Here is a 71,941-nt window from a genome sequence, read left to right on the forward strand (position 1 = left end):
ACCTCAACTTGGATCGGGTTCGATTTAACCGAAGATAAATGCAATGGACCTGGCTTTAACAACATGCTTCGACCTCGACTTGGATGAGGTTCGATTTAACCGAATGATAAAATGCAACAAGCTTGGCTTTAACACAAGCTTCGACCTCGACTTGGATCGGGTTCGATTTAACCGAATGATAATGCAATGGACCTGGCTATAACACAGGCTTCGACCTCGACTTGGATCGGGTTTGATTTAACCGAATGATAATGTAATAAACCTGGCTTTAACAACAGGCTTCGACCTCGACTTGGATCGAGTTCGATTTAACCGAATGATAAATGTTTGATCCCCAAAAAAATGACCAAGCTGGTGAGCTTGGCTCGGACGGAAGGATGACCTGAAATGTGCTGAGTAGGAGACTTGCAAGAGAAAACACTCTGATGCCCAAGTCAGGAAGGATTTGAGCTGTATTCCAGGGAAAGTAGTGTTTGATTACCTAGGATAGAGGCAAATGGTTTCTATATATAGGTATCGTCTTCGACAGGACTCCCAACAAGGCCTCAACGACTCTTTAAGGTAAGCATGGATCATGGCATGCTGTTGTGGAGTTTGTCGGAATATGTGGCTGAGCACGACACATCTAGGTCGGTTCAAACAAAGAATGGGAACGAAACGAAAGGAGATCCTGGTCGGCTTGGCCATAATGGGTGTTAGCTCGGTAGACAGTCGAAATACCAAGGAGATAAAATTGGCTTCACAAACTTAAAGTCATGTGTGTTTTTCTCTTACAATAAGAAATTACCACGTGTGAGGTAGAAAACTAGCTCCAACAAATTAAAATGCAATTTCTCAAAAAAACTGAAGTGATTTGATTTACTAGGAGGTTTATTACCTAAGTGTAGGACTTAGAAAATCCTCCTAAAAGCTAAGTGCATGAGATATGCACTTTGGTGCATGATGATAAGACTAACAAAAACCACATGTTCATGCAAATGCGAACTTCCAAGTATGGAGTACTTATCGTAACGGGAGTCTGACATCCGAGCTAGAGGTTAGGCCAATCCAAATCATCCTGGGAAACGACACTACACTACGTAGATACCTGTGCAGGTGATGTGTCGGTTGATTTTAAAAACGACTGCAGCAGCATGAGGAGTTAACGACTGTAATGCCCAGAGATCATAAAGAATGAGATATGAATGGTGGCAGTGGAAAGTTGTACTCATATTAAATTGCGTCCCCTTGTAAACGAAAGAGCTCCTGCCAAATTAGCTAATGAAGATCAGGTACCCTGTTGCTGACAATTAAGTGTGGCCTATCAGCTAGCTCTAACTCTAAAGGCCGAGAAAAAGCTAAATAGATCTACTGGAGGCTCCACGGGAAGCCGTTGTGCGACCTCTAGTGCAACTATCTCATGACGAATGGGTGCATCTACAAATGTGTATTGCCCCAATGTCATGAATGATGCTCCACTTTATTTTATTTTTATTTTTATCACTTGAAAATGTGTGACACCATATGATCTGTTTTTTATTTAGCTTAACCAATGAATTTGATCTTCAATGCATGATGCAATAATGTATATGCTTATTGAAAGCTATAATGCAACATGTATGCATGATACTAATTTTTGTTTTTACAATGAAATGTGATTATGAATGCACAATGCATGATACTTAAAATTTCATAATCTAACCATGATATGAAATTTTTTTTTTTTTTTGAAGAATATGTATGCAAGTGATGTGAATGCATAATTTGTGAAAATATGGTTGAGAGAACAAGAAGTTTTTCCATACTTTGCAAAGATATTATCTTTAGTATACTCTCATCCCTCTTATTAGCAAATATTTAGCACAGAATCAAACGAGAAAAGGTAATGTCGACATTGGAGGAAACCTGTCAACTTTTTTTTCTTTTTTCATTTTCTTTTGCTTTCGCTTTTTTTTTTATTATTGAATGCCTTCATTTGATTAAAGATATATATATATATATATATATATATATATATATATATATATATATATCAAGGTAATTTCTCAACCATATCAGGTTTGATGAGGATTATTTTGTATATGTATCTCATGTGCTAGTTTAGAGAACTATTAAAAAGTAATCCATAGCATTCTACATCTTGCTTGATTAAACTGCTTCATAACCTCAGCCTTGTAATTGACAAGAAGATTGGATACAAGAACATGAATTTGACTTTATGAACAAACGAGGATGGAAATCATGATTTTCCATCAAGTTTAATGATGAGAAAAATCAGCGAGGGTATGAAGAAATAAGGGATTGAGAAGTACAGGGGAGGAGGGTATGAAGAAATTATGAAGAAGATGAGAGAAAGAGAAAAGGTAGGGGGATGAAGGCCTCAAATTTCCTCTGCGCTGTATGGTTTTCTGTGTGTTTTTCCTTCTCTCTACTGCAACCCTCTTTAAATACACCTAAAGATACGGTAAAAAAGAAAAAGAGGCAAGATAAGAGTGAAAAAGAGGGAGCAGAAGAAGGGAATGGGGCACGGGGTTTGACGAGGGAAATGAGGAAATAAAAACTAATTTGTAAATCAGTTTTAGTAAAAACAAAATCCCTTTTTAATTAAAACAAAATTTTTTTGAAATAAAATTATTTACTTAAAAACAAATCAATTTTTTATTTTAATAATAAACAAAATCTAAATAAAACCATTTTTTATTCTCTTATTAATAAAATCAAAATCTAACATTTTTTTAGTTTAAGTTAATTTAAACTTTATCTTAAAACTAATAATAAAGTAAAATGATGTTATTTTTAATCAAAACCATTAAAATCAAACTTTTTTAAATAATAAAAATAACATAAAAAAATATAATATATAAGATAAAATAAGTCGGACCGACCAAATACGGTGTCTACAAAAGTAATTATGGTGTTGTATTTCTAATTTATTGTTTAATTTGTGATAAAATTAATTGTTCTAAAAAAGTTTACATACTTGTTTAATTTTGGTCCATCGTAGTAAAAAGTTTAAAAAGTTTCATTAAACGCTATTCACCCCCCCCCCCCCCGCTAGGGTTGTCATACCGATCCAAAATTAGGGAGTTGTTGTTATACGGATTTTCTCCATCGTTGTCGTACCGATCCAACATTAAGGAGTTGTTGTTAACCGAAGATAATCTTACGGCACCACGTTAACTCAAAATAATAACAATGAAAAGATTTTCATTTTATTTAATAACAAGGGGAGGCACCTATACAGCAAACAGTTGTTGACATTCTCATGGGTAATACATACGTAGTTGCTCGACATTCCACAGATGGAGAAGGGACCTTCCCTTTAAATCTTCCAACATGTAAGTTCCTTGACGGATAACGCCAGTTACACGATACGAGCCCTCCCAGTTGGGGCCAAGTGCTTCGTCCGCTCAGTTTTTCTTGTTCAGCATTACTTTTATCAGCACCAATGCTTCAACTTCAAACCTACCCGATTTTACATGCGAATTATAATACCTTGCGACTGGACTTTGGTGATGCACGAAGCGGTGGCGGGCGGTTTTCTTGTGCTCCTTTATGAGGTCCAGTGTAACGCCCCGCGTTACTCAGGTCAGGTTACCCTCGAGTCCTGTGGGTTCTTTGCTTAGAAATTATTTTAAATTAATTTAATTGCTCTATTTTAGCTAGTTATTTTGAACTACTGCGGTGATTTTTGTGAGTTATTGGTTTTTATGTATGTATTTAATTGTTTTTGACAAGGAGTTTGTTTTCCGTGGCAATTGTCCTGAGTCGTTGGGCCGATTGCTTATTTCTATTATTGGAGTTAATTAAGTGTAGGGAGGTGGGAACTAGAATTCTAATCCTTTTAAGTTCATGGACCTTGTTTTGTTTTAACAAAATTATTAGTTAAGTGGGCCTTCCTAAAAGCCCAAATTTATCCAAGGATAGGACCATGGGTTGGATTAAACAAATCCTTAAGTTACCTAACTCATTGCTAAATAAGAAAAAAAAGAAAGAGAAAAAGGGAAAAGTAACCCTAGCCTCTCCCCCACCTTCACGTGTTGCCCCCCAAGGAAAACAAAAATTACCTCCTTCTTCTACTGCCTCACGACCACCGCCGACGGCCTCTCCGGTGAACCCACCCTCCACGACCTCACCCAGCGACGGCACGGTGACCCCAACCCACGGTAGCAGGTGCGGCGGTACAGTTCATGACAGCAGCGTGCAGCAAGGTGACGGTTCCATGCGTGACAGCAACGTGCGGCGGCTTCCATTCGGGACAGCATCGTGTGCGGCGGCTCCCGTTCGTGACAGCAGCGTGCAGCTGGTGCGACAACTATGTTTGTGACAACAGCGTGTAGCAGGTGAGGCGGCTCCGTTCGTAACAGTGGCGTGCGGCGGTGATAGCAAAAAATTGCAAATAACAGTTTTTTTGTGTTCGGCGACTACCCACGTCTGTTAACAGCCCGATCTATGCAACCCACGCCCCATCGAGTTAGATTTAAGTTACCCGCACCTGAACGAAATCGTTTTTGGCAGTAACGAAACATTCAAAGCACCTTAGAACTAATTTCGATGGCTGGAAATTTCTGTTTTAATTGATGTTTTTGTCTCTTGGTGCTTCGGTGTTGAATCGACGCGTGTTTTGGAAGCATAGCAGTGAGTAAGTAGTACCAGGGGTGTGTGTGTGTGAGTGATTGTGTGCTAATCATATTGAATAAGTCTTTGCGTTGTTGTCTGTGCTACTCTAGATTTTTATGTCTGCTTTCATTAATTCTAGCCGGCTTTATGTCTTGCTGTGTCGACTCTGGAAAAATGATATTACTATATTTGTCAACGTTAGACTCGGTTTTGCTTAATTGTTGTCTGCTGTTGCTGAGCTTTGTTAGTTGTGATTGGCTAGAATGTTGTAAAGCATCTGTTGGATCTTATGCTTCTAAGTGTGACTGTTGTGTCGATTTTCTTGGGTATGTTGGATGGTCCCTTATGGCTATCCCTAGTTGAGTAATATGTACAGGTTGCTGTGGATTCGTTTGAAATGAACTATGTACATAATGCATACATTATACTTGTCGATTGTAATATGATGGTCTTGTTGCATCTATTAGCATGGTAGAAAGTGGGGTGTTTTGCTAAATGTGTGAGTAGAATGCCTGATGTTATGGAAAGACTAATTGTGGTTACTATTGACTAGTTATAAGCATGTTGGATTTTCCTTGTTGTGAAATTTGTTGTGACTAGCATGATGTGATATCTTGTGCTAGAACCCCTGTTGAAAACTATGAGTGGAACGTCAGTGTTGGTTTGTTACGGAAAGGATGTTGCATGAGTGTTAGGGCCCCGTGAGTAAAAGGTCGGGGGCTGATACGTCTCTATGGGGTGTTGATGCTCCGAGTACAAAAGGTCGGGGGTCGATACACCAGTTTGGTAGAGAAGAGTGTCAAGGCTCCGGGTACAAAGGGTCGGGGGTCGGCATGATGAGTCTAATTGAGGATAAGTATTGGGTCTATACGTGGTGGTGGCCAAGGATCAATACGTTGAGCAGTCGTCGGGGGCCTTGGGAATAAATGTCAAGGACCGATGCACAGTTCAAGGCCTTGGGGATAAATGGCAAGGTCGAACACCAAGTTTCCGTAGAGGAGTGTCGGGGTCTTGGAGATAAATGTCAAGAGCCGATGCGACTCGAGGAGTTAGACTTGGAGGACAAACATGGGGTGGTGGTTATGAGCAACAGTTCAAGACCTTGGGGATAAATGGCAAGGTCGAACGCCAAGCTTCGGTAGAGAGATGTCGGTACCTTGGGGATAAATGTCAAGGGCCGATACGCCTTGAAGAGCTAGACTTGGAGTACTAACTCAGGGTCTAATACGAGTGGTAGCTTGAGGGGGTTAAAGGCCAATGGGTCGTGCGAATCAAAGTCACGAGAGTCCTGAAGTTTAGTTGGTGTGTTGAAATGTCAATTTACTGTTAATAAATTCTTGATGTTTGTTTCTTAATTATTGTGTATAATGTCGCTGTGATTGTGAGCATGTTGTTTGGTGACTGGTTGGTGAGGGCTACTTATGGAGTGTTTGATATACTCACCTCCCTCTACGTTGATTATTTCAGGTGTAAACAGAACCCTTAACCGTGGTGATGACGTGGAGGAGGCTTGACCGAGGAGGGACCACTAGCTGCGTTTTGTGCAGGATAGTTGGATTGTGGGTTCATTCCTAGTAGCGTTAGAGACTTGTTGTTAGTGGTGTACTAGGTTTTGGTTTACTCACGGGACGTTCTTCCTTATTTCATACTTTTTGGGCGAGTTGTTGTTTGTTTTGGCTATTCTTATTATTTGAACCTCTGATGTATTTTGGATTGCAGGAATGAATGATTGTGCTTTTCTTTATTTGGTTTATTAGCCACTGAAGCAAATATGTGTTTCTAGGATTTGGTTGTGACAGAAACCCCACGGTTGTTCTTAAAATAAGTGCTTCTTGTCTTTCATTTTGGGGGGGGGGGGGGGGGGGTGAACTGAACAGGGTAGGTGATAGCGTCACTCAATATTTCAGGTCGAAACTTCGGGGGCATTCCAGTTTATGTTTTCTTTAATGGGAAAAGGGTGAATAGATATTATGGCAACATTACCCCATTCTTCGTAGTGAAATTGGGGGGCGTTACATCCAGAGAGTTCATTATTTCTTCCTCGTTCCGGTATTTGTCGAAAGCTTGGATCCTTCGTGGAGGGACTTCCATTTCCACAGGAACCACTGCTTCCATTCCGAAGGATAGCGAATAGGGAGTTCTGCCTGTCGAAGTTCTATGCGTGGTCTTATAAGCCCATAAGACGCTTGGAAGCTCCTCGGCCCATTGACCTTTGTTTCAAAGACTTGGAAGCTTGACCAAGCCTTGCTTTCAGGATCCTTTTGATGATCTTGTTTACTGCCTCTACCTGTCCATTAGTCTGGGGTGCACAGGAGTCGAGCTGCGCTGTTCGATTCCGAGCTCTAAGCATAACCTCTTGAAATTACTGTTGTCAAATTACTTCTCATTGTCTGAGATTATGGTGTTTGGGATGCCAAATCAACAGATAATGGACTTCCATACGAAGGTCGTTATGTTCCGCTCGGTGATGGTGGTGAGGGGTTCGACTTCAGCCCACTTAGTGAAGTAATCGACTGCGACAACCGCGAATTTCGTCTGGGCTTTTCCCACGGGCAATGGACCGATCAGGTCGATCCCCCACTGCACGAATGACCAGGGGGCAGTTATGCTCGTGAGTCGCCAATTGGTCGTCATGTTACGATGCGAGTTCGCTGGCATTTGTCGCTACGCCATGCGAACCTCTTGGAGTCCTTACCCATCGTATGCCAACAATACCCATTTTGTAAGATTTTGTTCGTGAGCGCTCGGCCAACAAGGTGGTGCCCATAGTCTCGCTCATGAACATCGCTGAGGATGTTCTTGGCTTCGGTAGGGCTCACGCATTTGAGGAGCGGAAGTGAATATCCCCTTTTGTATAAGGCTCCGTTTCTGAGGGTATAATGGGTGGCCTGTCTTTGGAGTTTTTGGGCATCTGCTTGATCCTCCCGCAGTTCTCCCGTTTCTAGATGCCTTCTGATTGGGATTCTCCAATCTGGGGCATCAGGCTAATCGATGTCCATCATTTCCGATTCGGCAAGGCTTGACTCACCCCTAACTTAGACCAGCACGGTCCAAGGTAGGTTGGTTTCATAAGACGATGCAAGACAGGCTATAGCGTCTGCGTTGGCGTTCTTTGAGCGAGGGACCTGCTCGACCGAGCTTGTTTCAAAGGCGTTCAGCAGTGCTCGCACCTTTTTGAGGTAGAAAGCCATTCGATTGTCCCTGGCTTGGTACTTCTGATTGATCTAATTGACGATTAGCTGAGAGTTGCTGATGTGAACCAAGGAAGCACCATTGTCATGCCTCAAGTACCCATAACGAGAACAAGAGCTAAGAAGCTACAACAAGCTTTACTTTCTCATGTTCAATACTTTGTGAGCTCGGCTAGGGATGATCAATAGAGAGATGAAATTTTTCAAGTCAATATCTTCCAAGTAGAGCTTAAGGGAGGCGTTGCATTAAATGAACTCTAAGTTCATTTAAAGGAGTTGAAATTGAAGTGGAGTTTAACTCAAGTTGCATTCAATAAAGCAAAGTTCAATTCAAGGAACTCAAGTTGCATTAAATGAACTTAAGTGCATCTCAAGCTTCATTTATTGCAAGTCATCCATCAATTAATGGAACAACACTTCAAACTACTTCAAGTGAATCTTCATTTACAATTGAGAGGTTACAAAGACTTTGAATGGTGACCAAGACTTCAATTCTCGGATTTAAATCTCTTTTTATTATATTTTCAGTTTTAAGCATTTCATTTAAGTGTTTTAAGTTACATTTTAGCTAGTGGATGTTATGGCCATCATGTAATTGGGAGTTACAACCTTTCAAATGCCTTTAGGTTACTTTTATGGTTGTTTTGAAGACTATAAATAGTCTAGCTTGATTCCTTTATAAAACAGATTTTATGATTGAATGAAAGTTGCTATTTTTTCTTCAAAAGTCTGGAGCTTGTTTTTCTTTGCAATTCTTGAGTGTTAGATTTGCATGCTAGAGTCATTCAAGTAGCCTTGATGAAGCTATCTTGTGGAATGGTTCGAATAATGAGTTTAAAAACAAGTTTTCTCTACTATTGATCTTGATCATCAAGGTAAATTCGTTCTAACTTCTTCCTTGGGTTGAAATCATCTTGATTTGGGGGTTTTAGCATTTGTGATCTAGGGGTTTGCATAACCATAAGGCTTTTTAGATGCAATTGGCTATTGTTTTCTTATCATTTGGTATCAGAGCACTAGGCTCTAGATCACATATATGTTTCCATTTTCGTATTGCTCTTCTTGTTCTTTGTTTTGAAATTTTTGTTCTTATTGTTCATCTTATTACATTCTGTCCACGTATCTAAAATATAAAAAAAGTGTCATTTCCATTATTCTTTTCGTCTTGTTGTCTTCTATGAGTTTGTAGATCTCTATCTTATGTACAACTTTGTCTTCTTTCATATCTTCTGATTCAATTTGCTTATGGGTGAAAAGTTCGAAAATTGACATTCTGTTCTAGAAAACTGCTATACCCGAGAGCATGTGTTCTTCTTTGTTCTTTATCGGTTTTATAATTGTTTTTAATTATTTTTATAATTTAAGTATAAAAAGGTGTAATAAATATATATTAATTATTTAAAAAATAGAATCAGGGATGGAGACGGGGTCGGGACATGCATTTCCTATTTTTGGGACTCGACCCTACGAAATTTTTTATCTTCCCCATAATGTAGAGACATCAAAATACAAGTTTAGATAGATGTAAATAAGCTTTTGGAAGATAAATTTTAGAGAGATAAATAAAAAGATTTAGAAAAAAATTGTGAAATAAAAGTTAAAGACAAAAAGAGAAAAATTGTAGAGAAAAAAAATAAAGTCGAGAGGAAAAGATATGTTAAAGAAAAAAAGAAATTATAAAGAAAGAGAAATATTATAGTGGAAACAAATTTAGAGATAAAAACAAGATTTAAAATATAATTTTTAGAGAAAATAAATAAATACAAAGATAAATAAAAGTTACAGTGAAAGAAAATTGAAGGAGAAAATAAAATATAATTTTCAGAGGAAAAAATAAATTACGAAAAGAAAGAAAAGTTATAAAAAATTAAATTTTAGAGAGAAAAAGATTAGGAAAAAATATTAAATTTTTAGAGATAAGTGAAATTGGTCTGTTAGAAAAAAAAATACAGAAAAAATTTAGAGAGAAACAAGTAATAAATATTCAAAATATGAAAAATTTTAGACGGAGAAAAATAAAGTTTGTACGGAGAAATTTAGAAATAAAAAAAAGAAAGTTAGAGTGAGAAATAAATTTTTTAGAGCTAAATGAGAAAGAAAAAAAAAGTTGATTATTAGATGAAAAAAAATCAGATTTTGAAAAACAAAAACTTGTTTTTACTTATTTTTTTTTTTAAACTTACATAGAATTTTAAAATGATTTTTGAAAAACAAGAAAAAAAAACAATTTTTGAAAAACTAAAAATAGTTTTTAAAAACAAAAAACAAACAACATTTATCAACCATATATGAGTTTTGTTTTTTAAAAATTGAAAATAAAAAACAAAAAACTTAGGACCGTTTCATTTCATTTTTTGTTTTTAATTTTTGGTTTTTGGTTTTTAGTTTTTTAGAAACATGTTGTTTGATAACCAATTCAATTTTCTGTTATTTGTTTTTTAAAAACAATTTTAAAATTCTATGTAATTTAAAAAAAAAAAAGTAGTTTTCAAAAACAGGTTTGTGTTTTTCAAAATCTGATTTTTTTCTTCTAATACTCAACTTTTTTTTTCTTTCTCATATTTATCTCTAAAAAATTTATTTCTCACTCTAAAATTTTTTTATTTCTAAATTTCTCCGTACAAACTTTATTTTTCTCTTTCTAAAAGTTTCATATTTTGAATATTTATTATTATTTGTCTCCTTCTAAATTTTTCTAAATTTTTTTTTATTTTTTTTAATAGATTAGTTTCATTTATCTCTCTAAAAATTTAATTTTTTCATAACTTTTTTCTCTCTAAAATTTCACTTTTTATAACTTTTCTTTCTTTTCGTAATCTATTTTTTTTCTGAAAATTATATTTTATTTTCTCGTTTAATTTTCTTTCGCTGTAACTTTTATTTATGTCTGTATTTATTTATTTATTTTCTCTAAAAATTATATTTTGAATCTTATTTTTATCTCTAAATATGTTTCCACTATAATTTGTCTTTCTTTATAATTTTTTTTCTTTAACATATCTTTTCCTCTCGACTTTACTTTTTTTTTTCTCTAAAATTTTTATCTTTTTTTCTTTAACTTTTTCTTTCACTGTTTTTTTCTAAATTTTTTTATTTATCTTTCTAAAATTTATGTTCCAAGAGTTTGTTTACGTCTTCATGTCTCTACATTAGGGTATAACAAAAATTTCCGCAGGGTCGGGTCCCAAAAATAGGAAATGCATGTCCCGACCCCGTCCCCGATTCCCTTTTTTTATAATTAATATATATTTATTACACTTTTTTATACATAAATTCTAAAAATAATTAAAAACAATTATAAAACCGATAATTTTTCTCGAGAACATCTCTCGGGCCCAAGAACAAGGTGAAGATGGAGACTACAAATTTTCACGAGTACAAGAATGGGGGAAAGCATCCTCACTCCCACCCACATCATTGTCATCCCTAATGTACCTAAAATTTTTTCTCTCTAATTGTATTGTAAATTTTGTAACTTTTTAAAAACCAAAAACCAAAAAAAAAATTTGTTATGAAACGGCCCTTAAAAACAAAAAACAAAAAAAAAACCAAAAATCAAAAAGTGAAATCATGTCAGTTTTTCCACTTTTATTTCTCTAATAAAATCAAAGTTCAAGTACCAGCCTGGCACCTCAAAAAAAAAAAGAACCCAGATTGGAAGTCATCAACAACAATATTTCATAAAAAAATTATTTGGATGAATTTGAACTTATAAATGCCATGGTTTTGAAGAACAACAGTTTTATAATGTTTATTTTTCAAATCTCTTGAAAGCACCACAATATTTTAATGCAATTAGACACACTTTAATAGGTAGATTTGGATTTGTTTTATACAAACAAATACAAGTTGCAACTTGCAAGTGGGTTTATAGATAAGTCAAAAGGAAAGGCCAATGAAAAAAAAAAAGTGTTATCATTAACTGGCCTTCATTTCTTTCATACATATACTAAATTATATATTTAATCCTTATACTTCAATATACTTCAATGTTTCAAAAAAATTTATTATCGATCATATTTTCTTATATAGCAAAACAATATCGACCAAATCTAACCCTATTTGAATAAAGAAATAATTTTTTGATTTTGTTAGATCGCAACAACACCTTTTTATTTATTTAGGTAACAAAACTTTCATTCAGATAAAAATAAAAGAACAAAAATGAGCCAACCAACACAAAGAGGCTCCAATCTAACAAAATAAGATCTAAGGGATAATTACTAAAGTTTTTAACCACTCAGAATCAAAGTGAAACATGAAATCTACCGAGAGATTAAACCCTTTTCCCAAGATCTCTCCACCCTCGAATTAAAAACTCTATCGTTTCTCTTCATCCACGAATCCCATAAAATAGCACAACTCCAAGCGAGCCAAAGATAACACCTCTTATCATGAAAGGGCGAGCTAGTGAGCAGCTCCCCACTAGCACACGCACACGTACAATCGTTCAGACGAGCAAGGCTGAAACCAAACTCTTCAAAAAATTGTTCAGATGAAGTAGGAAAAATAGCAAATCCAAAGAAACCAAGACGTTTTTAATGCACACATCATAAAAAATAAGGTATCATACACAAAAATGAATAAAGGAAAGAAGAAAAAAAATTAAAAAGGCACCTAAGGGCTAGTTTGGTAACATTCCCGTTTCTTGTTTCTCATTTCCAATTTCTTTAATAAATCTAAGCATTTTACGACTAACTTTGTTTCTTGTTTCTTCTTTTCTGAAACATTCTCTCAATTATATAGAAATTTTGAAAACAACCCTCCTTTATTGTTCTCATTTCCAATTTGTTCTAAAACATAAATAAAAAGATTGTGATGTTGGAACCATGCCATACATTTTTCTTCATTAAAAATGAAGAAACATAAACAAGAAACAAGAACGTTACCAAACGAGTCCTAAATTTTTGACAAGGACATAATGGAATTATCATGGTCATCTAAAGTTTCCATTATTATATAACTAAAGTTGGAAAGGAATGTAAACTCTGGTGCAGCTCAAAATTGTTTTAAGTTAGATCACTTGATTTTTTTGGCATATCAGACATATTTTTTGCCATTATTCTCTATGAGGAATTACAAAGCAATTATTGCGAAAGAAAACAAGAAAATCAACTTTGAAAAAGCAAAAGCTAAACCCTAGTGCACATTTCTTTTGGAAAACCCTATTAATGGTGGGTTTATTAATTAATTAGACATTTTAAAATTTTAATTTATTCAATCTGTTCAGCCACTTTTCTGAAAATACCTTTTGCCATATATATAAAAGAGAAAAAAACCCTTTAATGGTTAAAATCAATTTCTTTTCGTCCGGATGGATGGCTGGGATGTTTGGAACCTCAAGAAATATCCTTTCAATCCTGGATTCAAGTCCCGTGGAACGCAACTCTACTAAGCGATGACTGTATGTACGGGTATGGGTCAAAGTACCGTCGACTCCTGGATAATAATAATAAAAAATTCAATCTCTTTCCTTGGGTTAGATGCATTAATAATTCAGTTAGAGTCTTCTCTCGGTTAGATATGTTAATAATTCCGTTAGTCATCTCAACTAGACTCATTCACGCCATATTCTTTCTTCAGTTAGATCTGTTAATGATTCCGTTAGTCAACTCAACTAGGCTCATTCACGCCATGTTCCTCCCCTTTAAATCTCATATATATATATATATATAGATTATTTTTTATTTTTTATTTTTTATTTTTTAATGTCGTAGCCATTGAAAAAGATTGATAGCCAAACCAAAGGGATGAGGGAAGGAAACAGCAATTAAATTTGAGGGAAATTTGAAGGTGACATGCCTACATCTCCCACCTTTCTCGCAACTGCGTTTCCAACCTGCCCCTTTTGATTTTCTCTACTACCAATTTATTCTCCTCTCTCTCAAATTTAATATAATAATTGCTATAAACATAAAAGTAGACTATATATATATATGTATAATGTTTAGGGCTTCTCTTTCTACGACATTCTATTCATCTCTTTGAGCTTAGACTCTCACTCTTAAGGTCACGGTCTCATCTCATCTCTCTCACGCCGTTCGTCGACATTTTATCGATTTCTTCTATCGTCGTTCATCTATCGTTGTCGTTCGTTGTTCGCCGTAGGCCTCACTCTCATCTCTTTCACGTTGCGGAGTCAACAATTTCATCCATCTCCATTCTCCGCAATCAGCCACACGAGGTACTTGTTCCTTTTCTTATCCTTTTTTTCTCATTCTCTATTCTCTAGCCAACTCTCACACTTGTTTTTGCTTCAAATCTATCGTTGGGTTTATGTTCCATCTAACCTTGTTTCTGTTCGGTGCGTTGTGAAGTTTCCATGATTTGTTTTTGGGTTGATTGCAAACTTGATGGTAAACTTTTCTAGTTTAATTGAACTTACTGGTGCATCGCTCCTCATTATACCAATCCATAACCCGATCCAACAAATCTCTCTAACACCGATTTTTCCTCTCTTATCGCTTCGCTCCCCAACAAATCTCTTTCTTCCTAAACAAATCTCTTAAACGGTTATCTTTCTCTTCTTTCTGTTACTCTCTAATTTTTCTCAAATCTAAATTTTCTGTCTAAATATTTATTTTCGTATAAAAAATTTATTTACCACCATTTTCTCTCTCACGTTTTGGTCTCCATCTCTCTAAATGCTGTCTATAAAGTTTTTCACTTTTATTCCCTGCTTGAAATATATTTTTCTCTGTAACATATATCTATTTATTTAACTTTACAAATAGTAAAAATAATAATCAAATAAGTTTTTTTTTATTTTATTTTAAACAATCCAAACATAGCAGTAGAAAACATGAATTAAAAATCAGGAGGTCATTCCTCCAACTAGATGGAATCTAACAGCAGACTTCAAACCTCTTTTAGCCATCTTGTGAGTCACCTCATTCCCTCTCCTTTTGACAAAACCGATAGACACCACCGCCTCCTTCAACTCCCTAACCTTTATCATTGCAACAAAATGACCAATCTCATAAATATCATCGGCTTCAAATTGCAATAGGCTGAAGATACGGTATGAATCCATTTCCAAAACACACAGAAACAAAGCCATCTCCCAAGCTTAGCCGAATTCCAAAGTTCACCGCCATAGCCTCCACCATATCAACACCTACCACATCCGCTACCTGTAAAGCTGATGATTAAAAAAAAACTAAAACTAAAAAGGTCCCGAGAACTTATAAATATTTATAAAAAATGAAACATAAGCAAAAATAAAATGATAAAAATGACCTGTAATCGAACTAAATTTTTTAAAATAGGAAAAGTAAAGCAAATTTATTATGAAGTAGAGTCATAGTTCCTAAAACTCTATTTTTAATTTTCAGTAAACATGTTTCAAAAATTTAAATTCCTTTATCGTGAAAAAAAAATATTTCTTCGGGTAAGATTTTGCAAATAGTGGAGGGGGAAGGGAGTTGCACCGGGTGGCTATGTCTTTAGTCTTATTCGTAAAAATGTCAACCTCTTTTATATTTTATAAATAAGGCAAAAATTTTAAATTTTTTTATTTTGAAAGTTTGATTATTTCAATTTTACCCATATAAGTACATCTGATATACCTATGATATATGTACCTGCAATATACATATGATGTATATCGTATATCTTATTTCTAACATATTTATAATATACCTCTGACATATATACGGGATGTTAAAGGTTAGTCCATCTCTTAGACGTTTTTTTAGATAATCTTCTCAACTTCTTATTTTACAAATGAGCAAGAGATTTAAATTTTTATTTTTGGAATTTTATTATTCCAATTTTTATAACATCTTACAAATATAGCAAGAGATTTTGGCTTTGCAAATATGGCAAAATTATTTGAAATATTATTTTTTTTTAATTCGAAATTTACGGTTCCCTATTTTGTTTGAGACCTCACATGTTTATTCCCTTTCTTGGTCCTTTTCCGAATCTAGAACTTCCAACTTCTACAACCAATTGTAGAATCTAAAATTTTCATTTTCTACAGAGCTCTGCAGCTCATTATCATTCAAGCTGAATTTAAAACTTTTGGCTCAAACTGAAACTTCCGACTCTGCTACAAATCTTCTTCTTCGTTTAAGCGTTCTTCTTCTTCGTCATTCACATTGAAACTTCCAGCTTCACACTTATCATTGTTCAAGCTCATCTTCTTCTTCACTTTTTTCTCGGGGCTCATAAGAGAAAATGAGGAAAATTGAATATAAATTTTAAAATCATGGGTTAGTTGTTTTTTTCTTTTTTTTAATTGAACCCACTTTGGAGTCTATCCAGATTTTCTTTTTTTTTCCTTTTTTTTTTCTCTTAGTCTCTTGGTTTTTTTTTCAAAGGATTTGATTCTTATTTTCTGTTGGTTTATTTGTCAATTAGAGCTTGTGGAATACAATGATGAATATCAAGTATTATTATACCTTTGATGAATATCAAACATTGGTTTCTAACACCACTGTTTTCTATTTGAAACATATATTTCTTATCATTTCAGGAAAATACATGATTTTCAAGTTTCAATATTTGCAACCAATTTATTCATTTTCAGTGCATATCATAGTTAAAACAAGAGATATCATAATTATATTAGGGACAAATCAGTAGTATATCAGTGGTATATCAAGTATACATTAGACAATATCATAGCTATATCAGTAGTCAATCAATGATAAATTAATATGATATCAATAAATTATCAACAAATTGGCAAACATATGATTAAATTCAAAATACCTTGCATATTAAAAAAAAGACTCATTGTCATATCATTCAAAAAACTAGTGGATATATTAGTACTATATCAAAACACATATTAGAGTTAATATATTTGAAATCATTGGTATAACAATGATATATCGTTACTGTTCAATCAATATTAAATCAATGGTACATCATATAATTATATCAGAAGTATATATCAAGATACATATATCATAGTTATATCAGAGGTATATCAGTGGTAAATTAGAGGTATGTCAAATATATGTTAGTTGTAAATCAATGACAAATCATATAATCATATCAGAAGTTATATCACTATATCTTATAGTTATAACAAAAGTAAATCAATTGTATGTCAGTGGTACATTAGTGGTATATCAAAGGTATATCAAATATATATCAAACATATATTAGTGTTATAGCAATAGTAAATCAATAAAAATGATAAATTATATAATCATATAAGAAGTTATATAAATAAATATTATAGTTATATCAGTAGTATATCAATTGTATATAAGTGAGATATCAGTTGTATATCAGTGACAAATCAGAGGTATATCAAGTATATATCAAACATACATCACTGATATTAATATTTTGAGCTTTCAGAGTAAATTGAACCTTTTACAATTTGAGCCTCTGTTTTGTCTTTTAAATTGCCATGTTTGCAAAAGCTAAATGTGTAGGTTAACTGTGTTATTTTACTTAATTTGTTTTGCAATTATTACAAGTGTCCCTTAAAAAATTAAGACTAAAAAGTTTTCTTTCTATCTTACCCGTTTACATTTTCAAAATTTTCAAAGTTATATATATATATATATAAAGCAAAAATGTAAAATTTTTCCCATCCCTTTAAAAATTTATTGTTCCCGTCGCGTGCATATAATTCGTTCTATTTTAATCCACTATTCTTACAATAATAATATATTTGTTTCATTTCATAAATATTTAGATCATTTTACCATCTCCAATCCAACAACCTACAGGGACAACCAAGTATTTGAAGGGAGAAAAGGACAATAATGGATGTTTTCATCTCAGTTGGAGCAAAAGTTGTACAATACACAGTTGCACCCATTGGACGTCAACTAGCTTACCTCTTTTTCTACAATAGAAATATTAAGGATCTTGAAAAACAACTTGAAAATCTTAAGGCTACTAGAGAAAGAGTGCAAATGTTGGTCAATGAGGCAAGAAGCAACGCATATGAAATCTATGACGAAGTCTCAACATGGTTGTTGGTTGAAGTGGATGTTGAACTACCCAATATGCCACGACAAAAAGAAGATGGATCACATAGGAACAGTTCTAATCTATCGTGCCTTAATTTTGTCCAACGTCATAAGCTAAGTAGAAAGTCAAAGAAGAGGGTGAAAGATATTCTTCAACTCATAGAGGAAGGAAAGAAGTTTGAAAAAGTTGGTCATCCGGCACCTCTTCCAGATACTAAAAGTTCTACTCTTCCTGCAGATTATCAAGTTTTAGAATCAAGAACGTTAATGGCCGAAAAAATTAAGGATGCACTTTCAAATCCTAATGTTAATAAGGTTGGAGTATGTGGTATGGCAGGTGTTGGAAAAACTAAGTTGTTGGATGAAATTAAGAAATTAGTATTGGAAAATAAATTGTTTGATCGAGTGATTGACGTGACTGTAGGGCGATCTAATGGTGTAGTAGAGATACAAGATCAAATTGGAGGAAAGTTAAATATGGGACTAAGTATGAAGGCAGAAACTAAGGAGGGAAGAGCGCCTTTCCTACGAAATAAGTTGGTTGAGATGAAAGATAAGATCCTTATTATGTTGGATGACTTGTGGAATGAATATGATCTTGAAAAAGAGGTTGGGATTCCTTGTCGTTCTGAATCAAGTAAAGAAGGATGTAAGATACTTATGACAAGTCGATCTCGAGATATATTAACAAATAAAATGAATACAAAAAAGTGTTTTCAGGTGAATTCCCTAAGTGAAGATGAGTCTTGGAAGTTTTTTATGGCAATAGTTGGAGAGTTTGATAAAAGTCGTATAGAACACATAGCGAAGAATGTGGTAAAAAAATGTGGAGGATTACCAATTGCACTTAAAATTATTGCAAAAGCATTGAAAGGAAAAGAAATACATATTTGGAAGGATGCTTTCGAGAAATTGGAAAAACATGTTTTAGTGAAAATTAAAGGAGTGAGTGACCAATTGTATTCTTGCCTTAAGTTGAGTTACGATTGGATAGAAGATGAAGAAACTCGATTGCTATTTCTTCTATGTAGTGTATTTCCAGATGATCACAACATTTGTGTGAAAGATTTGCAGATGTATGCTATGGGTATGGGATTGCTAAATGACATAAATAATTGGGAAGCAACAAAGAATAGGGTAATTGACTTGGTTGATGATCTTAAATCGTCCTATTTACTTCTAGAATCCAATTCTGGGGATAATTATGTTCAAATGCATGATGTGGTTCGCGATGTTGCCAAATACATTGCATCAAATGATGATAAAATGTCTTCATTGAGCTATGGGTGTGGACAAAGTGAATGGCTAGAAGAGGATAGATCCGGATCTTATAATGCAATCTTTGTAGATTGTATGGACTTTTCCAGCCTTCCTTCAAACTTCGAGTTTCCAAACCTTCAGTTGTTAATATTAGGAATGCCATCGTTTTTTGGGGAAGGGGAAGCTATTCAAATTCCGGGTGCTTTCTTTGAAGGAATGGAAAAGCTTAGAGTTTTGGACATGACAAAAATGTGTTTTGAACCATCAAGGACATCAGTAACTCACTCATTAAAGAACCTTCAAACATTATGTATGTCATATTGTGAATATTATGATATTGATACAATTGGTCAGCTAAAGAAATTGAAAATTCTGAAAATTAACGATTGTACATTTGAAGAGCTACCTGCAAATATGAGTCAATTGACACAGTTAAGGTTGCTAGATCTGTCGAATTGCTCCAACTTGAAGGTGATTCCTATAAACATTATTTCAAGTATGACAAAACTGGAAGAGTTAAATTTATGGCGGAGCTTCAAAAGATGGGGGGAGGAAATATCATACAGAAATAAATTGATTCAGAATGTCAAACTTTCTGAATTGAATCATCTATCACGTCTTTCTAATTTAAGGTTAGAAATTCCAAATGTTAACATTTTTTCAGATGATTTGAGTTTAGAAAGAGTTGAGAAATTAGAAGAATTTTGTATTTGTGTTGGTAATGACTCTTGGGGTTTTAGAATATGCGACGGATATGCAAGAAGGTTGATGGTTAATATAAAATCACAAATTGTTGCAATTGGTGGGACACTTCAAATACTATTGGAAGGATGTGAGCAATTGTATATAGAAGATACAGTGGGCTTTACAAATTGTCTTTTCAAACTAAACGGAAATTATTGTAATCCCCGTTTGAAGCATCTCCACATTGAAGGAAATTCAGAAATGCCACGTCGAATTGATGTTCAGGTAGTAAAAGCTCATTCCCATTTTTTCGCTTTCTCTTTTAAAAAAATTCTCTCTCTTTACATCCAAATTCTAACAAAAACAAAAGTAGATTTTAAGGGTTTCTTCTTAATTTTTTCCCTAAATTTTCGTAAAGATTTTAAAAAGAAAACCAAGAAATTGTTAGTGAACAAGTTTAGTTTTTTAAATTGTCATCAAATAGATCATATAAATTGCAACTTTATATCTTTTAAGTTTTATTTACTTTGTTTAATTAAATGGTTATAAAACTGCAGGTTTCATTTCCTGAGTTGAAGGAGTTAACAATCCAAGGAGGAAATAATTTGGAGATGTTATGGCATAATAATAGGCTAATTGCAAATTCCTTTTGCAAACTCCGAAGTATATGTATTTCATGTTGCAACAAATTAACGTACATGTTTACTTCAAATATGGTGACATCACTTGTTTTCTTAAATACATTAGAAATCGATAACTGTGAGTTATTAGAAAGGATATTTGAAATTGGAAAGTTGGTTGATGATGCCAAAGTACTGCCATTGACAGACTTAAGTTTAAGGTCTTTACCGAATTTAAAGTACGTATGGAACAACGATCCTGGTGAATTTCTTACCTTTCCAAATCTCAAAAACGTCAATGTTTCTAGTTGCCCTCGACTTAAATGTCTTTTTCCAGCTTCCTTCATCAAACATATTGAAGAAATTGAAAGTTTATGCGCATATGAGGTAGATGAAATCTTTTCAGAAGATGAAGCCTCCAAGTTAGGGTTCCCCGAGGTAATGCATCTTTGAAACTTATAACCTATTTATGCAACATTTTATATCTGTTTCTATTTGGTACTAACTTTTATTTTACTTCTTTAAATAAAACATTTACGGATAAAGAACCACTGTTGTTTACATTTTTCATGATGCTGAATAAAAAACAGTTATAATTAAAATAATTGTTAAGAAACTTTGTTCGTTTTCAGATTGTCTTTCGAAGCTTGCAAATTTTGGAAATGGTAGTGAAGAGAAGCTTTTGGTTTAGATCAGGGTCATTTCCAAAATTGCATAATCTTAAATTGAAGGGCGGTGAAGATGACGATCTGGTTACTTTGCCATTGGAAATGAGTCAAGAATTATACAATATTGAAGTGAAGAAATGTGACAAGTTGAAGTTTTTACTGCCATCATCAACCACATTCTTCAACTTGGGTTCTCTTATCATTGAAGATTGCAATGGAATGATGAATCTATTCAACACTTTGGTGGCAAAAAATCTAGTAAATCTTTGTTTAATAAAAATATGTGATTGTAGAGGAATAACTTCCATAGTTGCAGAAGAAGTAGAAGAAGAAGAGGGAGAAGAAATTATTTTCAACCATTTGATTAGATTGGAACTTAGAGATTTGCCAAGACTAGCAAATTTTTACTCTGGAAAATGTGCGCTTAAGTTTCCCTACTTGGAGCGGTTGATAATAGAAGGATGCCCAAAAATGAAGACATTTTCCTTTGGAATAAAAAGGTAGGCCAAGTTGGAATACATAAAGGTGGGCACGTCAATTAAACAATGGAGACTAATAGCCAACCATAGTTTGAGATACACCGAGTTCATTTTGGTAGACCGTCGTACCATTAATTGCATCAACACTTCCAAACAATTTGATTCTATTAGGCTGGTCAAACCCCTTCACAAATTGCAAGAACTTGTAGTAAAAAATGGAGAGAGATGTTCATGGTACACATCATAGCTGCCACAATCTGATTTCTACGATTGCAAAGGACGATCCCCACTCCAGTTTGCAGAGAGCGAGAATAACAAGCTGCATCTGTATTCCCTTTGATTACGCCATTATTTGGAGACTTCCATTGAGAATTACCAGGTATGGATTTCTTAATCGTACTATTCTTCCCCTCTCAATTTCTTCCATAGAGTTATGAAATTCATCACTATACAGCAAAATCCATTTCATTTATCATCAACACACACACAACATATTTTCCATTAAATGCCTCATTCCTATCATTCCAGATCGTCATTTCAATATGGTTCAAATTAGTCATCAACATGTCGCAGAGATCAATGAAACTACTGTATTGAGGTTAGCGTCAATCTCCGCTGCTGGGAGAATTTTTCTTTTCCAAATATGCTTTTGCTCTCTTACACCTCACCAACCCACGGTCTACAATTTCCATCTTCTTCACACAACAGGGGTAGAAAGTTACCACCCCCATCCCTTTTCTGTACAAATATTTTTCTTTACAAGAAGTCCATTATGGATAATCGGTCATTTGTTGAAGTATTAAAGAGTTTTTGCAATATGTGTAGCTTATAACCACTTTTTATCATGTATAGAACTTGTTTATCAAAATGTCATGTCAACCTGTCCTCCCATTTGTCTAACTAATTGGAATTTTAATAATGGCTTGTACATCTGCTTCATTCACCCTTAGTTTAGGTAGATTCCACACGTTCGTATGGGTAATATGATAGAAGTGTGTGATCAACACTCACAAATTTAAAATAACATGACTTTTTTTAGAGTAACAACTTCACTTGTATTGAAATTTTCTCATAGAATACACACTTGGTTCAACAATCTCTGTCAAATTCTATTGGTTTTCTTATCCACACACTCCCTCGTAATACATTAAAGGCAATTCTAGTTATAGGATTCCATGAAATAGTATAGGCTCCATATTTACTCAAATCTTATGAACCCATACATTCACGAACATATAATTAACCTACCATCAACACCTAAATATATGAATATACTTAATTAAATAGTAGTTCATGTACATGTATAATGTATGTAGGAACGTAGTGGTTCATGTATTGGAAAATTAACGTTTTTAATTTTGAACATCCCCTTGAACATGTCTTCCTCAAAACTCCAAGTAAATTCCTCAACTTGTTAAAGACAATAACTTTGAGTGGCTTTGTGAACATATCAACAATTTGATATTTGGTCTTCACAAAATCCACTTGAATCTCCTTTTTCGAAACACATTCTTTGATGAAGTGAATTCTCGTATCAATGTGCTTGCTTCAATCACGGAACACTGGATTCTTCGCTAGAGTAATTGTTGACTTATTGCCTTAAGCAGGTTTCTCAACCAAACTACATGACATACATATGTTGATGCAACAATCTATTATGCCTACTTTTTAGAACTCCAAGTAAAAAAGCAGTATTGCCAATAAAGAACACAAGTCTACTGGTGCTTTTTCGCATTTTTGGAATCTCCAACCCAATCACTATCACAATAACCTTCAAGTTTGAATTCTCCAGATGAAGAATAAAATATGTTATAATCCAATGTAGTTTTGAAATAACGAATAATTATCTTCGCTACTTCCAAATGAGGATTCGTAGGAGATTCCATAAACCGACTCACAAATCGAACAGTGAAAATTCAAGTCTTGTGCACGTTAAAACATCTCAAGCTCCTAATTACGTTTTTGAAATATGAAGGATCAACAACATCTCTATCTGCATATTTTGACAATTTCATTCCATATTTGATCAGAGTTACAACTGGTTTATAATTGAACACCCGAGTTTCCCAAGAATTTTTCTAATGTATCATTCTTGAGAGATAACAATTTCTTCCTCTGATTGATTTACCTCAATGCCAAGATAATATGACATCAGGGCAATATGACTGGTCTCAAACTCTTAGATTATTGTCTTTCTAAATTCATCAAACATGTTTGGATATTTTCCTGTAAAAATGAAGTCATCTACATATAGACAAACCAACAAAATATCTTCATGATCGTTAGTCTTTATATAAAGAGAATGTTCACGAGGGCATATTAAATACTCATTGTCATAGAAATATTTGTCAATTATACTATTCGCCATCCTTAGAGTTTGTTTCAACCCATACAACGCCTTGTTCAAGTTTTTAACTTTATCTTCCTATAGTTTCACCACAAAATCAAAGAAGCTATTCAAACTACATTTCTTCTTCAAGATATTAATTTAAAAATGCTAACTTGAGATCGATATGAAAAATGTTTCATCTATTTTGAGTAGCAACTGCAATCAACAATCTTATGGTCTCCAAGTGAGCAATAGAAGCAAATACTTCATCATAATCAACATTGTTTCTCTGAGAGTAGCTTTTCGCAACTAATCTCACTTTATGTTCTCTCCACTTCTCCTCTTAATTTATCTTTGTCTCGAACACCCATTTGACACCTACTGCTTTCTTTCCACTTGGAATAGTAGAAAGCTCTCACGTAACGTTCTTCTTTAGAGCCTTTATATCGTCATCCATTGCGATCTTCCACTTTTCATCACATGCAGCTTCTTCAAAATGTAAAGGTTCACTATCACCAAATAGACAAAAGAGAGTAAGATCATTAAAACTTTCACTTAACTCTTCAATTTCATCATATATGTCTCGTAAACTTCTCATGTGATGAGGCCCTTCATTTAAACTTGATGTAGATGATGATGGTGTGGTTTGTAATGACGTGATTGATGATGGATGTGGTATTGATGAAGAAGCAATATGACCAGTTTCATCACTATCTTAAAAAAAAAATTGATACTTATAGTCTTCTGCTTCATCAGTCAAGATCCATGTAGCTTATTCATCAAACATGACATCTCCGCTTACCACCATCTTCTTCGTAGCAAGATTGTAAAGCTTGTAGCCTTTTGAGCTTACATCTTAGCCAACGAAAATATGTTTCTCACCTTTATCATCGAGCTTACCACGCTTTTGATCTAGTACATGGGCATAAGCAATACTCCAAAATACTCTAAGATGGAAAATAGATGGTTTTCTTCTCATCTATGCTTGTTGCAGAGTTTTATTGCACACATTTGTAGTGGGAGAATGATTTGATAAATATACAACCCATTGACCGCTTGTTATCACAACTCTTCTAGCATCTTCTTACTCTTCAACATGCTTCTAGCATATTGAGTATAGTTCTATTTTTCCTCTCAACTACACCATTCTATTGTGGAGTCCATGAAACTTTCATGGGCCGACAAATTACATTTTCTATGCAAAAATCTATGAACTCATTTGACGTGAACTCTTCTCCTTTGTCAGATTGCATAGCTTTTATATAAAGATAACGTTATTTTTCGACAATAGCTTTGAATCTCCTAACATGCCAACATTTCTAATTTATCCTTGATAAAATAAACCTATGTTTTCAGCTGAAATTATCAATAAATAATAATAAATAACTATTCTTACTGACAGAACTTGACTTGATAGGTCTATAAAGATCAGTGTGAACAAGCTTTAGTGGTCTCTTTTCTCTCTCGAAGATTCATGTGGAAAACTATTCTTTGATTGATTGCCAAGAACACATCCTTCACAGAGGTTATCCGGATGTTTGACATGTGGCAATCCTTTCACCATGCTCTTCTGAGGTCTTAATCTCAAGGCATCAAAGTTGAAATGCCCTAGTCTGAAGTACCAAATCTAGTATGAATCTTTCAAACATGACTTCAAACATTTTTCAATATAAGTTTGAATGTTTAATGTGACGGAAAATATAGATACACGTGCAGCGGAAGCGAGCAAGGATCGAAATAACAATTTAGATGCATATTACAACCTAAGATTAAACATGCATGATCATACATTATGATGCTGAGACAAAGGTAGAGAAAATTACATACCTTTGAAGCTTTTTCAAAAACATCAAATGGCCAAAGGTTCTAAGAGTTTTCAATGTTTGAACAAAGGCCTTCTTAAATCGGCAAAATACATGCAACCATGTCAAAGTTCACCAAAAGCTTACAACACATACTCCACTCATGCATGGCATGGCTAAGTGTCAAAATGCATGTCTAAGTTCACCAGAAGCTTACAACTAGGTGAGCATATCAACCCGAAAAACAGAGCCGACCGACCAAAACCAACTGGAAACAGGTCGGTTAGTCAGTTTTAGCAGCAATCGATTCGGTGTCGATTATGAAAAAATCAGAACCGACAAGTCGGTTGGTCGGTGGCAGTGAACTAGGCGATGTCGACTGACCGATCAAATATGTATTAATAAAAAAAATTTACATTTTTTCCGGTTTTATAATTTAGTTAATAAAATAGTTAGGGTTTCTTTTTTATTTTATCCTCACGCCGCCCCACCCCTCATTCTTAAATCTCACCCTCCCTGTCTCTCTTTCACCTGCATGTTGCCGCCCCCCTCAATCGTCATTCTCAAATCTCACCCCTATGTCTCTCTCTCACCCGCACGCCGCTGACAACTCCTCTCTTTCTCACGAGTCACGTTGTCGCTCGCCCCCACTCAACAACCCACTCGCAGCCAGCATACCATTTCGATTGTTGCCCCCCTCACTCAGCAACCCAGCCCGCATACGACCGTCGCCCACCCTTCACGCCATCGCACCTTATACATCGTCGATTGCCGCAGCCCATACCCACCGAATCTTAACTTTAAAAACTGCAATTTGGAATCCTACTAAGTATGTATATATTTTTTTAATTAACAATATTTATTTTGGTTTGATTTGTGAATTTTTTTTAATTGTCGGTTTAACCGACAAACGGACCAAACTGATCGGTTGGTTGGTCAGCGCATATTGGCAAAAGAAAATCGTCGGTTTGGAAACCAACGGTGTTGGTTTCTGCGTCAGGGTCAGCCAGTGAAATATAACCATGATTGGTAATTCGACCCTTCATAGGTTGTTCGTAATTACAGCTCGCTTAAAATACCATTTACCCCTGTAATTACCTCTTGTTTCTTAAGTCCCACTAATCCTCTAATGAACAATGATTTGTAGTCCAACTATCAAATCAAAAAATCTTCTCAAACCTTTTGATGAGGGTGACACCAATTGTTCAAAACCTGGATTAAGCCCTTAAGAGAATAACCTCTCTACTATCCCTATGTCCCTAGCTATTTACCCAGTTTTACCCCTGAAATGGGAGGGTTATTGAGCCAACGTTGTTGAGCTGTTCTCACCCATGCAAATCGAAGGATAATCCCGAGTAAGCAGAAGTTCATAGTTAGCTTAGGATTAAGATCGAGTTACCTAGGCTACCAAAGTCTAGATAGTCGTTTCAGACAGTAAACAGTGTTATTAACTAAAAATGACTATCTGATGGTCCTGTCTTATGCAAACTCTTTGTACGGGACGCCTCCACTCACATGTCTTTACATGAACGAATTAGGATCACATCGTTTGTACTAACTACAAAGTGGGCTGCATCCATAGTGCCCGCAGAATAAGACGCCAAACCTTATTCCTATACTGTAGACCATTTAGACTGTTAACTCAAACTTGATCCATATTTATGTCTCTACATAAAGTTTGAGTCTCATTTAACAGTCTAAGATCCTTAGTTTATTAGATTTAGATCTAGTAAGAACATTTTACTAGATCAATAACTACTTATTGATTATAACCTCAATAACAACTTGATTGAATGATAAAAATATATCTGGCATTTAAAAACTATCAGTTTTAGGACATAAAACCCAACATAATGAAAACTTGCTATTACTTGTCATTTGGACTTTTACAATCACATTGTCACGATGATTCCTTATTGAAAGATTATAATCTTTCATCAAAAGATTGTTGCCTTTCTCTAAGAGTTGTCCCAAAATCTAAATATCATTCTTCATATTTGACACATAATAGACATTAGTGATAAAAGCATTCTTCCAATTCTTCAAATTGATAAAAATCTTATCCTTTTCTTTCATTGAAATTTTTGTAGCGTCATCAAATATGATATTACCAGCAATACCAATTGTATGAACATTGATTTACTTCTGCACATGTGTGATTGTTTGCACCGTTGTCAAGGTACCACAAACTCTTCTAATATGTCTTTTCATCTCTGTCGGCTAAAAGCAAAGACGACTCATCGTTCTTTGCTTTGTTTAACTTTTAATTTAGTGTTATGAAAATTTTGGGCATTTGGATTAATGAATGATTTGAGTTACAATGACGTATTATGTCATTAATTGGGCCTATGAAGAGATAAAATTTCATAAATGTCTTTATTTAGCCTATGAGATAAACATTCAACTTGTGCTTAAACAATTTACGAGTATTTGTGAATTCGAAGTGATCGGTAGTTGTTAAGATATAGTTTTGGCTAATTGAGAATTACAATATTTTTTAATGACCGGTGGCCATGATAGGAGATTTATAAGTTATGTTTTTTAATGATATAAATGATGAGATTTTAAGGGTTCTAATGGTCTGGGTTGATTTTATGACCTACGAAATTATAAATATTCACAAGATATCGAAATGTTGTTATAGCAGATATACAAGTTTCATAACTATTTCATCATAATTATGGGTATTTATGTTTTCAATTGTGACGATGAATTTTATAATTTACAATTTAAAGATCATGAGACTCTGGTTTATAATGATTATTTATCGTGGTATGCAAAGTATTTAAAGCTATTCTATAAACTATTTTAATCACTAAATGTTGTACTCATGGTGGTGATTGCTCAATACACATACATGTATGTGTTTATGTAGTGCACACCTGACCAACTTTCGTCTCCTATGCATCTGGAGTTTACTCTGTGTAATATGACCAATTTGCTATGGAATGTGTCTTTAGGTTACTCGATACATAGTTTAACAGGGATTGCTCTACTATATGTCTTGAGACTACTCGATACATAGTATGACCAGGATTGCTCTATTACGTGTCTTAAGCTTGCTCGATATGTAGTATGACAAGATTTGCTCTACTATACGTCTTGAGGTTGCTCAATATATAGTATAACCAAATTTGCTCTGCTATACATCTTGAGATTACTTGGTGTATAGTGTGACCAGTTTTGCTCCACTATGCTTCTTAAGATTACCTTATGCATATTACGATCAATTGCTCTGCTATTTGTGAAAGTTTAGCATTCACATAGAACAACGAGTTTGCTTCGCTATACGCGTTGAGATTCCCCATATATAGTATGACCAGAATGCTTAGATGTGCTTATTGATATTGCTCCGTGTCCCTTTGGCAAGTTTTGGGTGCAGAGTTAAATGATGAGTTCTTCAAGCCAATGACTATGTTTTAAAGATAATGTTTGGAAGGTTTTTGACCATTAAGTATTTCAAGTTATTTATTTCCTAACCTATCCATAACAGTCTCATAAATTATGTGCCTACTGCTCAGCATGTTAATGGTTTCCTTAAAATTATTTTACTGTAAATATTTACCACTCAGTGAGCCTGTCAGCTCTTAACGGATGTGAATCCCTGAGCGAAAGTAGAAGAACGCGTTCTTGAATTTCTTTTGAAATTTAAAACACGGAGAAATATAAAACTGGGAAGAATGTTGGATTTTACCTTTGAAGACTTTTCTTCGTGTAAATTCAATGAAACAACACCACTTGATCTTCCTTGCTAAGTCTATCGGTCGAGAATCCGGATTGTGAGATCCAATTGCAAGGGATTGAGACAGCGAGAGAGTTGAGAAATTTGTTTGCATTGCCTTTAGGGTTCATTTTACTATTATATTTATAGAAGGAAAATCCTAAGACCATCAAGACATCTAATCCTTTTGAATATAGGATATCTTCTCCTATATCTAGGGCAAATCTCAATACCATCAGGATACCTTATCCTATTGGATATAGGATATCTTCTCCTAAATCTAGAAGAAATCTCAAGGCTATCAAGATATATTCTTCTTTGAATTCCTAAGGTAAAAAATAGGGATTTTTGTCATCCATAACATTATGGGAACCGAATCCAGCTCTTCATTGATGGGATGCTCTTTTCACGCTCGACGCATGCCTCCGGAGCGTTCTTTGTCAGACTCGTGCTTGGTCTCTCTATGGGGGATGGCTTCTCCATCTTGACCTGTTGCGTGTCTGCTCGCAGCGAGACGAGTCGGACAGTGTCGATGTCTTCCATTAAAGGAGTCGACTGCTACTCGCCATGATCGAACACAGCTTTAGGCTCCTTCATGGCCGTCATGTAGGACATTCGCGAGGCACGTTGCTTCCGACCACAGACCCCATCCCACTGGAGTAGGAAGCTTCATTACTTGGTAGTAGATGGACGGGACGACTTTAAAGTTATGTATGGCTAGTGTGCCTAAGATGTCGTTATATGCAGATGGGTCATCTATTACCACAAACTCCTCGACCATAGTGATAGCTTCCCTGCCCTCCCCTAGGGTTAGCAGTAATTCAATACTACCTTCCGGGTAGACTTTTTCGCCTTCAAAGCTGACCAGGGGCGAGGGACATCTTTTTAGCTTGGAGGCATCCCATCCGAAGGTTCGTAGCACTTCTAGCGTGAGGAACGTGCTCTATGTCCGTGACGATTACGAGTGTGTCATTGTGCTATTATAGTTGGACGCTGGCCTCCCCATCTTCTATTTATTCTCGGAATAGCATCTCGTAGGCCATCCATAGATGGTTTAAATGGCTTGAGGTTGTTCGTCCTTCTTGGGAGATTTTGGCTTTTGTTGGTTCTGATTGACGTTGTACTTTCTAGCCCGACGTTTTAACGTGGAGCCTTAAACGATGAATTCCTTCAAGTATCCCATCTGGACCAAGGACTCGACCTGATCCTCGAGGTTGTGGCAGTCGGCTATGTCATGTCCGTGGTCGCTGTAAAACTTACAGTACTTGCTTTTGTCCTTCTTAGCAGAGTCACTTTGGGATCGTTCCAGCCAATGAAGCAAGCTATCAACAGGTGTTCCGTCAATCCATGCTAGTATCTGATGCATCGGTATGTGCATTGGGATATACTTCCCATACCTCGGTGGTCAGAACACCTTGGAGACAAGAGGAGACTCATCGAACTCCCTCTTAGCAAAGGTGGTCCAATCTAACGACTTGCCTTTTTCCTTCCGAGATGACTCGTTAGGCTTCTTACTCAGGGATTGGGCCTCGAGTAACTCTTCTCTGGCGACGTGCCATTGAATCTGGGCCATAAAGTCGGGCATGGACTTGGTTGGGAATTCTCTGAAAGAACGGACAAGCCTCATTCTTTGATGCCGTTAGAGAGTGCGTAGAGGGCTATGTTTTCCTAGTAGTTAAGCACACGCAGTCGATCAATGGTGAAAGGAGCCACGTATGCCTTAAGGTCTTCATCGGGTTTTTGCTTGATAGACATAAGCTGAGTCTCTGTTCGCCGATTGACACATGAGTAAAGGAAGTGGTCAATGAATTTGCGGACTAAATCTTGGTAGTTCGTGACCGAGTACTGGAGAGGTTCTCGAACTATTACTGGGCAGGGCCTATGAGGGTTTCAGAGAAGCCCTGACATTGCTTGGCATCATTTTACCCAGCCTGCCTCATGGCGTCATGGTATGAGGTGGCGTGATCTATGGGACCCTCAGACCCATCATACTTGTCGATGTGCGTGCCTTTGAATCCCTTCAGAAGCTCTACGGTTAGGATGTTGGCCATGAATGGTTCCTAGGTAATCTTCGAGTGTTCGTACTGAGTGGTGGGCGTCAACCACCAACCCCGAGTTCGATTTTTATCCGGTTGTAGATTTCTTCCTTTACTTGGTCTAGCTCTTCCTAGCCGATCCCTGCATGTGATCCGTTCGGTCGACTAAATGTCTTGGTGCTGGTTAGAGATTCCACGTTGGAGCTGGTCACTTCACGTCAGGATCGATCTCTATTGAGCTTGTCCCAAAGGTCCTTCGAGCCTCTTGAGAGCCCGAACGTAGCAAGAGGGTCCTCATTAGCGAGTATCTCCCTCGGTAGAGCTCGAAGCTATCCTTACATTACCTCCCCTTCGATCGTTCTCCCGTTTCGTATTTTTTCCCAACATTTTTTAGTTTAATTCCTTACCCCTCTCTAGAGAAAATCTAAGAGTCATACTTTGAGTAGTTTCAAAATAGTTTACAAAGAAAAATAGTTAGTGTATTGACAACCACATAAAATAGTTAGGTGATAACTTGGCGTCACTCATTTTCTTGCTTTGTAGACCTTGGATAGAAAAAAATTGTTATTTCCCTCTCTCGATAAAGAAATTGACATTTGATCCATTAAAAAAATTATTTCTCTAACTTCCAAAGAGAAGATAAGATAACATAGGATAAGAAAAATTTGTTTTTATATAAGAAATTTTCTATCTAAAAAAAAGTTTCAAAATATGTTTTTCGGTTCCACCAACAAAAACAGACACTTTCTGGTTTATAATAATCTGAAAAAAAAAACAATAAAGGATAATTGTAGTGGGTAGCAAAAATATTTTATATATTTCAAAAAATGTCATCAGCTTTTCAAAATTTCAAATATAGCAAAATATTTGAATTTTTATTTTTGAAATTTTTATTATTCCAATTTTACCCTTATGATATCTAATCTATATCTGATATACATCCAATTTATATTTGATGACATTTTTTTGATGTATATCATACATCAAATCTATATCTGATATACATCTTATGTAAATTTGTATATGATATACATCAAATGTATATCAATGTACATCCGATGTAACTTTGATATACTTCCGATATACCCCTAATATTCAGTATCAGATATACCATGATATATATTATCAGATATACCACTGATACAATTGATTTACTTATGATATAACCAAATAAAACACCAGCCATAACATAAAAAAAAATGGAAACCAAAAAAACGAAACTACTTTTTGCGGTTTTTCGACTGAATAGCCGTTTTCATAAGGAAATATTCTTTTTTACCCAGCTTTTTCAAAACTTATGTTTTCTAATAACTGGATGACGTCATATTATAACAAATCTCTCACTAGAAATTTTAGATTTCTCTCCCTTATCTTTTAATGAGTGACGTCAAAAGGAAATTTCCGTCATTGAAAAGAAACAAGAACACTCGAATAGATGATGGTCACTTGACCATCATTGTTTCCTTTTAATGACGGATGATTTAATGACGGGCACTGTTCGCTATGAAAAGTTTTGTTTTCATGACGGACATGCCCATCATGAAAAGGTAACCATGATGGATAATGACCGACATCTTTATGAGTGTCCTTGTTTTTTTCCATTTATCATTACATTTGTGACACGTCATTGTATGTACGTCATTGTTTGTGCGTCATTGTATGTTCGTCATCGTTTGTACTGTCATGAAATGACTATATTTAATGACGAACATTGACCGTCATTATTTCATGCATAATTGAATTAAAAAAATTGTTGGCTGCCAATCGCGTGACTAACCAACCATATATATTCCTTGAAACCTATTAACAAAATAATATCTCAATATTTAAAAAAAAAACTAATATATGCAACTAAAACGAATTTCAACATCATAATCTATTATAAACTTTAACTAAAAAACTACACAATTAATCAAAGGCAAACAAGTACAAATTTCAACATGATCTCTCTAGTCTCTACTTTAGAATAACTCAAAATTATCCAACCACATAACATGCTTCCAACCTATTCACACAAAATAATATTTCAATATTGCAACTCAAAACTAACCAACGATATCATCTTGTTCCAATCTATTCACACAAAATAATATCACAATATTGCAACTCAAAACTAACCAACCATATCTCCTTCCGAACTATTCACAAAATAATATCTCAATATTATCTTCTAATTAGTTTCTCCCATTTGACAACACTACAACAAACTTCCTCAACGTCGTTACAAAGCAAGACAAAGAACAATAAAAGCTATCATAGATATCACATACTTCGTGCTAAACTAAAAAGAACAAGATAGCACCAACCAAGATATAAACTTCAAAACCATCAAGATTTAAACATACAAGACTATTGACCTAGAATATTTCAATGATTTAAAAAGTTAATATATTGCTGCTAGAACTGATCCTAACAAGGCTTAATAAAATCCAAAGTAGGATGACAACTTACATCATGGTATTAGTTCCTTTAATTATCTATCAAGGCTCAATGTCAACACCCCAAAAGCATGGGCCCATATTCAAATTAGAAAAAACAGACGCAACAATCTCAGGCTCGTACAGCTATAAAATTTACTGTACCAACCAGAAAAAGAAATAGAAGGGAAAAAAATGAAATGAAACTACAAATGGAGAATACTTGTCAAAAGTTGTTGTCTTCATTAGTAGGAGATATTGCTATTATGATGCAATTAGGAATTCTTTTCCCTTATCACTGTCTGATTTCAACTACCCCACTGTTTGGGTTGGGTCCCTTATTCTTCTACCTCTAAACTAGCCCAAGATAAAGTTGTAAGCCATGCTCAAAGTCTATGGATGGATTTTGACCCACAAAATGCAAATCATGTGATGAAGTTTAACCTTGGTAGTTCTGAAATGATGAAAGCCATGAAGCTCATTGCCATGATTCGACCCTTTCCTCTACTTCGTCCGAGGCTTGAAACTTTATAATTTCTCATGGAGAGGTGAATCTTCAGCCTTACAGTATGTGATTTGCCTTTGAGCTTTACATGAATCTCCATCTCTCTAAAACTCTAGCGCTATTTTTGGGCAGTTCAACTCCACTGTTAGAGAACTTCTTTCACGCCAATTTAATGCATTTCTAAAACTAGCTGCACAAGATACAAGAGAGAGAAGAGCTTAGTATTCTTTTTTTAGAAGAAAACAACTTAACATAAAACAAATTCCGAAAAAACTAAATTGTCCAGCCACGAGGGAGTTTGACAACTCTACTCTTCCCTCAAATCGTTTTCCATGGCTCGTCTAGCTAAGCCATGGGCCACCTTATTTGCCTCTCGACTGATATGTCTCATTGAAACTATTTCCATATCTTTCATCATCTGCCAAATTTCTTCTAAAAGCCAAATAATTTCAGTTTGATCTTGACACTGTCTGTGAAGTAGATGAATGGCTTCGAGGGAATCAGATTCCAAGTGAATTGGTCGACAGTGTTCTTGTCGAATCGCACGCAATCCCTCGCAAATAGCCATCACCTCTAGGTAAGTAATATTTCTTTCCGCTCTTATAATTCTACAGCTTGCTTTGATGACTTCTCCCTTTTCGTCTCTTAAAATCCAGCCAATCCCGCCGGTGTTTGTATCAGCTCGCCATGCTGCATTCGTATTTAACTTCCACGAATTTGACGTGGGGGGTTTCCATTGGGCACCTGTATTATCTTCAATTCGCCTTATCAGGTGCAAGTCCTTGTTTGTCGACTTTCCTTTTAGATTTGTGTTTCGACCTGCACTGTTGATTATGTATCTGTCAATCGCCAATTGAATGTCTCTAGTTTCTGGATGAACACCTTTGAAAATTGATTTGTTCCTCATTTCCCAAATCTGCCACGCTATTATCATGCTTCTTCTACGTTCTTCTTCACCAGCCTTATCCATTAGCCACTCCCAATACTCTTTTGTAGTCCAGTTTGTCCTGTCAATGTAGAAAAAATTTGCTTCAATAGGGGTGCAATTTATCCATATATCTTTAATTACCTTACATTCCCATAGGATATGTTAAGTAGTCTCTTCTTTTTTCTTGCAAAAAGGACAAAACAGATCAGTAATAATTCCTTTTTTCACCAGATTAACTTTAGAAGGAAGAATATCATTATAACTCTTCCAACAGCAGATTTTAATCTTTGGGTACACATTAGTTTTCCAGAACTTCTTCCACCACAACTTTTGATTTTCGCCATTAGAAGTAGAACATTCTTTTGCTCGCTCCAATTCCATCCCCAAGTGATAGGCGCTTTTAACAGTGAAAAACCCTCTTTTGTCTTTATTTCATATAATTTCATCTTCTTGACTCTGTCGCGGTAAAGGAATTTTAAGAATCATTTCAACTTCCTCCTAACAAAAGTTATCACGGACAAGATTCTCATTCCACCTTCCCCTTTCACTCATTAGACATGCCACAGAATTGTGCTTCATCCCATCTTGGACATAAACTGGCGTGCAATTGCCTTCTCGAGGAATCCATGGATCATTTCCTATGGTAACAGTGGCCCCATTCCCAATTCTCCATCTACAGCCTTTTACAAACAAATCTTTGCCCCACATTATAGTTCGCCAAACAAAGGAAGGATTTTTCCCAATTTTAGCCTTCATGAAGTTACCATGAATAAAATATTTTCCCCTCATAACCCTTGCAAAAAGACTATCCGGACTCCTAATCAATCTCCAACACTGTTTTGCTAGCATAGCTTGATTGAAAATGCTCACATCTTTAAAACCCATACCTCCTTTATCTTTACTGATACACATCTTCCAACTCCTCCAATGTATTTTCTTTGTCTTATCTGATGATCCCCACCAAAACTTAGCACATAAAGAATTGATTTCTTTGCACAAGCTAACAGGTAACCTGAAACAATTCATGGCATAATTAGGAATGGCTTGAGCAACTGCTTTAATCAATACTTCTTTACCTCCTATTGAGAAAATTTTCTCCTTCCAACCTTGAAGCACCTTCCAAACTCTCTCCTTAATTAAGTTAAAGGCTTGACATCGACTCCGAGTTATCTGCGAAGGTAACCCCAAATATTGCCCTAGAGTGTTCGTATACTTGATCTTCAATTCATCTTTGATATAATCGATCATCTCCGAACTTGTGTTTTTGCTGGCCATAAACATTGACTTTTCAAAGTTGATAATTTGCCTCGACGCTTTCTCATAGAAGTGAAGAACATTCTTAATAGCTTGACAATCTCGATGGGTAGCTTTGAGAAAAATCAAACTGTCATCTGCAAAAAACAAATGGGTTATAGAAGGGCAATATTTATTTATACACAAACCTGAATAATTTCGAAGTTGTTCCTCTTTATTAAGGAGTGTGGAAAGACCTTCTGCACAAAGGAGAAAAAGGTACGGGGATAAAGGATCGTCTTGACGAAGACCTCTTTGAAGAATAAAACCTATTAAGAATGACTGAGAAGCTAACAAACTCAACACAATCCATTATCAAAGAAATCCATCTACTACAAAACCCCAATTTCTCCATAACTGCCCTCAAGTACCCCCACTCGACTCGATCATACGCCTTGCTCATATCCAACTTCATAGCGACCACTCCATCTTTCCCTATTCTTTTATTGTTAATTGCATGAATACACTCAAACCCACTCATCGCATTATCTGTAATTAATCTTCCTGGCACAAACGTTGATTGGTTGGGGGAAATAATCTTATCAAGAACTTGTTTCAACCTATTAGCCAGGACTTTTGCCATAAGCTTGTAAATCACATTACATAAACTTATAGGGCGAATATCTTTCATATCCGAGGGTTCCTGTTTTTTCGGGATTAAAGCAATAAAGGTTTTGTTAAGGATCCCCAGCTCAGACTGACCATTTAAGAACTTCAAACACAGATTGGTCGTTTCCTCCCCCACAATATCCCAATATTTCGGATAGAAAATTGCCTACAATCCATCTGGTCCTGGCGCCTTCGTAGGGTGCATACCTTTTAGTGGCCTCTCAATTTCCTCCTTCACAAAAGGCTTTGTTAGTTGAGCATTATCCTCATCACTAATCTTAATAGAAATTGAGTTGAGAATTTTCCCCATATCTTCAGCTGAGGCATTCTTAGTAGAAAAAAGAGTCTTAAAATACTCTGTAGCAATTTCCCTCATTTCCTCATCTTGATCGGTCCATCCCCCGTTTATCCGGTCTAACCCTTTAATTATGTTTTGCTTCCTTCTCTGGTTAGCTTTAATGTGGAACCACTTTGTATTTCTGTCCCCCCATATAATCCAATCTTCTCTAGCTCTTTGTTTCCAGTACATTTCATCTTCTTCAAGCTCTTTCTCTGCATCCATCATGGCTTCTCTCCAGTTTGTCTCCCTTCTGTTCATAATATCTTGAATTTCCTCCTCTTTCCTAGCAATTGCACCTTTAATGGACCCTCCTAATCTTTCCTTGTTCCACCTTTTTAAATCATGTAAACACTTCCCTAGTTTTAAATTGAAGGTAACAACATTGTCCCCCTCTATATCTTGCCAATTTCTCCTAATAAGCTCTCTACAGTGCTCAAACTTCGTCCAGCCCTCCTCAAAACGACTAGGCTTCCATCTTCTTCCTTGTTGACTGACCGTGTTCCACCATTCCCAATCGGCAAGTATCAGTCTATGATCCGAGGCGAGAAAATCCAGGTGCCTCACAACAAAAGAAGAGCATATAGTGTCCAACTCCACATTCAGCAAGAACCGGTCCAAACGCTCCCAAATGGTCTCACCACGAAAATGTTTATACCAAGTAAGTTTATCTCCCACCACTTCCGCATCTAGCAACCCACAGTGATCGATTACATTTCTAAAGTCCTCCATCTGACTTAATCTTCTGCCAGCACCTCCTTCTTTTTCAGAATCCATGGTTATCTCATTGAAATCTCCACCCAAAATCCATGGCATATCAGAAATGCTATTGAGTCGCTTCAGAAGCTCCCAAGTCTCTCCTCTCCTCTCCGTCACGGGTTGGCCATAAACTCCAGTAAACCTCCAACGCTGATTATTTTCTTTAATATAAATGTCAATGTGCCCCTGAGAATAAGACATTACGTGGACGTCTGTCTCGTTTTTCCAAAGAAGCATCAAACCGCCACTATTTCCATTACTCGGCACATTTATACAACAATCAAAATTTATCTCTTTCTTCACTGTATCATCCATCCTATTGTGGCATTTGGTCTCCATCAAGAAAACCAATTGGGGATTATTTCTACTCACTATGTGACGTAGAGCTCTTAATGTTCGAGGATTCCCTAATCCCCGAACATTCCAACTTAAGATTTTCATTGTGTTCGGTGGGGCTGTCCCGCAGACTCCACCGTTATTGTAGAATCTTGTTCTGTTGCTCCAATACACCTCCTCTTATTCTCCGACTCAATTGTTTCCACTTCAATTTGGTGTTTTCTTCCAATCAATTTATCTTTCTTCACTTTGTCTTTTCCTTTCCTTTATTGCCGCGTCCATGTCCTCATTAATTTTTTCCTTTGTTCTGTATCACCACTCTCATTTCCATTCTTAACAATCAATTCTATATTAGCCACTCCGTTTCCACAACAATTGTCCTCAACCACTAGTAAATTTGGCATAAAGAAATTACTTCCTTGATTTCCAACATTTGCCTTAAAGGACCCACTCATATCTCTCTCCTTTATGCCCATATTAATACCCTCATTTAATTGCTTGACTAATCCGATATCCGTAGGTAACTTTTCCTTCCCTTTACTTGTGCAACTTTCTTGTCCCACCTTAGCAATTAATGAGGAATTTAATGTGGTCCTAATTTGTCCCCCATTTTCAACGTTGATAATATATGATTCCGCATTTTCCTCTCTTTCCGTTTTGCCATTTATTCCATTTTCGGCTGTTGCATCCTCACCGGCAGGGATCTCTTCCGCCAGACCTTCAGCCTCTCCGACTGCTAGATTTTCCGTCACCTGATCTGTTTGTTCTTCCACCTCTTCCTCCTCAAATCTCCACTAGTATTTCCTACTACCTCCACGGCCTCTGCCTCGAAAATCTTCTCTACGTCCTTCTGATCTATTGCCTTTTCGTGGCTGATTTTGTCCCGATCTTAACCAGGCACCATATTGTAGTTCATCACCTTCATCATCATTGGTTTCACAGTCCTTTATCACATGGCCAAGTCTACCACAACCATAACAAAAATCTGGAAGCTTTTCGTATGTTATGGGTATCCATCTTTCATATGCCATCGCACCGATCTTTATCATTACTCCTCTACGTAAGGATTTGCTAACATCAATATGAGATCTAACTCTAAGAGTTTTTCCCCAGCATTTCCCGTCCTCATCGGAATCTAGCTTTTCAAATTTCCCTACCAGATTTCCTAAAGCTATAGCTGTCTTCCTAGAGAAACAAGCAAATGGTAGTTCATGGAAATGTATCCAAAAAGATGCATACCTGTATTCCAGCTCGTTGAAATTGCAGTTTGCTCTAGGTTCCTCCAACATTACCATAGACTTATCAAAAAACGATGGTCCATTGTTGAGAATTTTGCTTTTATCTCGAACAGTCTTGAATTTGCAGAGAAACAGATTCTTCCCTACTGACTCAATTTTCACATTTACATTAACCCAGATCCTAGGCATCATGTTCTTGAAGACCTCACCAGGGATATTCTTCCATGTTAGGAGTTTGCAGACCAGTGAGAATTGAGCTTGTTTATCATAGTCCTCAATTTCATCTTCACCCATATCAAAAATTTCCCCCTTCTCCTCTTTAGTCAATTTCAGTCTTTCCACCTGTCGACTCAACAACTCATCCGCCATTAGAACCCGAAAAAATACGCAGGTAAACCCCTTCAAAATGGTTTGAAAACCATCCCACACAACCCTAACTTATTATAAAATAAATAAGGTCTCAGGAGGTAGAAATTGCCATATAGAAAATTTCACCTTCAAATATCATCAATACGTATAGCACCTAGATTTGCAAATAAATCGAATACCGTACCAATCTCTAAATTTAGACACTGCATGAGTAAAATTGTGTGGTTAACAAAATTGTCCTTTTTTCTCATCTGTGTCATTAGATTTCAAAATCCAAGTTAAAAATGCTATCCAAAAGTAGAAAAATCAAAGTTAAGCCAGCATAGCTAGGAGATAACAAATTAATAGCACACTCTTGTATTCTTTAATCACCATTGCGATCCACATAAATGCATCAGGATCTCCATCATCAAGCTAAAACAGGCTAGAATTTAAATAGAACTCATTACCATAAAAGCAAAACATCTAACCACACAAGAGACAAAAAAAATCCCAACTCTAAGCAATCAAATTAAAATCAAACGGACGAACACAGAACCACAGCCACAAATACAGGTCATGTCAAGGATTTTCCAAAGAGAAATCATCCATGAAGAACAAGTCAAAAATCAAGAACGGAACGACAGGGAGAACGCTTGGCGATTTCGATTCAGGTAGAGAAGATTAGCTTTCCTTGAGGACGATCATCGATTCATCATAATAATAAGAAGAAGAAGAAGAAAGAAAAGTAAGAAAAAGGCGGAGGCAGACCAGAGGGGTTGGGATGGCGTTTGGGAAACTTGATTCGAGGAATCCTCTTGATTGCTTGGGCTCCACCCATGCCTGGTACGGTTGCTTTCTTCGGCTGTTTGCAGTGCAGATGGCTGGAGGAAGATGATGAAATCAATGAAGAAGAAGAGGACGAGTAGATTCACTCTACCATTCAATTTCACCATTGCTTGAAGTAGAATCCTGCGAGATTTGGAGAACCGAGACATTCAGATCTGGAGATCCATTGCTGCTGAAGATCCGTCATTGCTGCTCGAGGGATACTTGTTGCTACTTTGAGTATTGTTGGAGGCACAACAGAATGGCGAGAATGATTCGACCGAGGGGTTGGAACGTCGGTCGCATGTTTGAGAGAGAAAGAAAGACATGGACTTGCAGTGCGGCAATAGAAAGGAGGGGTTACAATTCTGTAACTTTGTCGGAATATGCCCGACATTGAAAATTCTGAAATTTTTTTTAATTTTAGTGGTGTTTTTACTTTATCCGTCATTGTTTCCTCCGTGCTTTTTCTGTCCATCGTTTCCTCCGTGTTTATTTTTTTACCACATTAAAACGTAAATTTTTTTTAGTATTCCCTTCTTTCATCAATTTCTTATTTTTTTTCCCTTGCTATTTTACCAGATCTCTTTTCTCTCTCCATGCCCTTGTCAGTTGAAATTTTTTTTAATCAATTTCTTCCCCAAATAAGGCACATATCAAATAAGCAATTTTGAAAACCTCTTGGCTTGAAGTTAGGTTTTTTTTTTTCATTCCTTCTTCTCAACGAAATACTTATGTCCATCAATGGTGAAAGTCTCAGTTCCTGATCTTGGACTCGAAAACATTGACGATTTTGCTTTAAGTGATATCTCACTCTCACTCCCTCTCGTTCTCCCTCAAATCTCAATCTCGCTCCCTCTCATTCTCCCTTAAATATCGTCTAGATCTTGCTCCCTCTCGTTCTCCCTCAAATATCGGTCTAGATCTTGCTCCCTCTCGTTCTCCCTCAGATCTTGATATCGATCTCCCTTAAATGTCGATCTCGATCTCCCTCCCAAAGATCTCGATCTCGCTCCCAACCAGATCGGAGCGAGAGCTTCACTACCAACTAGATCTCACTCCCACTTTCAACCAGATCTCGCTCTCGTTCTCCCTCTTAGTCAGATCTTGAGAAATTAATTAGAGTTCGTTTTTGGTGGAGGGTGGCCTTTCGTGCAGTACTTGTGGGTGTTGGAGTAAAATTGACAGAGAGAAGTATTCAGATTTAGGTATGAAATCAAATATGAATATTGAAAGAAAAAAATATATCAATTTTGTTTGGTTTAAGGTCCATATATGTGATTGAACCAGAAAGAAAAATAATTATTGAAAAAAGAGAAGAACAGATAATAAAGAATTGAAGAAAACAGAAATAATTAAATGAATTTTCAACTAATAATTAAAGCAATATTTAACTTACCAAATATGAAACGGAGATGAACAGAGAAGAGAGAAATTTGGTAAAAAGTCAAAGGAAAAAAGAAATAACAATGACACGAGGAAGGGAGGGAGAGAGAAGAAGATGAAGAATGGGAAAGAGAAATAACAACACAAGAGAGAAAAAAAGTGAAAAAATAATAGATAAGAGATAGAAGAGTAATGTGAATTATTTGGCATTGAGGGTGTGATGTCAGCAAAAGATTATAAAACATTTGTTTTTGAAAGAAATAGGTAAAAACCAATACTGTTGAAAAGGACTATTCAACCCAAAAACGGTACTTTTTGTAATTTCCAAAATTTGACTCACTTTTTGAAACATTATTCGAAAGAGTTACCAAACAAGCCTGTTTCTCAAAAATTGAACAACAATAACAAACAAAAGACGAGAAACGAGAATGTTACCAAACGGATCCTCAATCATTCATTAATGCATTGAAAGTCTCAAAACACATGCTTCCTCAAAGACGAGGCAAATACAAATACAAATACATACGTCTAGTATTCCAGCAAAGAGAGAAATGAAATAAGTCAAACGAGGAATAAAATATACGGGAGAAATGAATGTTACATAAGTTATTTTCCACAATTTTCTTCTTCAATACAAATGATTAACCAGTCTGACATTATGGAAACAATTGCACTTAGTATCTGACTCGTAGGAATTGAGTAATAGAGTAGTACAGATAAAAATCTCTTGTAGTTAACTACTTTTTAAAACTTTCATGCATCAGACTTACAAATTTTACGTTTCTATTTTTTGTTTTTATTCTATTTCTAATTCATTAGGACACTTTTGCAATTGCTTTTCATAATAACTGGTTTCTATTGCTCCATATTTCGAGTGAAAAAAACTGAACAGAATGGCAAGAAGATAGGATATATTGCAAATTAAGCATAATAAAACGAAAAGTATATATTTATAAACAAGCAAAATAGATGCAATGAGAAAGAGGAGGTCAACAAGAACATAATCTTTCAGAGCTCCTTTCGATTATCTACAATTCATTGAAATGTACAAATATGAGTTATGGGCTATTTATAAGATGAAGTGTTTAGACTATGTCCATTAACAAAATTGGGTAATAAACCCATATTGTTACAACAGTTCAACAGAAATTAAAAAACATTTTCAGTGATTTGTCTGGACTTCCCTTGCAAGTCGATGTCTGTCGATGAGTAGACATTGAGCTTGAACTTCAAGTTATGAAATTGAGTAGAGGATAGAGGTTTTGTGAGAGTATCAGCTATTTGAGAAATTGAAAGGAGGTGTTGAACACGTATCTCTCAAGAGATTTCAAACAAAGTACATATCTGTTAATGCAGAAATTTGGATTCTTGGGATTTGTCCAAATTTGCACCAATCTTCAAGAATAAAAGGGATCGATGATGCCTGCAAAACATAATAACATTAAAGACTAGTGTGGCTCTTGCCACACAGGAGAATCGGAGTAGTTAAGTATAAAGTGTAGAGTGTTGTGAGCATACCTTTAGGGTTTAGCTTACTCTCCTATTTATAGAGGTAGAATCCTAATCTCTTTAGGATTTACATCAGTTAAATCATATTCTCTTTAGGATTTATATAAGTTGAATCCTAATGCACTCAGAAGATCTAGATGGAATGGGCCTCATGCTGGGCCAGTTCATTTAATTGTGAACTTAAGGTCAAATCGAGAATTGGGGCGGGATGCTTCAGGATGAACCGCTGGGGTTCTCGGCCTGGGGGCCGAAAACTGCTGGGGGCCAACCACTACTCGGTCGGAGGCCAGCTCGGGTCGCCAAGTGTCGGCCCCCTTTCCTGGTTCGTGCCCACTTCTTAGCTTTCTTCCGATCTCCTACCGCCTAGCTGGATCTCGCTTATTTCTCTATAACAATAGTCCACACTCTCAACATAAAAGGCAAAATGTTAGGTCTTCTATACTGAGAGTACTTTGTCGATTAACTATTTTGTGGAATAGTCCCCTTAGTCTCTTGTCGTTTGTTGATTGTCATCTTTCGGGCTAATTTTCTTAGCCTCCATGCCCTTTTGTTGTAGTTGGCTGTAGTCAAGTCACTTGGGTTCTACCAGTTAGTTTTAACTATTTAGGTTTTGGCCTTGGAATCGAACTTTTAGCTGGGCTAGTTGTACCACCCTTAAGTTTCTAACTCGTTTGGGTTTTGCCCATGGTTTTATACTCTTGGGTTTACTCTTGGGTTTCCACCCTATTTGGCTTTTGCCAATGGTTTTATTCCCTGAGTCCAGTCGATACCCTTCTGTCGTTGTCGGTTGTAGTTTCATAGACTGGTCTTCCTAGCTCCAAACTATTTTGACATAGTTGGCTGCAATCAAGTCTCATGGGTTTTGCCATACGGTTAGTTTTAATCGTTAGATTTTAGCCTTGGAATCTAACTTTTAGCTGCGCCAGCGGCACCACCCTTGGGTTTCGAACCTGTTTGGCTTTTGCCCATGGTTTTATACCCCAGGGTTTACTCTTAGGTTTCTAACCTATTTGGCTTTCGTCAATGGTTTTATACCTTGAGTTTATTCGAAACCCTTAGGTTTCTAACCTATTTGGCTTCTGCCAATTTTTTACCCTAAGTTTAATCAACACCCTTGGGTTTCTAACATATTTTGACTTTTGCCAAATGGTTGTATACCCTGGGTTTCCTTGATTGGTTTGGCTTGCTTGCTTTCTGTTTCAACCTTGTTGAGCCTGTACACATGCCTTTTTCAACACCTTTGGGATTCTTTTCTCTAGTTTCACTAATTGGCTTCTAGGTTATCGGCCTGCTTCTAAGCCTGTATCATTTCGAGTTCTTGACCATTGTTACTCGCCTGGCCCCCACTTGAGGAGGTTTTGTTTAAGGTATAAATGAAAACTTTCTCAAGTACTTCAAGCCTTATCATTCTCTCTTATGTCGCTTTCTTCTATCTGCTCGTATCGACTACGTGACTTCTCCTTGCCGAGCACAATTTCTGAAAACTAGGTCGGCTTTCCACGTAGTTCTTATTTCTACGTGCTGCTGACTTTTGTTGTCGTGCAGTTATTGGATCTGGTCGGTGGAAGAGACCTGGTCGGTAGAAGATGCCTGGTTGGCGGAATAGGCCTGGTCAGCAGAATAGGTTTGGTCGGCAGAATAATCCAGGTCGGTGGAAGACACCTGGTCAATAGTAGAGACCTGGTTGGCAGAAGACATCTGGTCAGCAGAGACTTGCTAGGCCGAGACTTGGTCATGCCTTGGACCTGGTCATGCCTTGGATCCGATCATGTCCTAGAGTCTGGTCATGACGAGTTATGTAGTTCACTTGTCAAGTCTTTGCAGTAGCTTTGTCCTTCGGTGGACCTTGGACGGGTGTAGGTTACCTTTTCATTTTGTTGTTCGAGTTTTTTAAAAGCAGGGTTGTGTTTTTGATACATTCCCTTAACTTTTCGCAGCAGCCAGTTTGTCTTTTGGATGTCTTAGAACTTCATCAAGTTGCTTTCTCCATTATGGGATTTGTTTATTATTTCTCCCAGAACCTATTTTGGAATCTGTCGATTTACCTCATCCAGGATCTGTCCTGGAACTTGTCGATTTGCTTGCTCTAGGTCTTACCCTAAAACTCGTAGACTTGCTTTGCCATAGACCTCATCAGGTTTAAGCAGTTCTTCTTCTTATAGGTTGGCTTATCTTACACAGGATCTGTCCTGGAATTTGTTGATTCGCGTTTTGGGTCCTCATAACTTGTTGATTTGTTTTTCACTCGTCTATCTCAGAAAAGGGGAGCCCTCAGAATCCATGTCGATTTGTTATCCCTGTATCTCCTCGGATCCGAGCAGTTCTCAGTTAATTCGTTGCTTTTTGGATGTTAAAGGGATCGATCCTAAATCTTCAGCAGGTATTTCCTTATCTCGGGTGGGTGACTCCATGTGATGACCAGGGTTCGGGTCGGCCTTTTCACCACGATCGCTTGTATCATTATTTTTCGAGGGTATCAACTTAGTTGCGTGATGTATTCTCATGGCATGATCTATTCCCACCCTTCTGGTGGTTAAGTGGTCACCTACTAGAGATGTTGAACTACCGGCATGACATGTTCTCACTTCACCATCAAGACCTTGTCGTCCATCCTCGTTGATATGATTAGGGTTCTGGGCATGTTGCTCTCCCTGTCTTGAAACTTGTGGGCCTATCTCCTTCGGGATTTCATCGCGTAAGACCTGTCCTTGGTTCATCCCTCTTCTCTGATGACAATCATAGTCGAAACGCCGTTGATCTCTCCAAAGTTCATATTGTTGTCTTTTAGACCTTAGTCGTTCCCACAGACGGCGCCAATTGTTGATGCAGAAATTTGGCTCATTGGGATTTCTCCAAATTTGCACCAATCTTCAAGAATAAAAGGGATCAACGAGACTTGCAAAACATAATAGCATTAAAGACCGGTGTGACTCTTGCCACACAAGCTCCAATGCTTAAGTCAGAATCGGAGTAGTTGAGTATAAAGTGTAGAGTGTTGTGAGCATACCTTTACGATTTAGCTTGCTCTCCTATTTATAAAGGTCAAATCCTAATCCCTTTAGGATTTACATCAGTTGAATCCTATTCCCTTTAGGATTTACATAAGTTGAATACTAATGCACTCAGAGATCTAGATGGAGTGGGCCTCATGCTGGGCCAGTTCGTTTCATTGTGGACTTAAAGGTCGAATCGAGAATCGAGGCGGGATGGTTCGGGATGAACCGCTAGGATTCTCGACCGGGGGGCCGAGAACTACTCGGCGCCGAGGAGGTCTCAACATCAAGGCCTAGTCGGCGCCGACCACTACTCAGCTAGGGGTCGGCTCGGGTCGCCAGGTGTCGGCCTCCTTTCCTAGTTCGTGCCCACTTCTTGGCTTTCTTCCGGTCTCCTGTCGCCTAGCTGGATCTCGCTTATTTCCCTATAACAATATCAATTTCAACATGTTTCGTTCATGAATGAAGAACCGGAGTAGCGGAGAGATGGACCGAGCTGAGGTTATCGCACCAAAGAATTGGTGATTCGGGGATCAAACTCTGCAATTCTGTGAAGAGCGTCTTCAACCAACCAGTTTAGAGGCTGATAGAACAAATGCACAGAATTCTACTTCTATACTTGAATGTGAAATTATTTCTTGTTTCTTAGATCCCTACTATATAGGATTATTACCTAAGTAAATGCAAAAACCAGATGTGGATTTCTTGTCATCTAGGTCAGAAGCCCAATCTCCAATCGAGTAACCCTGAAGTATCAATGGTTGCCAACATGAGCAAGCTCAGCTGTAATTGGTATATAATTCTTCCGTCGAGGTAGGAGGTTGATCCCTCATATCCCCAAATTGTTGTACTAAAAAAACAATGTAGTAATTTTAGCGAGTAAGCCATGATCAAACGTTATTTATAGATACCGTAGGATTCTTTTAACGAGTTGTCGGTGAATTGCTGCAACAACATGGATGAACGAACATGCTTTGTTTCCTGCAAATTAAATTTTTGGTTTGCTAAGGTAACACATTGAAGAGCTTCAATAAGGCTTGTGTATAGGTAAGGGTATGATAATGTATCACCCTGTTGTGTGCAGAAACAATGAAGCCACCAATCAAGTATAGCTATAGCATTTGCTTCAAGAATCTTTGCTTTCTAGGGTAAGTCAGTGATGTATTTTGCCTAAGATAGAAATATACTAGTGGCTGTAGGATAGGACACCTCAATGCTGTAGGATAGGACACCTCAATGCTCAGGAGTAACTGAGTTTGACCAAGATCTCTTAAGATAAACTTGTTAGTGTAGTAGAGTAATGAGATTTTGAATTTCAGCTGTAGAACTCCCCGTAATTACTACATCATCAATAATATATTATAATGTAATAGCTTTGACCACTCTTACTTCTGTAAAATGCCTTAGATCCAATAAAATCAAGAGTATAAAGAAATGTGTTGAATCGTTCAAACCAAACTCTGGGTGCTTATTATAGTCCATATAAGGTTTTCCAAAGTTTAAAAATCATATGTTTGAACTCAATAGTTACAAAATCTGTAGGTTGTTCCATTAGAACAGTTTCATGTAGTAGCCCCTGTCGCAACGTGATCGCGACGCAGAGCGGCCGACGTCCTCTTTTAAGAGTCCCTTAGAATAAAAGATTTTGGAGTCAGCCACCAATCATGTTGAGGGTATGATTGGTCACCCAATTAGAAGAAAGGTAAATTGGTCTGCATAAATTAAATCGAGTCTGAGAGTCACTTGTGTGTAGGGAAGGTGTTAGCACCCTACAACACTCAAGAAAACGGTTGCCAGTATTTTATTTTTTAGTATCCAATTTATTAAATTATTGAAGCTCCGAGAAAAAGTTTATTTTATTTTAATTTTAAATATCTCATGTTTATTAATTCACATTTTAGAAATAAAATATGAATTAATTAATATTGGTGACATAAATGTCATTCAAAAAATCGAAAAATTATTTCTGGGAGAAATTTTATGTATTTAAAGAATTAAAAAAAAAAAACAAATCAACCTCCCTTTATTTTGTTTTTTTAAAATTTATTTTTAATTATTTTATGGAAAACGTTTTGGACTATTAAAAATCATTTTAAAAGGGGAATTTCATGTATTTATGAAATTTATAAAAAAAACCCATAAAGAGAACACTACTTTATTTCCGAGAACTTTCATGTATTTGTGAGTTTTAGAAAAAATTCACAAACTGAACACTACTAGTTCTGAAATCTGGTTTTTATATTTGTGAAAACAAAAAGGTTTTTTTTTTTACTTTATAGAACTAACTTGAAATAAATTGACATATTTATGACATTTTAGGAGGAAAGAGGAAAAAAACTATACTAACATTACTGCAATTTCAAAATTTTAATATTTAAAATTAGAAACATTTAAATCTTTTTGACATCTTGAGGTACAACTTGGAAGATGCATTTACCAAATCTCACTATTATAGCTTTTATTAAAAAACTACACAGAATCTCTTGAGATAAAATTTAATATTCACCAAGCTCTGCAATCTCAAAATTTTAATATTTAAAATTTCAGGTTTCACAATTTTAATATTTAAAAGACTAGAAACATAAAAAAAAAATTACATTTTGTGTAAGCAAAATGATTTTTTAGATTTATAACAAACTAATTTGGTGGAGAATTAAATGTTTCAAATTTTGAAAGCATTTTGAAATTTAGATGCACGAGATTTTATTAGGTTAAATTGGGTTTAAAAGCCTACAGCAGAGTATAAAAGAATATGAACATGGCCCAAGATTATATAATTATACGATCTTAAATCCATAAAAATGAAGTAAGCCAAGATTCAAATCATCTGCAGATTATTCAAACTACAAAATTTAAATGCATACCTCATACATTCAAATCTAAAATAGAATTGGCATGGAAAATGAATTAGCAAATCAGTTAAACAAATTTCAACTTACATGGAGGGGAACAAAAATTAACAAAATAAGGCTAAGTAGACATGGAAGAAAATAATAACAGCATACTAAATGAGACTTTTAAAAGAAAGAAATTCTCCTACTAATCTCATGACATATATTTTGTGAATTTAAAAATAAAGAATACCACAAACTTTTAGTGAAATTCCACCAAAATTTGGAGGAAGAGTAACCCTGCAACCTCATCGGATCAATTTCAGATATAAGTTTTTCCTTCTTACGGAGATCCCCAGTTGAACAAAAAATCCGTGGGGAAGGAACGGTAGAATAGTCCTTGTACGTGTGAGAAAGAGATCCCTCCCTCAGAGAATTTTTTGGAAGAAAATAAGGAATTCGGGAGAGTTAGAAATTGGTGGGGAAGGAGGAGCATCTCACAGGGGAGAACGTAGGGAAAGAGATTTGAGGGAGAGAACAGAAGAATTGTTGGGAAAGGGAGAATGTGAGAGAGAGAGGGAGATATTGATGGGAGATAGGGGAAGTTACGTAAGACTGGGAGAGAAAAATATGGAAGGTGGGAGAAAACTAGAAAAGATGAAATACACGAGAAATTGGAGAAATTAAAGGAAGACGTTTTATATTTTTAAGATTCTCTTCCTCTTTTCATTTTTAAAAACATAATTGTAATTTAATATTATTTTAGTTTTTGTTATTTTTATATTTTGTATTTTTAATAACAAATGACAAACAACAAATACCAAATAAAAATTAAAATGACCAAACGAAATACGGTATCAACAGCCGTTATTAATGTCTATTTGGCATAAAACCCAGCCATGTGCAAGGGCAGTAATGAATAACACTCTAATAGTTATTGAGTTAACAAGAGGGCTAAAAGTTTCGGAATAATCTATATCTGCTGTTTGATGGAACCCATTAGCCACAAGTCTTACTTTGTAGTGAGATATCGGGCCATCTGTGTTTTGCTTAATCTTGAATACCCATCTACAGTCCACCACTTTATGCTTAAGTAATAGTGTAGTAAGTTCCCAAGGACATGAGAGCATTATATTCTTCAATCATGACCTTTCTCCAATGCTCATGCTTAAGAGCTTCTTTTGCCAGGGAGGATTCTATTTCTTTGTAATTAGTAAGAAAGATCTTAAGTTTAAAAATCTGATTCTTGACACGAATAGTCATGGAATGTGTATTTAGGGTCGTAGGAACACCCTGGAGCAGCAATAGTAACAATAGTAAGAGCATTGGAAAGGGCAGTAGCACGCGCAGGTTGTGGGTTGGCTAGTGATTTCAGATTGTAGGTTAGGAGTGGGTAGCAGATTTGGATTGGTATTGAGTGTATTTGGGAAGTGTGGCTAGGAATAGGTGTATTGAAAGAGCAGTAGGGGCTGGAGGTAGAATTAGGAAGTGACGCAGGGGGTGTAGTAGGTGATGATTTTGGTATAATGGGAGTAGAAGATGACGGCTTTTTGGTATATGGAATCTAATGGTCCAAATTGATTTTGGTTTCAAATCAATTTCAATCATTTTCCGTCCTATTTAATCAATTGTTCGGGTCTCAAAATTTTAACAATTTCCTCCCCAATTTTCTCTCCAATCTCTTCATATTTTTCTCTCTAAAGTTTCAATGTTCTTATAATGTTTAGTGAGAGAAATTTTTAATTTGAGAGATCATTGCTCTTTCAATTATATTTCTCTTAGCCAAATTGAGGGCTTTTATTTGTTTGAATTTTTCTTACAAATTTGTGAGCAAATATTTGTATACCCACTCTTTGAGACAGTTTGTAAGTTCATTTTTCAAATTCCAAATCTTGTAAGGGTTGCTCTTGACCCCGAAAAAGAGCAATTGTAACGGTTTGATCTTGAACCGTGGAAAGGATCGAGTTTCTTCTTGCTCCCAAAAAAAGAAGGTTTTGTACCGGTTTGATTCCTACCGTGGAAAGAGTCAAGTTTCTTAATCGAATACCCAAGAGGCGCTTTGGGACTGGAGTAGGCTTGTTGTTGTCGAACCACTATAAATTTCTGGTATCACTTTCTCTGACCTTTTTCTATTTAATTTTTGCAATTAATTTTCTTTATTATAAATTGCTTGAAATTAATTGCTAGAATTTGTTATTCATGTTTTATGTGCAATATTTATATTTGAATTATTTGGATGGTGAAATTAATCAGGGTGTTTGTATTTTTAATTTGTTGTTTAATTTTGTGTTAAAATCATTTGTTCATAAAATGTTTACTTATTTGTTTAAATTGGGCTCACCGTGTTAAAAAAGTTTATAAAGTTTAATTAAACCCTATTCACCTCTCTCTAGGATTGTCATACCGATCCAACATAACAGACTAAAGAGGAACAACATGTATGTGTACCAAGTGTAGATATGTGTCGGAATGAAAATGAGGTTTCATGAAATAGAAAATAACGGGACATGTATAGTGTTCCATCAAAGGATAAGTATTTATAGCCTTTGTTGATGTTACTATACCCTAGAAAGGTACATGGTGTAGATCGAGGTTGTAGTTTATGATTATTGTAAGGCCGAAGATTTAGATAGCATAGACAACCAAAGGTTTTGAGAGAAGAATAGTTGGGTGTTTGTTAATGCAGTGGAGAGTGCATCATTCCTAAATTCGAGAGGCATGAAGGATTGGGAGAGTAAAGTGAAGTCGATATCAAATATATGCCTATGTTTTCTTTCGACTATCCCATTTTATTGGGATGTTTAAGGGCATGAGAACCGAAGATGGATACCTCATGATTTTAGATAGTTAGTAAATGGTTTGAATTCCTATAAAAGTGTAGAATTCTGGTTTTTAACAAATTTTCCACAGGGACTTTTAATGGGGAAATGCTGAAAAGGCCTGTGGTTTTGATTCTAGAAAATATATCCATGTAAATTTGGAGCATGCATCAATAAAGGTACTCTAGTATTTAATTATTATGAGATATTTTGTAAGCGGGACCCCATAGATCAAAGACTATGAGTTGTAGAGACTATGAGTTGTAGAGGAGCATTATAGGTTGTATTTGAAGAGGGAAATGGGATAGAAATGATGTTTGCCAATGGCACGTGCATTGCAAAATGTGGGGTTTTTTCCTCTAGATGGAGTACAATTTTTTAGACCTTGATGAATAATATGGGAGAGGGCTGGATGTCATATCAATTGAAGAATTACAATTTTGTGTAAATGAAATACCAGGTAGGAAGGAAGTTCAGAGAGATTAGAAATGTGATTGATGGATGGTGTGTTTTGGCGAATTTTGGATGATACATTCAACTGAAATCGATAAGTATAGTCTATTTTGGGGAGACTTTGAAGTAGTGTATTACCATTGGCTTGGTCCTTAACAAAAAAAATAAATAAATAATAAAGGGATGAAACTCGAAGTAAACATTATTTATCTCTAGCAAACTGGTTTACGCTTAAAAGAGATGTTTTATGATATTGGGAACATGCAAGAGATTTCTAGTGAGTGTACGCACTATTCACTGTGTTGCGGAAGTCTTCAAGGCCATTTCCTTCTAGAGCTGCCAGTACTTGAAACTTCCACGACAACAAGTTATCATCACTAAGTTTAAGAGCTGTAATCTTGATGCCTGGGTTCACCACTTGAGTTCCTTGCATTGCAACAACTTCACAATTTTCTTTCATGGAATCCGTCATTTTCTTTTTGCTTGTAAGGGGCTTTACTCGTGGTTAGACATTTGGCTCTAATACCATTCCAGGGTTTGGGATGAATTCGTTTATAAGATGAAGCCTTTAGATGTCCTTGCTGACATCTAGTAAAATTTACTTCCCAAACTCAGTGTTCCACAAAAAGTTAAGAATCTCAAAATGCTATTTTCTTTTTCTTTTTTTTTTCTATGAATTAAAATAGAAAAAAAATATTGCTAGCTAGGCATCCATCCTATTGGTGTTGTTTTCCGTTGAGCTCACAGGTCGGTCACCTATTAACTGGGATGAGCTATCGTGGTGCGATCTCAAGTGAAACCTGCACAAAGAACAAGCAGTCCGACGCCCAAGTTAGAGTGAACTTGAACTGTAGTAGGTTGTTCTTAGAGGAATTTGCATACCTGATCAATAGGGTGGAGTGTCCCTTTTATAAGGAGACGGAGGAAACAAGGTCGTTGGAGTCGTTCCGATCAGCGGTTGCAGCTGTCGGGCCCCCAAGTCAGTGGTCGGCCTGAGGTCGGATTCCTCAAGTCGGTTGATATCAATTATCCATTTCAGCTCGGTATTAATCAGGTCGGCAGATATAGAGGGTCTATTTTCTACCTTTGATGGCTCCGAACTAAGTCGGTGCTTACCCATGTTGATTTTGAATTTGACCACCAATGCATCCTCAAAGTTCCACCTTAAAATTTCCATATCAAACAAGGAGCTGCCAATAAACCAACAAATTACAAAAATACCAAAACACAAGTCAATTAACTACCTTTTCAACAAAATTAACATCGTTGCCTTCAATTTTTCGAAACCTAGTCATTGAAACTACAACCAAAACCACCAAAAGATTGAAAATAGTAAAGAGATCGGTTTATACCAGAAAAAATAGTAATCCTATGAACTTTAAGTGCTAAACACTTGGATCGTAGTTTGTAAAATTAGAGAGTATATGCATCATTCTGGTAGTTTGTGATATGAGCTCCAGAGTTAGCGAAGAATGCACCAATTAGATATTACTGAACGACGAAAATTGATAGAGAGCAAAAAAACGTAGAAACTGTTAAGGATCCCACATTGATAAAAGAAGAGACTTTACCTAGGTTTATAATAGACATGGACTACTCCTCTTATTGCCAATTGATTTTGAGATGTAACTTCATAAATATTAATATGGTATCAGAACCGAGCCAAAAGAGCTACGAGGTTAGGATGAAAAGTTTTAAATACCTCATTTTTTGTATTTAAAGATCCTTAGTGCTGATGAGAATTGAAGTTTGTCTCATCGAAAGATATAAAGAGATAGTGTGCTCACCAAATAGTAGAAGTTGTCCGAAAATTTGGGTAGGGAATTAAAATCCTGAAATTCAAATTCATTTTGAATTTGAAAATAAACTGCTACCCCCTAATATCTCTCAACTCCCTCCTCACTGTGGGTGTGTGTCATTCGTGAGATTGTTTCTGTAAAACAAAATAAAAGGGAGTGTTCTGTAAAAACACAGAGAAGGAATAGTGTTGGATTGTCTCAAAATTCTTCACCACTCGAAGAATTCAGGCGGTGAATCGTGAGATTTTTCCGTTCGTGATTGATCTCCAACTGTGACTTGGTTTTCATGGATTCCGCTGCGACGCTACAAGAGGTTAGTATCCTACCCACGAAAAACCCGACATGTCTTGACCGAACCGACATCTTGCATGGCCGAACTGAGCTAAGTTTATGGAAATACACTCCTAGTTATTTGTCGATCTAATTAACATCATCTCGACTCAACCCCAGTCTCTGACAGATTCCACGACAACATGTCATAATTCACGGTCAACTACTGACTTTCGCATCGGAGTGTGTTCTATTTTGCAGATCATGTTTGTTTCGCAACCCCAGTCGAAAAAGGAGGAAGGCATGTTTGTTTGATTTAATTTTTCTTTCTTTTCCTTTTTTTTTTCTCTTTAATCTCCAAATGGACCGATCTTAAACAGACCTCATAATTGACAGCCATTTCATAATTATGTTAAATTTAACGGTGAGTTACTTTGATAAATCAATTGTCTCGTTTAGTAAGAGCACGTTGAGCTCCATGCAAGCTTCTATATGTTCTTATTAGCTGTGCGTCAGGAGGAGTGCCACACCCGTTATTTGGGTCTTCCTTCGTTTATGCCTCGAAACCGGGGCGGGCATTTGCACTTTATCCAGGACCGTATCTGGTCTCATCTTCAAGGCTGGAAAGGTAAATTATTTTCAGTAGGGGGTAAGGAGGTCCTATTAAAATCTGTGATTCAAGCCATTCTGTGTTATTCCATGAACTATTTTAGATTACCGAAGAGCTTGATCCACGATATTCAGATGATGATGGCCCGTTTTTGGTGGGGTGGTCGAGACGCTGGGTTAGCTGGAAACATATGTGATTGCCTAAATGTATGGGTGGTTTCGGGTTCCGTGATTTAGAACTATTTAATCAGGCCTTATTATCTAAACAAGGATGGCGGGTTCTCTCGAATCCCTCTTCTCTCCTTGTGTGGGTTCTGAAATTCAAATATTTTAAAGACTGTAGTTTTCTGGAGGCTTCTGTGGGGTCCAATGCATCTTTTATTTGGCGAAGTCTCTTGTGGGGTCGGAATCTGTTATGTGCTGGTCTTCATTGGCAAGTCGGTACTGGAGACAAAATCGAAGTTTATGATGACAATTGGATACCTCGTGACGGGTCTTTGGCTATTCAGTCGGTCCCAACTTTACCACGTAATAGCTTTGTTTGTGATTTATGTACTCCATCGGGCGTGTGGGATGTGGAGAAAGTTAGGGCACATTTTGTGGATGAGGAAGCTACAGCGATCCTGTCAATTCCAATTGGGGTTAGCCCGGTTGATAAGCTTATTTGGGATTATGAAAAAAGAGGGATTTTTTCGGTCAAGAGCGGGTATCGGGTTCTGCAGCAAGCTTTGATTTCCCAAGGTCCCTCATCTTCGTCTTTGGATTCAGTGTTGCAATGGTCGAAGGGCTTTTGGAAAATTCAACTCCCCAGCAAAATTAAAATCTTTGGTTGGCGTTTATGCCTTGACAGCCTGCCGATGGGGGAAAATCTCCAAGCTCGGGGTCTGGATGTGTTGTCTATTTGCAGATTCTGTGGATGCACAGGGGAAGGTGCGATGCATGTTTTCTGGGCTTGTACAAAAATCCGACGAGTGTGGGTTGCCTCCAAATTCTCACATCTCACCTGTCAATTGGGGGGTGCTGACTTCACTGATATGTTTAACTTTGTTCGTGGGTGGAAGGAGCTAGTTTCCTAGTCTGAGTTGGGATCTCTGTTGGTCCTGCTTTGGTCTATTTGGAATGCGTGTAACCGAGCCCATCAGCCGCTGCTCAATGATGGGTCTCTCATGGAGTTGGCGGCTTGGTCAGACAGCTACTTCTGCAGCTATCTACTCGCTCAAGGTTGCTGGTCCCCCCCTCTGGCCCTTTCTTTCCAGCGTCGGGTTCCAGTGTGGCGTCCGCCGTACTACAAAAAAATTATGTATTTTCAAAGGTCAGTATAAAATAAACCTTTGATAAATCCTTTTTCGAAGGTTTACTCAACTTTCAAAAAGTGTCGAAATAGGTCCCGTCGAAAAAGTTTTTTCGAAAGATTTGTTAACTTTCAAAAATTCATATTTTTCTAACGTTCAATTAACCTTCAAAAATTCATATTTTCCAAAAGTTATAAGCCTTTCATAATTCTTAAATTAATTGTCAATAATTAGTTAGTTTCAATTACTTTTTTCGAAAGTTTTCATTATTTTCTAAGGATCGTAATCTTATCTTCAACCATTTTTAAATCTTCAAAAAAAGTTCTTTATTGACATTTGTAAATCCTTCGAAAAAAACAAATAGAATGATAGTGTTTGAAATTAATATTAATTTAATATTATTTTTTTGAAAAAATTAAATTACTTTTCCTAGTTAAAATTTATAATTTCAAAACTAGATTCAACCCAAGCAAAATATTACTATAACCACTGCAAAAACAATCACCAAGTAGTCACTGTATTTCTAAAACTAATTCAAATAATACAAATACTTCAAATACCTAAAACAAACAAATTTTCTAACCCCGACTTTAGGATTTCTTTCACATCATCTCAGCCATCATTGCTTGAAATCGATGCTCAAAACGATTTTCTAATTCAATAATTTGATCTTTGAGTCCTTGTACCTCAACTTTTCTTTGCCGTTCACATTCTTGAAGATGTTGTTCTGACTCGTTAAGGCGTCGCTCAAGATCACGAACTTTGAAAGATGATCCAAACAACTCAGAAGGAGCAACACCGGCTCCATAACCTCGAACACGCACATGTTTTTCTGGTTCAAGGACTTGCACTAAAATCCCGTCGTTGTTCATGTCAAGTGTACCATCAATCACTTGAGAGGCATATGATTTGAGTTTCGACTAAAGACATAAATAAAAAGTTTAAAGACAAAAATAAGATATTTTCTAGTAATATGGAAGTAATATCGAGTAGAAATTGCAAAACAAATATCAAATAAGATCATCTCAAATATTGCTCGAGAAATATCAAATTGCAACAAATTCTAAATTCTAAATTCAGTTACCATCTCTTTTCTATATAAAATTTTAGATTCTTGAGAAAAATGTATTATATTCTTCGTTAGCTCCAAACTTCTAAAAAGAAAAAACAACAAATATATAATTTAGACACTGACAAAACAAACCTTGTGTAAGGAGGAGTGATGCAAACAATTGTTTCAAAACTTAAATTGCACAAGATTATGCAAATTCTGTGATTCCTATTTGAGAAACTCATATTCCAACAAATAGCATAGCAGCAAATCCCGAAGAAAAACCAAAAGAAATGGAGAGATTTCAATTTGGTTTTAAACATTTAAGAGATATAAAGATAGGAATCATTTTAACTTAAAGAAATATAAATCCATATAGTATATTTACTCATTTTTCTTGTGTAGTTTCATTCACCGTCGTTTCATCATTTCTCAAGTGAGTTATCTCACAAATTCTTAATTGACTAGGTTCATTATTAGTGTCACGAACCTATTTAAATGAAAAATATATATTAGATGATTGTACTAGATTAAAAGAAGTTTATGTGATTGTTCATTTACCTCTTTCTCAACCCTTTGTTGTATACTCTGTGAACCGCATATGTGATATACATTCAATTTAGAACGGTTCACTTTGTTCCTTTCACATATCTCCTACATTTGAAAAATAGAAAATGAGAATGATTACCATTTAAAGAGATAAACCTATTCTTGTTATATGTACTAGAAGACAAGTTTTAAAATATAACCGGATATTCAGTTGACTTCCACAAGTTTGCAAGATATTCTGCATCTTCTCTTGTAATTTCTAGTGGAATATTAGCCAAAGCTTCTGCAACTGTATCATATTTGTACAACCATTTTTTCTTCAAGCTATCTCTCCAATTATTATAAGATCGATTAAGTTGACGTAAAACATAAGCCTCATGACCTTCAACTTTAAATCGCTCCTACATGGCAAAAAACAATGGTTTCTTTTTATATCACATACTAATGCAAGTTCAAATAGTTTTCTTTTTGTTGCCATGTCAATATCTTTCAAACTTTTCACTTGTAGAGGTGTAAAGTTGACTTGTCGAGCCAAAATAGTACATTGGCTTTTGAAAATATCAACATTATCTCCAACCGGTCTTTTGTTCCCCCATGATACTTCAAATCTAATCCCATGAGATAATTTAACTAGTTTAAGATTGCGTGTGGGACCACGCACTTTTCTTGACCCTAAAAAAGAAGATTCTGAAATAAAAAGAAAAAAGAAAGGGTGAGTTAGAAACAAATCAAATAAAATTAAGTTAACTAAAAAAAATATTACCTCCATTAACAGTCCTTTCATAACTTCTAGACCTGTTGATCCAATTTCTCCTGTAAACAATGATGAAGCTTCTAGACCAACTTGTGTTTTAGATTTTGTTGAAGATATAGATGTAGTCGCCCCTACAGTACTATTCTCATGACTATTTATACTATTTCTATCTTGGAATTTGAACTTTGCTCTATGAGATGAAAAGTTTTTCATCTTTTTCTCTATCATATATTGCACTTAAGAGTAGAAATTGTACTTCCAACCTGCAAATTATAACCTTCTCAAATACAGATAATTCTACAAGTCAGTCTCTAACAAATAAGCAGTACATAATATTCAATTCAAATAATTTTCTAAACATATTAATAAAGTCATATAATTGGGCAATCGCTTAGGAAAATCATTAATACAAGGTTCATAATACCAAATAACAAGAAGTAATTCAAAAAGAAGTCACCATCACCAAACAATTATCAACATTAAATTCCTTCATCGTCATCTTCTTCTTGACAATCTGCATCTTTGATTACAAGGATCTTGTAATAATCTCTTGGATCAACCTTCAACAAAAAATACCAAGTTGGATTTCTTCTATCTTCAAGGTAAATAACTTGTTCAGATTGACATGCCAATATCAAATGTGTAGGTCATATTCACACTAGTCGGTCCATGATCATCAACTCTAATTCCTTTACCACGACTATTGATATCCCACCATTTACATTTAAACAAAACAACATTATTTCCTCCCATATACTGCAATTCAATAATTTCATGCAACACACCAAATTGTCAGTTCCTCTCACTACTACTCCACTATTTTGTGTTTTTCTTAAATCATCAACAACCTTTATACAAAACCTAAAACCATTAACAATATATCCTTTGGTAGTATATATTACTTCTTGTGATGGACCTCGAGCTAAATCTAATAGTTGTTTGTCAACTTCATTGCTTCCTTCATTATATAGTTCAGTAACCTACATAGACAATAGTATCATGTTTAATAATAAGTAGATAAATACAAACAAATAGATCATAACTACTATGTCTTTTCTTACTTACATGACTTTCAAACCATTCTATAAACTCTTTATCATACTTTCTCTGTGCATTTCTGGCATCAACATGTTGTAATGCTTGTGTGTGTTCACTAAAAAGAATTATAAAATCAAAACACATTTTATGTTTCATTTTAAAATATTTATCACTAATGAAATTTTTTCTTACCCAATATACGGTAGGACGTCATCACAATTCTTTAAAATATAAAGATGTGCTTGTCTCCACTCTTCTACTGTTAGCCTTCTTGATTGTTTACCTGATCGCATAGGACGACCAACTGGTTTAAAAATAGACAATCCATCATATGAACTATGATCATTGTCTTCATTTCTTCTCATTTTATTGAACTTAGTTTCAATGGTATGAAAATATCTGGTGCAATATAACCTTCTGCTATAGATTCTTCAGGATGAGCTCGATTGCGCACATAAGCCTTTAGCTTACTTAAGTACCTTTCAAATGGGTACATCCACCTATATTGAACTGATCCAGAAATTCTAACTTCATTTGGCAAATGAACTAATAGATGCACCATTACATCAAAAAATGATGGTGGGAACATCATTTCCATTCTACAGAGAATCCTTATAATTTCATCCTCGATAATTTTTATATCATCAACTTTAACCACTTTGGAGCACAATGTCTTAAAAAAATTGCTCAAGTCAATCAATACGTCTCGTACATCCTTCTTCATCAATCCTTGCAATGCATATGGGAGCAAATATTCCATAATAACATGATAGTCATGACTTTTAAGACCAAATATTTTTCTTCCTTTTAGATTAACACACCCCCCAATAGTAGAAGAGAATCCATCTGGAACCTTTAATGTGTTGAAGTACTCACAAAATGCATTTTTCTCATCTAAAGATAATGTACAACATGAAGCTGCTAGGTGCCATTTGTTTTCATGTTGTACTGGATGCAATTTTGTTCTTATTCCCATTTGCTGGAGATCAAGACGAGACTTCAAGTTATCTTTTGTCCTCCCCTTAATATTCAATAGCGTACCAATCATATTTTCACAAATATTTCTTTCAATGTGCATGACATCTAAATTATGTCGCAACATTAATGTGCCCCAATAAGGTAACTCAAAGAATAAACTTTTCTTCAACCAGTTTTTAGCACGTTTCCTTTCTTTCACACTATTACCAAATATATATTCTTCAAATTGATTCACTTGCTCAAGTATATCACTTCCAGACAATTGCTCAAGACGTAATTCTTCTTCAATATGCCCATCAAACAATTCTGGTTGTAGTCTCCTTTCATAATCTAAAGGTAAAAAACGACGATGACCCATGTAGCACATTTTCCCACTATTTTTTAAATAAAGTGATCGAGTATCAAAATTACATGAAGGACAAGCTAGGGTACCTCTTGTATTCCAACCAGATAAGTTTCCAGATAAGTCTTCATTCTGGTTGCGATGCTTGATTTCCAGTTTTTATCCCACTTTTATCCATGTTGTACAACAAGCTTGTGATAAGAATAATGTGATACGCTTCTCTGTTAAAGTAAAAGACTACCTAAAAAAAAAGAGATCTTAAACTAAAAATTAAATGTTAAACACTAACTTGATCAAGAGAATACATGTACTACAAAAAGCAATTACCAATCACCATATAACAATTGCATGGTAAATAGCAGATCCCATTGTACTGAAAATAAAGATTCCCTTATGAATTGCTACCATATCCTCTTCCCCCAAGCACCCTCGACTTGCTAGATTTTGAATAATAAAACAAACAATAGTCATTCATAAACATCAATCTAACATATGCCTAAATAAGGCAAATGTGGATATTTACAAATGAGCAGCAAGAACTGGATCACTATACTCATTTAACAATCCACCTTCAAGGAAAATAACTAGACAGACATTTATTAATAACTAATATTAATGCTGTCACAATTTTCTACCAATAAAACAAACCAAGGTACCTTCTCCTGAGTGCCTCGAAATCACTTAAAACACTGGAAGGTTTCTGTTAGAGTAGAAGCAGATACCCTGAAGGAAAAACATCAAGGCAGTAAAATTAGTAAAGAATAATAGTTAGTAACTAATTATAAAAACATCAAGAATTAAAATTAGAATAACACATCACACAAACTAAAAAAAAAACAAATTAAAAAATAATAATAGCTAAGCAATTATTAAAACATTAAGACAGTAAAATTACCAATTAAATAATAATAATGATAGTTAAGTAATTATAAAAACATTAAGGTAGTAAAATTACAAAATAAAGAATAATAATAGGCAACTAATTATAAAAACATTAAATAATAATAGCTAAGTAATTATAAAAACATTAAGGCAGTAAAACACTAACAATAAATGGTACAACATATTTATCCTAGAAACTTTATACACATGAAAATCTGTTGCATTTGCCAGTCTTATCAAATGCCAAATAAAGATTTAATATCATTGAAATGTTGCTTTTCTAGTCCAAAACAAGCCTGCCTCTGAAGTCCGTAACTCACACATCAATCAAAATAAAATGTTAAAATGAGGATTAGTTACTGACTAGTCCAACAACTCCCATATTGTTCTGATTCATAGTCACTTACACCACTAAATAGAACAAGTCATAGTAGCCATATAACTAATAATGATCAGGAAGGAAGAATTAGAATCCTGGATTCATTCACCTAATGAGAAACTAGAGAAAGGATGCTATATCCGCTGACTAATAAAAGCAAACATTTAAAAGCCCTAGTGGGGATCAAAATATGATCAGAACAATGCAATGTCTGGTGTGTGCAAATTACCATAAGGACAAAGGACAACTACAATGTTGTATCCTCCACTAACAAAACCAATTCACACGATCCCATATTTCGTCCTCATTTCTAAAAGTTTCATCTAATCATCACCCGTTCAATATATTTTTTCCTTAGTTATTGTGCAATTAATTGCAATAATCGCACATAATATCAAAGAGAGCGCGGAAAAAATGAAATCTCACCTCAAAGAGGCAGCACAATTTTATTGACGAACACCATTTTCCTTCATTGACAAACAAAGATTTCTTAAATCCATAAATTGCATCTCAATAAAATTGTATCAATTATGTACCAGAAACAGAGTAGAACACACTTATATTTACTACATCATATATTTTCAGTAGCTCTAGGGCAAGAACTACCGAATCAGACATAAACAATAGGAATAACCAAAGGTAAATGGGAAATAAGAATAGACAAGAAAAGGGGAGGCACCGGACCTTTACGAACTTGGGAATTGCTTCCGGAACCAGACTCCATTCTTTGACGATGAGCAGCGATCAACTTAATAGGCGGAGAGCAATCAAAGAAAACTACAGTAATGTAATTTACTGTTCTCGGTGCCAGACTGAAAGAACGGAGAAGAAACCTAGCCGCAACTAAGGTAACGTTCCTTTTTAGAAAGGTAAAGTTCTTTTTTTCTAAACAATAGAGTTCTTTTTCTTGTTTAGAAAGTAAAGTAAATTTTATTACTTTTAATAATATTATATATTTGTAGAAGGTTTTAATAACCTTCGATAAAAGGTTTAGGTCTTTTTAAGAGGTTTACAATAACCTTCGATTAAAAACAAAATAATGTTGATGTGTGGATTTCGGTCCTCCGGATCTCCTCCTCGCACACACCTAACTCGATAATTCGATGATGATACCTGCAAAACAAAATCGAGCTAAACCGGTGTAACCTTAGTCACACGGGGCTCTGATGCCTAAGTTAGCAAGGGAAAGTTGAGAAAGCAATGAACTGGAGACGTTTTACTTGCCTTTTCAGGGTTGGATCTCACTGCTTCTTATAGCCGTGAAGATGATTCCAGAACCTTCTGTAGTCAAACCCTAATTCAGTGTTGCAGGGCTAGAGGGGAATCATTGATCGCAGCCCTGCTCGGCCCGGTTGGTTCTCTGCCGATTGCTTTCCTCGTTCCTCTATAGCTTGGCCTTTTGTCGATTTTTCGTTGCATAACAATTGCCTTCTACTCCCAAGACGATGCTTCCGATTTTGTCTTCATCTCCTTGGGAGTATAACTTTTGTCGTGACTTGTCCTTCCTTGTCAGACCCGTGACCGAGGAGATCACGAGCTCCTCGGGGTCCGCACCGAGCATGCCTCGATTTTTATCGTCAAAGATCGTGGCCCGAGCCTATTTAGCTGTCATGTCACTATGGGACCCGTGAGAACTATAGTCGAATTGTCCCATCTTTCATGAAACACGAGTAGATTGATGTTGATTTTCCCCTTCATTGCGAGACCCGAGGCCATCGGCCATGCAATTGTCGCATCAACTGTAGACCCGTTACCTTGAGGTCACGGGAGTGTTGGGTACCGAGCCGAGCACACCTCGGTCTGTTGGGTAAAGACCTCCAGACCGAGAGCTGCGCCTCTGAGTTGAGGGCTATTTAAACCCCTTTATTCTCTCAATTTCTTGGCAACCTCTGTACAAGTTATTCTTCCCTTTACTTTGCTTTTTGTTGTGTTTTCTCTTCATGGTCGATCTTAATTTCGAATAGACCTCCTCGGATGATGGATCATCGTCGAATCCTTCGTTTGAATCTCGACCCTACCATCCGTTCTAGGTGGATAATTCCACTCTCACGGTGAGGGACTTGCGTCGCTTGCGTTCAAAATACCATATCCCGGATTCAGTTAGCCTTCGTCTTCCGAATCCGGGAGAGAGTATTGATGGCTCTTTTCCCGGTGAGGTTGTATTTTATGCAGCTATGTTCCAATTTGGAGTCCACCTACCATTGCCTCTTTTCCTTCAAAACTTTTTAGCTTTCAATCAAGTAGCTCCCTCCCAAATCGTCCCGAATGGGTGGTCTATTTTGATCAGTTGCTTTATTTTGTGGTCTTACTTCGGGGGCGAGCAACCTCTAACCGCCGCGGATTTCATGTTGCTTTATTACCTCAAACACAGTCCCGATGATAACTTTCAATTTTATCTTAGTTCTCGGAACCAGGTTCTCGTTATGGGTCCTTCCTCAGTGAAGCATTGGAAGAGTGAGTGGTTCTTTGTCGGTGGCGATTGGTTAGCCCGTGACGAGGGAGGACTATACTTTCTCGTCCCGACTGAGTGTAGGGAGTTAGCTAAGTAGATTCCCGAGCTCTATCAAGACTTTCGTAGATATCTATTATGATATTTCTCTTTTTTGTTGACAGTTTCCCGTAATTGTGAGCTTACTGTCGAGGCATTCAATTTCTACCATACTGTTATCCAGTACCCAGATACCGAGTGTTGGGGTCCATATCTGGTTAAGGAACAGAACTTATTGGACTTTGGCTTGGCTCCCCCTCATAACCCTCCAGGTACTTGTCGAAATCCTTTTTTCGTTTTGCGTGAAAGTCGATTTTTACATTTATCTCTACTTGTAGAAACGTCGAGACGGAGTGCTTCCTTGTATGAAAGAGAACGCCGCTGAAACGCTCGATGTTCGAGAGCCGGCTCTAGCCGGGCTTTGGATATCGATATGACTAACTTGACCGAGGAAGGACCCCCTTCTCAACATGCTCGCTCCTCTATGCCTCCTACAGTCCCGAGGCATTCCGCTCGACTTCATGGGACGTCTATCCCGTCAGCCCCTCGAGGTTATCCAGGGAGCTCCTTCTGGAAAGGGCATTTAGCCTTTAGCAATGGCTGATGTTGATGGGACAGCCTACCTGGAAAGGGCATTTAGCCTTTGGCAAGGGCTTGGCGACTCATCGAGCGGGTCCGATTTTGGCCTGTCAAATCCTTAGCACAGCATCTGTACGTGCCTTAGCGATCTTCACCAGGTGAGCACTTTGTAGCTTCAAGTATTTGTCATAGCATCTTTCCCTAACGTCGGTTTCTGTCCTTGGCAGGTTTTCAATCGTCTAGTGGTATTCTCGGGTCGCGTTGCCAATGAAATTAATCACCTCCGCTGCCACTATGCTCCTCGGGAAGAGTTGAATCAGGTTCTTTCTTCCTTGAACCAAGCCAACAGTCTTTTGAAGAGTAACCAACGTGAGTTTGAAATGGAGAAGAGAAAATCTTGAGATGAGCTGGCCAACCTGCAGAGGAGGCTTGACGAGGCCAACCCTCTAGCTCTCTAATTCTGAATTCTTGGCTGGGGAATTCAGAAAACTCAAGAGTATGTCGATCTGCAAAATTCTGCCATGGAGTGCTGCGTTTCATGGTCCTGTTGCAACGTCATCACGACGCGGAGCGGCCGACGTCATCCCCTGACGGGTCTCTTTCGAGATTCGGGTTTGGAGTCGCCACCAATCATCTACGAGGTGTGATTGGTCACCTATTTTTAAAAAGTTGGTCTACGAAAACAGAATTTTGGTTCGGGAGTCGACTGAGTGTAGGGAAGGTGTTAGCACCCTACGACACCCGTTCGAAAACGGTACCATACTTTGTCAACAATTATCCTATTATAATTTGGTTCAAAAAGAAAAATATTTTGTGTTTGATTTTTAAATGTCCCAAATTTATTGGTTTGATAAAATATGAACCAACAAGCATGAGTGGCGCAAAGACCATTAGAAAAACAAATTATCCCCTCGAGAATATTGGAAAGATCCAATTTTTGTCATTGGGATTTTCGAAATAATTATTTAGTAGAAAAGAAAAATTAATAAATAAAAAATAATTTTAGCGTAGAGGCCATCAAGACTTGAACTTGTGATGTGTGAGTAGACATACAAATTTCTTACCAATGTGCCAACATCCTAAGATATTACTTAATATTTTATATAAATGTTTTAAGATTTGAAATCTTATAAAAACGAAAGTTTTTTTTAAATTAAAAAAAAATATTTTATCTAAAATAGTTGTTTGGTAAAATAATGATATAAAAAAAATATTAATTTAGGCAAGCAAAGACTCGAACCTAAAACGTGGAAATTACTCCTAAGTAACCTACCACTATGCCAACACCATATGATACAATTTATGATTAATTCTTATCATACAAATCTTTATTTAAAAAAAATGTTAAAAAAAATAAAACTAAAACGAGAAATAATAATAATAATAATAATAATAAAATAAAAATATTTTATTTTATTTTAGATTTGAAATTCCTCTAACAAACTTCCTTAAAACAAAAAAAAAACATTTAAAACAAACTTGTTTTTAAAATTAAAAAAAATTATATTTAAAACAAAGTTATTTAAAAAATAATCAAATCATATTTAAAACAAATTTATTTTAAAAATAATCAAATCATATTTCTTATTTTAAAAATAATCAAATCATATTTAAAACAAACTTATTTTAAAAATAATCAAATCATATTTAAACAAATCTATTTTAAAATATATCAAATCATATTTTAAACAAATCTATTTTAAAATATACCAAATCATATTTAAACAAATTTATTTAAAATATATATATATATATATATATATATATATATATATATATATATATATATATATATATATCAAATTTAAAACAAGCTTATTTAAAACAAATAAAAAAAAATCAAATCATTTCTAAAACAACCATTTTCTATACCACGTACTGCAGTGAGGAAATTCTGGGTGTGCCCGCGGGTCTGAAACCGTGAAGGAGCACTCGAGGTCGGATTCAGGCGGTCGGTGATCCGTGCGTCGGTTGTAGAACTTTGCGTTGGACTACTGTGGTGCAGGTTGGTCTGAACTTGTGATCACCGGGGGATGTGTGTAGTCTGTGTATCGTCGGGGTTGCCGGCCTGGGTGAAGAGGAAGAGAAGGTGATGGTAGAGAGAAAGAAGGAAGTGAATTCTTCTCTGTATATGGGTTCTGTCTGTCTTTCCTCCCCACTGCAGCCCTCCTTAAATACACCTAAAACTAACGATAAAAAAGAAAAAGGGGGAAGAGAAGAGAGAAAAAGAGGGAGGAGAAGAAGGGGAGGGGATACACGTATGAAGGAAAAAATCAAAGGGGAGAACTGTTTTTTTTTATCTTAAAATCAATTTAAAAAAAACCAATTATTTTCAAATAAATCTAATTTTAAAACTTAATTTGATTCAATTAAAACTTTACATTAAATTTTATAATAAAGTAAATTATGTTATTTTAAACTAAATCAATAAACATAAAAATAATAAAAATAATAATAATAAATAAATTAGTAATAAATTTTTTTTAAAAAAAAAACGAAAGCGAGTCGGACCAAATACGGTGTCTACAGCTTGCCCCCCTTTGTGTATTCTTGCAGAAAAAGGGTAGACAAAGGCAAAAGACAGAGTATTGGGAAGGCGAGAAAAAAAAAAAAACAACGAACCTGGCTTGACACAGGCTTCGACCACGATCTATCGGGTTCGATTTAACCAACAGAAAACTAAAAAGTGACGGACCTGGCATAACACAGGCTTCGACCACAATCTATCGGGTTCGATTTAACCAACAGAAAACTAAAAGGAAACGGACCTGGCTTAACACAGGCTTCGACCACGATCTTTGATCGGGTTCGATTTAACCAACAGAAAACTAAAAGGCAACGAACCTGGCTTGACACAGGCTTCGACCACGATCTATCGGGTTCGATTTAACCAACAGAAAGCTAAAAGGCAACGGACCTGGCTTGACACAGGCTTCGACCACGATCTTTGATCGGGTTCGATTTAACCAACAGAAAACTAAAAGGAAACGGACCTAGCTTGACACAGGCTTCCACCACGATCTTTGATCGGGTTCGATTTAACCAACAGAAAACTAAAAGGCAACGGACCTGACTTGACACAGGCTTCGACCACGATCGATCGGGTTCGATTTAACCAACAGAAAGCTAAAAGGCAACTGACCTGGCTTGACACAGGCTTCGACCACGATATATCGGGTTCGATTTAACCAACAAAAAACTAAAAAGAAACGGACCTGGCTTGACACAGGCTTCGACCACGATCTTTGATCGGGTTCGATTTAACCAACAGAAAACTAAAAAGTGACGGACCTGGCTTGACACAGGCTTCGACCACGATATATCGGGTTCGATTTAACCAACAAAAAACTAAAAGGAAACGGACCTGGCTTGACACAGGCTTCGACCACGATCTTTGATCGGGTTCGATTTAACCAACAGAAAACTAAAAGGCAACGGACCTGGCTTGACACAGGCTTCGACCACGATCTATCGGGTTCGATTTAACCAACAGAAAGCTAAAAGGCAACGGACCTGGCTTGACACAGGCTTCGACCACGATATATCGGGTTCGATTTAACCAACAAAAAACTAAAAAGAAACGGACCTGGCTTGACACAGGCTTCGGCCACGATCTTTGATCAGGTTCGATTTAACCAACAGAAAACTAAAAAGTTACGGACCTGGCTTGACACAGGCTTCGACCACGATCTTTGATCGGGTTCGATTTAACCAACAGAAAACTAAAAGGCAACGGACCTGGCTTGACACAGGCTTCGACCACGATCTATCGGGTTCGATTTAACCAACAGAAAGCTAAAAGGCAACGGACCTGGCTTGACACAGGCTTCGACCACGATATATCGGGTTCGATTTAACCAACAAAAAACTAAAAAGAAACGGACCTGGCTTGACACAGGCTTCGGCCACGATCTTTGATCAGGTTCGATTTAACCAACAAAAAACTAAAAGGAAACGGACCTGGCTTGACACAGGCTTCGACCACGATCTTTGATCGGGTTCCAAGATAAAACTAAACAAGCTTGCTTGAGCAAAAATGAGTCGTCATAAAATTCTCTGCCATAGGGCTTTTTGGAGACTTCTCCAAGGCAAATGCATGAAATGACGCATGAAACGGTGCATGAAATGTGCGTTTGATGCATGATGATAACACGAAAATTTGTCTTGGATGCAAAAATAGAGTGAAATCACTTGCTTTTATAAAAACTTGGGATTGTTCAGATAGCTCGATCACCGCATTTCGCTTTCCTTCAAAAATCCTTTTAATTGGATCGAGAGTAACCAGAACAAATGGGACGACGACTTTGCCCTGATAACTTTGTAATGTCGTACTTGCCCCAATGTTCCAGAGAACAAAATGTCCCTCGGGCTTCCTGTGCCCTTATGTTTGATTTCGAGTAACGCATAGCCTTGGAGACGTGAAAAAGCTACCGTCCTTCGTATATAGAAAGAGACGAATGGAGACCAGACTTTATAAATGACAAGAGACACACGTCTCAAAGATGTGGTTTAAATTTATAGGCTATAATAGAGAATGGATACACAAAACTGCCTTTCAAGCATAATACTGAGATCAAAGTGAAATTTTTTGAAATACATCATAAACTATGCATAATATTTTCGAACATGATCTGAGTTGACTGGATTTAAAAATTCAGTGCCATCCATGTTGGCCAGAACTAGTGCTCCTCCAGAGAAAGCCTTTTTCACCACAAATGGTCCTTCATAATTCGGGGTCCATTTGCCTCGATGATCTTTCTGTAATGGGAGAATTCTTTTTAGAACTAAATCTCCCTCTCTAAACCTTCTTGGGTGCACCTTCTTGTCATAGGCTTTCATCATTCTTTTTTGATAAAGTTGTCCTCTGCATAATGCCGTCAACCTCTTTTCTTCTACAAAGTTTAGCTGCTCATAACGTTTTTGGACCCACTCAGCCTCTTGTAACTTAGCTTCCATGATAACTCTCAATGATGGAATTTCTACTTCAATAGGGAGAACAACTTCCATACCATAAACTAAAGAAAATGGCGTTGCCCCAGTTGAAGTACGGACTGAGGTGCGATAACCATGTAAGGCAAATGGAAGCATTTCATGCCAGTCTCTGTAAGTTACAGTCATCTTTTCAACTATTCTTTTTATGTTTTTGTTGGCGGCTTCTACTGCACCATTCATCTTAGGTCGATAAGGGGTTGAGTTGAGATGTTTGATCTTAAACTGCTCACAGAGCTCACTCATCAATTTGTTGTTCAAATTCCTTGCATTCTTGGAAATTATGGTTTCAGGAAGACCATAACGACAAATAATTTCCTTCTTGATGAATTTGACTACAACTCCTTTTGTCACATCTCGGTAAGAAGCTGCTTCTACCCATTTAGTAAAATAATCTATGGCTACCAAAATGAATCGGTGCCCATTTGATGCTTTAGGTTCGATAGGTCCTATCACATCCATGCCCCACATAGAGAAAGGCCAAGGAGCTGTCAAAGTATGCAAATGAGAAGCAGGAGCATGAGTCTTGTCTGAGTAAATTTGACATTTGTGACATTTTCTTGCATATTTAATACAATTTGTCTCTATAGTCAGCCAGTAATAGCCAGCTCTTAAAATTTGTCTAGCCATCATGTGTCCATTTGCATGAGTGTCACACACTCCTTCATGAACTTCTTCCATAATCCTATTGGCATCTCTTCCTTCGACGCACCTTAGGAGAACCATGTCATAGTTTCTCTTGTACAGTATCTCTCCGTTTAAGAAAAACTTCATTGCCAACTTGCGAAGGGTGCGCTTATCATTTTCTGAAGCATTTGGTGGATACTCTTTACTCTTTATATATTGCTTGATGTCATGAAACCAGGGGTTACCGTCGGGTTCTTCCTCAATGCTCATACAAGAAGCTGGGACATCTCTCCTCCCAACTTTAATCGGACGGACATCCTCATTGAGTTCTAAATTGAACATCACCGCTAATGTTGCCAATGCATCTGCTACTTGATTATTTTCTCTTGGCAAAT

General features: G+C 36.2%; 4 protein-coding genes across 21 annotated transcripts; 1 reads left to right on the forward strand and 3 right to left on the reverse strand.

Annotated features, from left to right (window-relative positions):
• Positions 1-13,774: 13,774 nt before the first annotated feature.
• On the forward strand, positions 13,775-25,068 carry LOC111013433 (putative disease resistance protein At4g27220). Of its 2 annotated transcripts, XR_015789218.1 has the most exons (5): positions 13,775-13,974; positions 17,486-19,960; positions 20,233-20,733; positions 20,928-21,821; positions 21,971-25,068. XR_015789218.1 is itself a non-coding variant. In XM_022287872.2 (4 exons), the coding sequence occupies exons 2-4, from the start codon at positions 17,522-17,524 to the stop codon at positions 21,465-21,467; spliced, it is 3,480 nt and encodes a 1,159-aa protein (XP_022143564.1). In that variant the 5' UTR covers positions 13,775-13,974; positions 17,486-17,521; the 3' UTR covers positions 21,468-25,068. The 2 variants fall into 2 exon arrangements, 1 of the variants encoding a protein (XP_022143564.1); XM_022287872.2 differs by having other exon boundaries at positions 20,928-25,068.
• Positions 25,069-33,682: 8,614 nt separating this feature from the next.
• LOC148212870 (uncharacterized) lies at positions 33,683-42,455 on the reverse strand. Of its 2 annotated transcripts, none has more exons than XR_015789383.1 (2): positions 42,328-42,455; positions 33,683-34,442 (listed from the first exon to the last, which is right to left on the reverse strand). XR_015789383.1 is itself a non-coding variant. In XM_088121058.1 (2 exons), the coding sequence occupies exon 1, from the start codon at positions 38,617-38,619 to the stop codon at positions 37,249-37,251; it is 1,371 nt and encodes a 456-aa protein (XP_087977184.1). In that variant the 5' UTR covers positions 38,620-39,744; the 3' UTR covers positions 33,766-34,442; positions 36,623-37,248. The 2 variants fall into 2 exon arrangements, 1 of the variants encoding a protein (XP_087977184.1); XM_088121058.1 differs by lacking the exon at positions 42,328-42,455 and adding an exon at positions 36,623-39,744 and having other exon boundaries at positions 33,766-34,442.
• LOC111013412 (uncharacterized) lies at positions 33,766-40,071 on the reverse strand. Its single transcript, XM_022287843.2, has 2 exons — positions 39,754-40,071; positions 33,766-35,259 (listed from the first exon to the last, which is right to left on the reverse strand). Exons 1-2 carry the CDS (start codon positions 40,044-40,046, stop codon positions 34,560-34,562), a joined length of 993 nt encoding a protein of 330 aa, XP_022143535.2. The 5' UTR covers positions 40,047-40,071; the 3' UTR covers positions 33,766-34,559.
• A 15,130-nt stretch (positions 42,456-57,585) lies between the features above and the next one.
• On the reverse strand, positions 57,586-63,748 carry LOC111013454 (uncharacterized). Of its 16 annotated transcripts, XM_088121128.1 has the most exons (8): positions 63,548-63,748; positions 63,290-63,330; positions 62,259-62,325; positions 61,692-61,843; positions 60,474-61,589; positions 60,309-60,396; positions 60,146-60,223; positions 59,556-59,803 (listed from the first exon to the last, which is right to left on the reverse strand). In XM_088121128.1, the coding sequence occupies exons 5-8, from the start codon at positions 60,644-60,646 to the stop codon at positions 59,723-59,725; spliced, it is 420 nt and encodes a 139-aa protein (XP_087977254.1). In that variant the 5' UTR covers positions 60,647-61,589; positions 61,692-61,843; positions 62,259-62,325; positions 63,290-63,330; positions 63,548-63,748; the 3' UTR covers positions 59,556-59,722. The 16 variants fall into 16 exon arrangements, 1 of the variants encoding a protein (XP_087977254.1); XR_002601685.2 differs by lacking the exons at positions 59,556-59,803; positions 60,146-60,223; positions 60,309-60,396; positions 60,474-61,589; positions 61,692-61,843 and adding exons at positions 57,586-57,809; positions 58,502-58,594; positions 58,690-59,176; positions 59,253-59,506; XR_015789420.1 differs by lacking the exons at positions 59,556-59,803; positions 60,146-60,223; positions 60,309-60,396; positions 60,474-61,589; positions 61,692-61,843 and adding exons at positions 57,586-57,809; positions 58,502-58,594; positions 58,690-59,176; positions 59,253-59,520.
• Between the last annotated feature and the right edge of the window lie 8,193 nt (positions 63,749-71,941).

This window comes from Momordica charantia (genome assembly GCF_013281855.1).
Source record: "Momordica charantia cultivar OHB3-1 chromosome 2 unlocalized genomic scaffold, Mcharantia_2.0 BLBB01000002.1, whole genome shotgun sequence".
Classification (NCBI taxonomy): Eukaryota; Viridiplantae; Streptophyta; class Magnoliopsida; order Cucurbitales; family Cucurbitaceae; genus Momordica; species Momordica charantia.

What these genes read in the sequence shown, in the direction of transcription:
- LOC148212870 (XM_088121058.1), bottom strand. Translation starts at nt 38,619, where the DNA reads ATGAAAATCTTAAGTTGGAATGTTCGGGGATTAGGGAATCCTCGAACA.
- LOC111013454 (XM_088121128.1), bottom strand. Translation starts at nt 60,646, where the DNA reads ATGAGAAGAAATGAAGACAATGATCATAGTTCATATGATGGATTGTCT. An exon ending in GACGTCCTACCGTATATTGG is followed by an intron (nt 60,397 to 60,473) that starts GTAAGAAAAAAT and finishes AATTCTTTTTAG; the next exon opens with TGAACACACACAAGCATTAC. An exon ending in TAGAATGGTTTGAAAGTCAT is followed by an intron (nt 60,224 to 60,308) that starts GTAAGTAAGAAA and finishes TTGTCTATGTAG; the next exon opens with GTTACTGAACTATATAATGA.
- LOC111013433 (XM_022287872.2), top strand. Translation starts at nt 17,522, where the DNA reads ATGGATGTTTTCATCTCAGTTGGAGCAAAAGTTGTACAATACACAGTT. An exon ending in CACGTCGAATTGATGTTCAG is followed by an intron (nt 19,961 to 20,232) that starts GTAGTAAAAGCT and finishes ATAAAACTGCAG; the next exon opens with GTTTCATTTCCTGAGTTGAA. An exon ending in CCAAGTTAGGGTTCCCCGAG is followed by an intron (nt 20,734 to 20,927) that starts GTAATGCATCTT and finishes GTTCGTTTTCAG; the next exon opens with ATTGTCTTTCGAAGCTTGCA.
- LOC111013412 (XM_022287843.2), bottom strand. Translation starts at nt 40,046, where the DNA reads ATGGGTGAAGATGAAATTGAGGACTATGATAAACAAGCTCAATTCTCA. An exon ending in TTCAACGAGCTGGAATACAG is followed by an intron (nt 35,260 to 39,753) that starts GTATGCATCTTT and finishes CTACATTGACAG; the next exon opens with GACAAACTGGACTACAAAAG.